Source organism: Adiantum capillus-veneris, chromosome 30 (assembly GCF_014529385.1).
Source record: "Adiantum capillus-veneris isolate H3 chromosome 30, ASM1452938v2, whole genome shotgun sequence".
Lineage (NCBI taxonomy): Eukaryota > Viridiplantae > Streptophyta > Polypodiopsida > Polypodiales > Pteridaceae > Adiantum > Adiantum capillus-veneris.
The window spans coordinates 27,195,274-27,267,362 of NC_140960.1; positions in this window are offsets into that span (position 1 = coordinate 27,195,274).

Here is a 72,089-nt window from a genome sequence, read left to right on the forward strand (position 1 = left end):
TAGTATGTATCGCATTGAAAAAGGTATGGTGTCAGAGAGGTCTACATAGTTGAAAATTAGCCTATGTGTTCTTGAAAGGGGTTTAGGTGATTAAGAGACATCCTTATACACTATAAATTCATGAATGGGATATAGGCAATCGAGTCTAGGTGTAAAGGAAACTTTAATGGAGGGGTTTTGCCTAAAAGCTACTCCATCTCAAGTTCTAGGTGAAATTTTCACCTCTAATTTTCACCTTAATAGGTGATGTTTTACCTAATAGGTGCTCCATCGCAAGTTCTAGGTTCAATTTTCACCTATTAGGAAAAATATTAAGGAAAGCTTTTCACCTTAAAACTTGATGTTTTTCCTAAAAGGTGCTCCTTCTCAAGTTCTAGGTGAAAATTCACCTATTAGGAGAATCTAAAGGAAAAACCTTCACCTTAATAGGTGATGTTTTACCTAATAGTTGCTACATTTAGATTCTAGGAAAAAATATCACCTATTACATAGTATTAAAGAAAAACTTTTCACCTATTAGGAGATTTTTTACCTAGTAGGTGAATTTTCCACCTAATAGCATACCAATTAGGCGATGCTTTAACCTATAGGTGGTTCCTTTCATGTTCTAGGTAAAACTAATCGTAAAAACTTTCACCTTTAGAGGTGATGTTTTACCTTATAGGTTCTCATTTTAAGTTCCAGGTGGAATTTTAACCTATTAGGAAAACATTAAAAGAATACTTTTCATTTTTTAGGAGAAGTTTCACTTAATCAATGAAATCTTCACCTAACAACATACCTATTAATTAAAGTTTTACCCTATAGGAGCTCCTTTTCATGTTCCAGGTGAAATTCTCACCTATTAGGTAAGGTGAATAATACCATTTCTAAAAGAATAGATAGACAAGAGTAAAATCTATGTTATAATCAACCAAAAAATTTACTCCGTGCTAAGGTATGTACGTGTGGTTCATCCAATAGGTGAATCACATACTCAATGAAATACCCTCTTCCAACTCATTTTCTATAGATGTATTTTTTGTTTGGAGACACGCGTGTCTGGATCATCCAAAAGGCAATCACCAGGTCCTTCATTGGATGAGATATGACATGGCATACCTTAGGATGATTCTGGCACAACTCCAAGGGTAGCTCCCCATCTTCTGAGACTTGTAGATGGGCGGTTGTAGCAACTAAATTTCTCCAATGCAAGCCCAAGAAATTTGCAGTTTGGGTGTGATTCACTCGTGTTGAACCGTTTCCATTGAGAATCATCAAGCATGAAGATCTTTTAAGAGCCAGCTCTGCTACAGATCGTGAATCCTTGACCTATTGCATGGTGTTTTGGATGTTGGATAAAATAGACCGCTCAACTGTAGATGTTGCAAAATTGGGAATGTTTATGAAACTAGGGTGCTGTAGTATTAGCTTGAATATGTCCTTCTTCATGTCTATGTCCATCCATCTTGTGACATGCTGCCAGCAGTTGATAACTGTCTTGGCAGCCTTATTCTTAATAACATGACTATCACAACACGTTTCATCTCCCTTATTTCTGCTTCTTTCTTCTTGTTTCTTTTCATCCCAATACTCTCTGATCTTAGAAATGGCCGCTGATTCTATATCCTTGTTACTCTGTTGTAGATTATGAAAGGGTTCATGAGGCTCAAGTGACATTGGCTAAATGAAAATCGGTGGAGGCACTGGTTGAATCTCACGACATGTGTCATTCGTGCTGCTCCAGTCATTGCTACAACCATCGGATTCCATTCCAGATGTAGAAACTCAAAATAAGAAGATGTACGAGTAGAAGAAGACTTAGAAGAAGAAGAAGATGTCAGATTGAAACAAGAAGAAGCAATGAAGGGGGAAGGGGAAGAAGGGTTGAAGCATTCAAAAAATGTGAAGACAAGAAGCAAGGAATCAAGGGAAGGATAAGCAGCATGGAATCAAGGTGGTGAATGGAGAAGCATTACAGTCCACAGAAAGAGGGAAAATGAAGAAGATGATGATGAAAACTAGGAAAAAGAGAGAACTGCAAAGGTGGACGATAGCAAACACAGACTGCAGCCAACTTAAAACCAATTAACATGCAATAAAGTGACTTCAACTTCCAAGAAAAATTTGCACAAAACATGCCTTTTTTTCTCCTCCGCAAGGAATTGTCCAAGACATCACTTTTTGTATCATCTAATCATGCTTTCACCCTTCTTTGAAAGAAGCTATCTCTATTGTTTCAAGGTCAATATGTGAATGGCGTGTAGCTACCTTTTTTTACTACCATGCATGGTTTGGGATTGAGGTCCACCACTTTTGCAACCTACTATCTATTGTGTTATGTAGGTTTTAGGCCAAGGTTGTTTGAAGGTGCACCACCTATCCAAGCTAGATCTATTGAATAGTCTTATCTCTAGTCTGATCACGTAGATGGTTTGGAGTAGAGGTCCACCACATGTCCAACCTACCATTGTGCTATGGAGGTTTTAGCCCATGGTGGTTTGAAGGTCCATCACCTATCCAAGCTAGCTCTATTGAATAGTCCTATCTCTATTGTTTGAAGGTCAAAGTGTGAATGGAGTGTAGCTATTATGTTTGTTGAGAGAGAAGGAGAGAGCACAGAAATAGAACCCCAAAGTGTGTAGAATACACACATGAGATGTTGTATTTATAGAGGGGACCTGGGTGCCATATATAGAGAAGCCATATATTGATTAGCTTCACATATAAGCTCAACACCCCCGCTCAAATAAGGGTCCCTAACTGTGGATGAAAAAACCCTTGGGGGATCAAGGGAAAAACCCACAGCTCTATATACACCCACCGTTATATTATAAAAATCATTGAATATACAAATGTTTATGAGGAGCTACATCACTCCTTTTACAATGAATTACATTGCTCCTATGCTATCAAATACAATAATGGATACAAAGGTTCAATAAAGAGGTGTAAAGGCTATCGATTATCTCGTAATCAGAAGTGTCTCCGTGAATCTGTTGTGTAGCTTGTCATCAGTATCGCATCACCAACCATATTTTCATGTTGTCATCAATATGGCATCACCAAACATATCTTCATAAATCTTTTATTGTCACCACGTTTGTCTTCATGAAATCAATTCTTTGATGAATCCTACATAGATCATAGACTCGAAAAACATAGTCATGAAAATTATTAGCATCGTTAGTGAAATAAATTCGTTCACAATGCCATAAGAGATGGTTCGCGACGCCACTCTTTTGACGACATATATACGCACGACAACATATGTGGACACAAAGTATGAACATAAAAAGTACAAGATGCATGATACGTGATGCAAATGACATATGTACATACTACATAAAATGACATTTATCAACGTAGTGATACCAATGAGTATCATCAAAGTATTAACAAAATATCATCATTGTATCAATGAAACAACATCATGGTATCACCAAGAATAACCATGGTATCAACGAAACAACATCATGGTATCACCGAGAATAACCATGGTATCAATGAAACATCATCATGGTATCAACGAAAATCACCATGGAATCAACGAAATATCATCATGGAATCACCAAGAATAACCATGGTATCAACGAAAACAACATCATGGTATCACCGAGAATAACCATGGTATCAACGAAACATCATCATAGTATTAACGAAAATCGCCATGGAATCAACGAAATATCATCATGGCATCACTAAGAATAACCATGGTATCAATGAAATATCATCATGGCAACACCGAGAATAACCATGGTATCAATGAAATATCATCATGGCAACACCGAGAATAACCATGGTATCAATGAAACATCATCATGGTATCAACCAAAATCACCATGAACAAAGTACTAACAAAACATCATTGTGGTACCATCAAAATCACTATGGTATCAATGAGAAATTATCAATAAAACGACATAAACTATATCTCTAGAAGAATAATTATACGAGAATTAATGAACGATTATATCATATAACAAAAGATCATGTACCAATAGTAGCTCGATAGAATTTGGACGATCATCAACGGCTCGACTGAATCGGAACGATATGTAACTGGCTTCTGCAGCAAAGTTACATCAGTAACAAATATATGATTGATGAAGAAAAAAAAAAAATTGAAAAGTTTTCAATTATGAGAAAAATCAAAAGCAAAAAGTAAACTTTTGCTTTCAAACATGTACGCAGTCCGAGACGATAACCCAAAATGGGTGCAGAATTTAGAGAAACTTTCTTCTGCAAAGTTGTAGAAAATCAAAAAAAAAAAAAAAAACGAAAGTTGCTTTTCAGGCATGTATGCAGTCCGCCAACGATAACTCAAAATCAGTACAGAATTTGGAAAACGTTTCTTCTGCCAAGTTGTAGACCACATCAATTCCAATACCGATTTCGGCTAGTTTCTGCAAAATCGTTTTCAATCAGAAGAGAAATCAAAAAACAAAAAAGCGAAGTTTCTTTTTACGCATGTACGCAGTCTGCGAACGATAACTCAAAATCCATGCAGAATTTGAAAAAACTTTGTTCTGCAAAGTTGTAAACCACATCGATTCCGATCCCTCAATTGAATAGTTTCTGCAAAATCATTTTCAATTAGCAGAGAAATCAAAAACACAAAACGAAACTTGCTTTTCGGAGATGTACGCAGTCCGCGAACGATAACTCAACATTGGTGCAGAATTTGAAAACACTTTCTTCTGCAAAGTTGTAGACCACATCGATTTCGGTCCCTTACTCAGATAGTTTCTGCAAAATCGTTTTCAATTAGCAGAAAAATGAAAACCAAAAAGCGAAACTTGCTTCTCAGGTATATACGCAGTCCGCAAACGATAACTCAAAATCGGTGCAGAATTTGAAAAAACTTCCTTCTGCAAAGTTGTAGACCACATCGATTCCGGTTCCTCCCAAGGGTAGTTTCTGCAGAATCGGATTTGATTAGGAGAAAAATTGAAAACAAAAACGTACTGCTCTGATACCATGTTGAGAGAGAAGGAGAGAGCACAGAAATAGAACCCCAAAGTGTGTAGAATACACACATGATATGTTGTATATATAGAGGGGACCTGGGTGCCATATATAGAGAAGCCATATATTGAGTAGCTTCACATATAAGCTCAACAATGTTTAGTACCATGGACGGTTTGGGGTAGAGGTCCACCACTTGTCTAGTCTGTTGTCCATTGTGTTATGGAGGTTTTAGGACTAGATGGTTCCACTTGTCGAAGCTAGCTCTATTGAAAATTAACACCTCTATTATTTGAAGGTCAATGTGTGAATGGAGTGTAGCTACTAGGCTTACAACCATGGATGGTTTGGGAGAGAGGTCCACTATCTTTCCAACCTACTATCCATTGTGTTCTTGAGGTTTTAGCCTAGGTTGGTTTGAAGATCCACCACCTGTCCAAGCTAGATCTATTGAACAAAGATATGTCTATTCTTTCAAATTCAATGTGTGAATGGAGTGTAGCTACTTTGTTTACTACCATGGATGGTTGGAGGAAAAGGTCCACCACCCTTCCACCCTACTATCCATTTCTTTATGGAGGTTTTAGCCCAGGATTGTTTGAAGGTCCACCATCTATTCAAGCTAGCTCCATTGAAAGAATTTATCTCTATTATTTCAAAGTAAATGTGTGAATGGAGTGTAGCTACTTTGCTTACTACCATGGATGGTTTGGGGTAGAGTTCAACCACTTGTCCAACCTACTATCCATTGTTTTATGGAGGCTTTAGCACAAGGTGGTTCCGAGCTAGCTCTATTGAAAGAAGCTATCTCTATTATTTGAAGGTCAATGTGTGAATGGAGTGTAGATACTATGATTATTACCATAGATAGTATGGGGCAGAGGTCCACCACTTGTCCAACCTACTATCCATTGTGTTATGGAGGTTTTAGCCCAAGGTGGTGTGAAGGTGGACCACCTATTCAAGCTATCTCTATTAATTCAAGGTCAATGTGTGAATTTTTTGTGTCTCCTAGATCCACCACTTGGCCATTCTAAACATGTCTTAAAGTTAGGTGCATTCAACACTTGGCTATCATAACACTTGTAATTTTACACGATGTTTGTGGGACGAGTAGATCCGAGATCCACCACTTGGACATTTAGACTAAGAATTGGGAAGTAGGTGCATCAAGGATCCACCACTTGGCCATTATAACAAAGACTTGAATTGTGAATCCAATGGAGACATACTCCTTCCTCTCCTCATCGGTTAACTCTTCTGAGAGTATCCGTTGTAATTTCTCTGCATCCTCTAAGGATTGCGTACCTGCTGGTTCCTCTTGCTTTGTCGGGGGTGTTTCAGACTATGTCAATCTTTTTGGGTCTTTGAGGATGACCCCCATCACTTTGATGCTACTATCACTCTCTTTAGTTGTTTTTGTCTCTTCTCTTGAGGTAGATGAATAGTCACTGGTGGACTCATCTTCTGAAGCCTCCAAGATCATGTTGCGTTGCTTCCCAATTCTCATGTCATAGAATATGGACTTCCCTTTAGCATTCTCCATATGAATCACATCGGTGCTCTAGTCTTGCTTAGCTTCCATAGCCATGAGCCAAGGTCTCCCAAGAATGATAGGGTAGCCCTCCCCTTTTTGTGCCATGACAAAAATGTCTACCTCCACTTATTTATTGAATGCTTTCACTTTGACCGCATTTACAATGCCTACGCATTTCACTCTACTTGGGGTAATCCAACAAGAGGCACTACACAAAGAAGTGAGGAGTTTGCTACAGGCAGGTTTCATCTATCCTGTTGAAGACTCAGAATGGGTCTCTCTAGTAGTAGTCACACCAAAGAAGAATGGCAAGTGGAGAGTCTGTGTGGATTATAAACCTCTCAATGCATCCACAAAAAGGGATCACTTTCCCCTCCCATTCCAAGATGAAATTCTCAATGAAGTGGCGGGTCATGAACGCTACACAGTATGTGATGGCTACTCAGGATACTTCCAAATTAGCATTGCGGAAGAGTACCAGAAGAAGACAAACTTCATCACACCTTGGGGATGCTTTGCTTATAGAGTGATGCCTTTTGGCCTCACCAACGCTCCAGCCACATTTTAGTGCCATGTCACCTTTGTTTTCCAACCTTAATTTGGAACGTAAATACGGGTCTTCATAGATGATTTTTGCATCTATAGTTCACGAGCCCTCCATTTAACCAAAGTCTATGATGGCTTTACTAGGTTGCAAACCTTGTTTGGCCAGCTCAACGTGGATAAGTGTCACATTGGTGACAGCAAAGTCACTCTCCTTGGCCATGTAATTTCAGCAAAAGGCATTGAGGTTGACCCTAGCAAGATTCAAGATCTGGTATCATTGTCATCACCCACCATCGCTAAGGAGTTGGTTTCTTTCCTTTAGAAGGTAAGATACTTAAGCAGGTTCATTCACTTTCTATCTCAAGTGGTTCTCCCTCTACAACAAGTCGCCCAGAGGGACGTCTTCTCATGTAGTGAAGAAAACGAGCAGTAATTTATCGAGGTGAAGCAAATCCTAGCCACGCTTCCCACCATTTCACCCCCCAAGTGGGATGAGCCATTTTAAGTGAACCCCAGTGTAGGAAATGATACACTCGGAGCCGTGCTAATGCAAAAGGACCCCCAAACATCTTTCATGCGTCCTATCTACTTCTCTAGTCGTGTCATTACCCCATCAGAAAAGGGATTCACCGAAGTAGAACACATGGTTCTTGCACTAATGTTTGCTACCACAAAGTTTCGCTCCTACCTTCTGCCTAGACCCTTTGTAATTCTGACAATGGATGAGGTCTTTCCATATGTAATGTGACACATGGATGTCTCATCTAGGATCTCTAAATGGCTAGCTAGATTACAAGAGTTTGACTACACCATGCAAGTAGAAAACTCCACCAGGGCTAGTTTAGCGGGAATACTTACTCACCGCCATTATGAGAAGAATGTGAAGATCAACCCGGAAGCAAGTGAAGAGACACCAATGGAAGAAAGTCCTAAGCTACGAGGAGCTCACTCTCTTTTCTTTGACGGAGCATAGTCATTTTCAATGAGCACCAGGAAAGGGTATTCTCCATTGGGCAATTATTACACTCCCATTCCAACAACAAAGCAAAGTATGCAGCTCTAATTCTTGGGTTGGAACAGTGTATTTCACGACAAATTCAGTTCCTAAATGTGTTTGGAGATACTTTGATTTTGATAAGGCAGATAAATGGTGGGATTTTAAAAATCAGGTTTTACTTGCCCAACTACGCCAAGTTAAGGATCTTTGTATGGATGTTTGAAGCAGTGAAATTATTTCATGTCACTAGAACAGAAAACCAGGAGACAGATGCTCTAGCCAAAGAAATAATACAAGACGTTTCCGTAGGAGCAATCAAACTGAAACTACCCCTCTTTCAAGGTAGTGATGCTATGCCTGATATCATCAGCTTTCTAGATACATGAGAATGTCCGAAAGGGTACACTAAAGGCCAAAAACAGTGGCTGGTAAGGAAGGCTACCAAATACCGCCTTGTAAATGACCACTTGTATTGCAAGGGCCAGGATCAGATTCTCAGGCGACTGCCCACCTCCAGTGAGATCACATAGATAATTTCAAGTTGCCATGATGGCGTCTGCGGTGGTCATTTTGCTCTAGATATCACCAGTAGGAAGATTCTACAAGTAGGATACTCTTGGCCTAGTTTGAACAGGGATGTACACCATTGGTGTAAAACATGCAAGGCTTTTCAAGTGGCTAGTGATCGCACACTAACCTATGAGCCACAGACTCCTATCATCTCGTATGGTCCGTTTGAGAAATGGGGAATAGATGCAATTGGTCCTTTACCAAGGGCCCAATCAAGTAAACTATACATTATAGTGGGTGTAGATTACATGACCCGATCGGCAGAAGCAACAACCACCACCCACATAACAGCCCAAGAGGTAGAAAAGTTTATTTTTGAGAACATTTGTTGCCGTTTTGGCACCCCTCTAGAGATAATATCAGATAGGGGACCAGGTTTCAGAGGTGATCTGGTGGGAGAACTGATGAAAAAGTTAGGCATCACACGCCGACATTCCACACCATACTATCCAGAGTGTAGTGGTCTAGTAGAAAAGGTAAACAGAATGATCTGCAAAATCATCACAAAGCAGGTGAACAAACACACGGGTGACTTGGATAAACATCTCATGGCCACTCTATGGGCCTACCCAATGACATTCTGAACATCATTAGGTTTCACCCCTTTCCATCTAGTTTATGGGAAGGAGGCAATTCTACCCATTGAAGTACAGATAGCCAGCTTACGAGTCATGGCTAGCCAAATACAATGCCCAATTGTAAATCTTTGAAACCACATCCTAAATCTGGAGTGGCTCCAACTAGATAGGGAAGAAGCAATCAATCACTATGCAGCGCAGGCAGAACGATGCTGACTCACCTTCAATCAAGGGCTTAAGGGAAAGGGCCTAGAAAAGGGCATGTTGGTGCTCAGATATGACAACAGGTTTGACACCAGAAAAGACAAGAAATTTCAACCCCGATGAGAAGAACCATTCATTGTCAAAAAGCGCTATGACAATGGCAGCTACTACAAGCTGATGGGAGAATTCACAAGACCAGAGTCAATGGATGGAGACTGAAAAGGTATTTTGCTAGGTTTGATCGAGAGTTCATGATAGAAATTCTAGAAGAGGGAGAACCCTCTAATTCCACAAGTAAAGATGCAGAGGAAAGGCTAGAAGCATGAATGCCTCTAGCCAGATGGGAGGGCTAATGATGGTTGGTTTTTGAAATTGTGACAGTGAGAACCACACCCTAAGGAAGGGAAGGCTTATTACCAAAAAAAAGAAAAAGAAGCTCTTTATCATTCACCAGCCCCCCTCTAAGCTTAACCACTAACGAGGCACCACCAGTTTGGCCACATCTCTCCATTATCGCCAGAAGACAAAAATCTCTCTCTCCTACTGCTCAGCTCCGCCAATATTCTCTCTCTCCTACTCTACCGCTACATCACCCAGCCCGATAGGCGCATAAAACACTGGTGCCTTTGTCACACCCTCCGACAGGTTGCCACAGATATTGTATATACCCTTTCTCTCTCTTCCAAATATTCTCCCTCTCTCTCTCTTTGCTCGTCCACACCCCAACCCCAACAGGCCGCTACATTATGCTCTCCCCTCCCCTCGTCCACATTCCCTTCAGCCTTATACCCCCCCCTTTGTTTCTTCCCTAACCGTGGTGTACCATCTCATATCCCACCCCTCCCCTACCTTCACCTAGCTTTAGTTCTCTCTCTCTCTCTCTCTCTCTCTCTCTCTCTCTCTCTCTCCCTTGGGAGCAGCCCCGCAAACCTTAGGGGAAGCCACACTCTCTTTCCCTCTCTCTCTCTCTCTCTCTCTCTCTCTCTCTCTCTCTCTCTCTCTCTATTGTCTACCCTCCCACCCTTATCCCCTCACCACCTCACTCTTTCTCTCCCTCCCTCTTATTCCCATGGTGGGAACCCGCCCTAGGGGGGACCTTATACCCTCCCTCTTAACATATCCCCCCCCCCCCCCTCTCTCTCTCTCTCTCTCTCCCTCTCGTTGACTATGCTCAAACCCCCTCCCCCCCGCCCCCCGATTTTTTGCTCTCTCTCCCCGGCCCTCGCGGGCGCTGTGAACATCCACCACACACACACTCCACCCCCTCCCCCTATCCTCTCACCGCCCCCCTTTCCACACCCTCTCCCTCTCTCCCTCGCGCTCTGCGCTCACATGCCGCAGGTGGCCCCGCTCTGTGTCGTGCCCTCCCTCTGCAGCCAGTGAAGGAGCAAGGACACACACACACACACACACACACACACTATCACACACACACCTCCCCCTCACCCCCTCTCTCCCCTCCGCCTCTGCGTTGCACACAGAGCTGCCGAAAATAACATTTTTATTAAAAAAACTATATATATATATATATATATACATACAATACCCACGCTCCCCGATTCCCACGCAAGAATATGCACACACACGTATACATATAATCACACACTATTACACATATGTAGACACATATACTCGCGCACCTATACATACACACACACACACAAAATTACAAAAAAATGGAGGATCTTACGACTACGACGACCTCAACAAAGGACGATGACCCAGATCACGCGACACCGAAAACAAAAAGAACAAAGGTGCCGAAAGCATGCCTTGACCGACCCCGAAAAGACGTACGCACTACACCGATGCACCGACAAGCTGTCATTCACCGGCATCATGCGACCACAACACCATTTTCTGTAAACCGTAGGTTGTTATCATTTTTCAGTTTTTCACCCAAGCCTTGTTAAAATCCCCCACCTGTAAATTTTCCTCTCTCTAGGTGATGGTCACAAAGGCCCACCTAGAGGTTTTCATTTTAATAACTCCCAAGACAAAGAAAGGGTCAACCACACTGGGCCCACCACCTTGCTTTGTCTCCCTGATTAGCTTACCCTAATCAAGCCGGATTACCCTGATCTAAGCAGCCAAGCGCCTATAAAAGGGCACTGAGAGGTCACTATTGGGGGGGGGGGGGGGGGGGGGGGGGGGGGACAACTCATGAGAGTTCAACACTTGGTAGATTTTTAGTGGGAGGAATTGACACCATTGGCATCACAAGAGGGGGGATTTAGTGTAATGGTTTATTTTGGGAATTGCACCATGTGAAGGGAGCTACATCCACCTCTCGACTCCAATGGTCAATGCACACACACATACACATTCTTGGTAGCAAGTTTCACATCATCAAGTCATCTTTAGATAACGCACCAAGTAGATTCACCATCTCTTCTCCCTACCTCTCTATCACCATGGTGTGCCACCTCGCCGGAAGGAAGGTCATTGTAAATACTGCAAGAAATAATTCTCCCTCACACCCCTGAGGGTTTCATCATTTGTTAATACTCTGTGTGTGTGTGTGTGTGTGTAAGTTCGCGGTGTTCACATCACCGTTGTCTGCGTCCTAGCCGCTCAAAGCTAGGTGGTGGCCCCTGTTCGCTTTACCGTGACCGGCTCGAGGCGTGCATCGACTCCTGGTGTTTTAGAGTCCGTTGGGGTTAGGGTATCACTTTGCTCCCGTCAGTGGCGGGAGGGGCGGTGATGTCGGAAGCTTTTGGGAGGCGATGGTGGCATGCAAATCCCAGGAGGCAACACCGATAGGGTGAGTAGTGATGACGTTGCCACCCGATGGAGGCCTATTCCCACGACCCTTGGAGGGGTCTTTTTGGAAAGCTAGGGGGCAGGCAATAGAGACCTTGCTAATGCCCCCTCTCCCGGTGCATGTGATGGAGAGCAGTCTCTCGGCCAGTGAGAGAGAGAGAGAGAGAGAGAGAGAGAGAGAGAGAGAGAGAGAGAGAGAGAGAGAGAGAGAGAGAGAGAGAGAGAAGGAGCCCAAAGCTTGCCTAGCCCAAAGGGTCTGCCAGGTGTACAAGGAAAAGGAAAGGGGCCGTTTCAATGCCGGTGGAGCAAAGGCAAAGGCAAGAAGGGAGGCGAGGACTAAAAGATCAAATGAGGAGAGAGAAATAGAGAGAGGAGGCTGGTGGGGGATAGGTCAAGGAGAAGGCCGGACAGAGGTGGTCAAGGGGAAAATGAAAGAGCACTGAAAAATAGGCCTTCCAAAGGGGTAGAAAATGAAGGAAAAAATAAACATTAAAAAAAGTGCCTAGGGGCAACAGAGACATGGCTAATGCCCCCCCCCCATACACACACCCCAAGTGAAAAGAAAGAGAAAGGGGACAGATGAGAGTAAAGCGGCTACCCCTTCCAAGAGCCGATATACTTTGAGAGCAGGGTGATTAGCTCAGGAGAGGCTACCTACACCAAAGGAGCAATGGGTGGTGGCTTTGGTCTTCGCTTGCAGGAAGTTCACGGTGCATTTAATTGTGCGCTAGTTTTTTTGTTGACAGCTAACAATCCATTTCCAAAGGTAGTGCTACATTTGAAGCCAGGGAGGAGGATTATGAAGTGGGTGTTGGAGCTACAAGAGTTCGAGTTTGAGTTCAAGGTAGATCAAACAAGTCGGTCCCACTTGACGAACATTCTTGTCAACAAGGCAGTTGATTTTCCAGCCTATCCAAGGGTGGTGTGAGATGAAGCTAAGGAGGAGCCTAATTTAGAGAATGCTTTGACAATGTGGTTCGACAGAGCGTATCAAATGGTAGTACAGAAGGCAAGAGGAGGTGTGGTGATACACGATCCACACGGCAAAGCTATATTTTCAAAGGGGTATGATATGGAGGATTTCCACACCAATAACGAGGTGGAACTGTATCTCTTTCTACATTTAGGTTTAAAGTAGTGCATAGAGTTGGTATTTCTAGATTGGTGGTGAAGGGAGATGCGTTGCTAGTCATCAAGCAACTGTTAGGTCAATGGCAGGTAAAATAGGATTCTTTGAAGCACTGGCTCTTTTCCATTAAGAAAATTCTAAAGTCTTTTGAAGAGGTCCAATTCAAGCATGTGATAAGAGAGCAGAACCAAGAGGTGGATCAGTTAGCAAGTAGCAAAGTGCAAGTGCATGTTGCAGGTCTATATGTAGCCCCGGCCACTTATGAAGATAGGGAGACTCTAAAGGAGATTGAAGGCTTTTTGAGTACAGGGCAGTCACCCAGAAGGTTTGTCCAAGTTGTAGAAGAGAAGAGTGGTCTAGAAGGCCCGCAAATTTACACTTGTAGGTGAAGATCTCATGAACTATGGGTTTGACGGAGTGCTTAGAAGGGTGCTGTACAAAGAAGAGATAGGTATGGTGCTAGAGAAATGCCATAAAAAAGTGGAAATCAAGGAAAATACCAGGTTCTATTTTGAGTGCTTAGAGTAGGCTTTTGATGGCCTTCCAAAGTGAAGGACGTGCATTACTAGTGCAAGACATACCATGATTGTCAGACTATAGGTGAAAGACGATTGGTAGTGGAGTCACAAGGTGCCATCATCGCACAAAGTGCTTTTAATAAGTGGGGTCAGGATGCCATATGTCCTCTCCCAAAGTCTACAAGCGGTAAGAAGTACCTGATGGTAGCCATTGACTACCTTACAAGGTGGGTAAAGGCCAAAGCTGTGAAGGAAGTAAATGCAAATGTGGTAGTTCAGCTTGTGTTTGATAACATCTGTTTCCGATTTGGTGTTCCATGGGTGTTAGTTTCTTATAGGGGTCAAGGGTTTAGAAGCAAGCTCATTAGTGCATTAGTGAAAAAGCTAAACATTCAACATCGATTTTCCTCACCTTGGGTCTAGTCGAGAGTGCTAATGGACGAATCATCAAAGTGTTAACTAAGTACGTGTATAAGCAGGAAGATGAGTGGGAAACAAATCTAGAGAAGTGTCCGTGCGCGTATATGACGTCATATAAAGTAGCGACACATTTCACTTCATTCGAGCTATTCTATGGTAAGGAGGTTGTATTGCCGGTGAGTGGTATAAAATGGTAACCATCTTTTTGCAACATTTCTCAGCCTACTCAATGTCCTCTTCCTCATATGTGTATATATTTTTCTACGCTATTAAGTTATCTAGAGTAAATTTCCTCTCTTCGTTTAACCTTTGTGGCGACACATACATTGTACTCTTCCCAAGAATGTCACCTTAGTCATATATTTATATTACCACCCTTTTCTTTTTGCTTTGTAAATAAAAGTAAGCATATAATAACCAACTATATACCCCCAAACTTTCTTACCTCTTGTGAATTAGTAGTAGAAAAATAATATATCCATCTTCCACCCCTTATAGATAAATTCCCATGGAAATCAACTCTCCACTTGTCTTTACCAAAGATTATGGTCCCTATCTACAAGTCTTCTATGCCCCCTACATAGGTGGCCCAATATCCCTTAAGAATATACATATAGTTTCTCTCCTTTCAAAAAGACTCCAATTGTATATTCTTTTCACAAGCAAATAATATTGGGCCCTCCTCTATTTGTTTAAGCATCATAGCCTTTTGAAAAAGCATGATTCCCCTTGGATGCATACAAGCAAAGGGCCCATACAAGAAGACTTTGAAGCAAAAGGTTCCCTAGCCTAGTGTGGACCTTCCAAACCGAATTCCTTGGTGCATGGGCATGAAGAATAGTCCAAATTCATATCAAACATGTTGAGAAGGTCAATTTTGCCTTTTGAAGCATGTCATTCCGAGCTACAGGTAAAAAGTTATGGTGAAAATAGTGTAAATCTGTCAGATTCGCAGCAAAAGGGAACTGTAAATCAAGTAAATCAAGAGAGTGAGATCTTATTTTTCCCCTACTCATCTTCTAGAAGAGCAATGAGTGTTCAAGGTCACTTGCATGTGATGGGACCAACCTAAAAATGCTTTCTAAATGCCAAGACAGACAAGTTGAGATACCCCGCAGGAGCCACCCGTAGGGCCTCATGGTGGGGCCCACCTACATTATGCATCCCTATGGAGCCTTCACGGTCTAAAATGATATTTTTGGTGAATAAATAGTCCCTTTTATGTCCAATATTCAATGAGTGGTCAAAGGAAACTTAATTAGGTCTAATCACTTACTCTAATTAAGTGTAGCATAATCCCACTCCTACACAACTATAAATAGCCCCCCTTGGAGAGACTCAAGGACACACACACACCTATATTTTCAACTTCATGTTGTTTCTTGATCAATAGTAGAGAAAACCCCAACTCTCCCTCTTTCACATCCTGCCTCCTAACCTTCCTCTTTGGAGGAAGTGCAACTCTATTCTCCACTCTTTCCATTCTACAATCTCTTACTCCATCAACCCAATAAATCATTTGTAGCACCTCAATAACTTGTAAATACATCATGATCTCTCTCATGTTTATGTTAATGATCATGAAATCATTTTCAAAACTTTCAAGTGTCGCAATTCGTGATGGTTAGCAAGCGTTGGTTCTCCCCTTAAAAGGTGTGCGAGAAATCAAGTAAGTGTTCTATTCTCAATTTACCATTGGTTTGTTTCTCCACACTTATTCAATTGGTCTAAAGAAATTTCTCACTCCAACTCTCTTTTGCTTCATTACATATGCATGTGGCTACCTCTCATGGTGATTTTATTTGTGTCACGGCATTGCATAGATGGAGATGAGCTCTCTATGCAAAGTGTGTTAGTTTGATGTAAGTGATTCTCTTGTGTGTTTGAGAGGCAAGTCTTGTGAGCATGATTTTTTTGATGAGTGCTTGAGAGAGGAAGAGTTTGGATGTATTATGGGTATTCTTATGGGGAGAAGGTGAATGCTATTCCACAAATTGCATATTTCATTTTGATGCACGGCATTGGGTTGCATAATCGTTGATGGTGTTCAAGTGTCCAAAGTGTATATAGAGTAAGGGGGTTTTCAAAGTGTGTTGCTTGAGTGGGTGAGTGCAAGTGTCATTTTGATTGGTTTCCTTCTGCACTCCCAAAAGAAGGTGGTGCCCCAAGTAGTGTGCGTACCTCTTTACGAACATTTTGTGAGGGTAGGCCCATTGGTTTGGGTTTAGAGGCCCCATTTCAAAAAGCTCGCCCTCACCGGTGCATGCACAATTAGGTGCTTTAAAGGGTATGTGGTGAGTCAATTCCACTCAACAAGGAGTTCTACAGGATCTGATAGCCAGTTTGGAGGCTTTGCAGATGGACAGAGAGGCAGCAACAGATTACTATGTGAAGCAGAGAGAGAAGCGGGTTGCCAAATTCAATCAGAACCTACCATACACGAGGATAGAAGAAGGAGACCTGGTCATGAAGTATGAAAGCTACCTAGATTTCACGTTCTAGAAGAAATTCAAGAAGAAGTGGAGAGGTCCGTATAAAGTGAAAAGACCTTTCCAAATGGGACCTATCAATTGGTAAGAGCAAATAGCAAGATTCTTAGGAACGGGGTGAACGGTGTGCAGATCAAGTTGTATTTTGAAAGAGATCTAGTGCCTGAGGTGCATCAGATTGTAGCCAAGGGGGGTGGGCAGCCCACCTGAAGCTTTCAGTGTGTGAGAGAAAAAAATAGAGCTTTTGTATATAGCTTGTACATAGGGTTGTTGTTTTTGTGAGTGCTTTCAATTGTCAGTTTGGTGTGCTAGTTTTAAGGTTCTGTACACATGCTTTAGGTCCATCATAAATGTTCGATGAGGGGTTTGGGCAATGATGATGCAACCAAAGTTGGTTTGAGCTAGAAGATGGTCTATGCCAGACAAAGGAGGCAGGCAGGTGCAGTACAGAAGGCTAGGGCAGGTGCCAAGGTCCTGGGCAGCCAAAGGGTAGCGGAAATGTATGCTTAATGTGGGTTTTTAGGCCAAAAGAGCTAAAGGATGGTCAAGATAGGAGGAGAGATCAAGATGCCCAAAGTGCCAAGTAGGTGTTCTAGAATGTAGTGTTCAATGTGCTCTAAAAGCCGGTTTAGATGACTTGTCAAAACGGAGCCCCGATGCTCAAGATATTGCAGTTCAAAGTTAGAAGGTGTGGTAGATCCTCGATGGATAGGGCAACTAGGGATAGGTGGCCCATGCAAATGTCAACAGATAGGTGTGTAGAGCTCAAATTATGAAGCATGCTTGTCTTATCGGATTGTGAATCGTAGCTCAAGATAGTAAGTTATGGCCATCAAAAGTTTTTCCAAGGACCGGTTTTGATGTGCCATCTGATGGTTTTGGAGCCTCAGTAGGCTTTGGATGTCAAGTATGCAGTATGAGAATACCACTAGAGGTGACAGAACGTCAAACAGAGCCCAAATCGATCAAATATTGAAGGTTGAAGTTGTCAACAATGGTTAGCAGTGTGGTATCTGATATTTCTAGCCAATTATGATGCGCGTTGTTTGAGATCATTGGATAGCCGAGGCGCGTCACATGCAAGGGGAATTGGAGCCGGAAAAGAGATCTTTCGGTGGAAATTTATGGCTCGACGGTCGGGTCATCGAGCAGTGAATGAAAGGTGTATGTAGTTGGGGCAAAGTGGAGTTTCTTGAAGGTTTTTGTGGTGGACATTTTGGGCCTTGGAGGAAGAAGGAGGGGGGACCCCTGTGGGCCACCATGTGGCGGGAGTTCTACCCCATATGCGCAAGCAAGGGACCGAATGGAAGGGTGTATAGGTGGTAGCATGGCCATCCATAAGCATCACAAAGTAAGGTGCTTCCTTGGCAGCTGGAGGCTATGGCGGGTGCACCACTGGGCATTGTGGATGGCGGGCCTGCTTGCGCAATGGCACGAGGGGCGGTGACGTCGGTAGATTTGGGGAGGCCGTGGTGGCACGTGAAGACCAGGTGGCTGCACCGCTAGTGTGAGCAGTGATGATGTGGCCGCCCGATGGGGGTTCGTCCCACGACCCTTGGAGGGATCTTTTTGGAAATCTAGGGGGGAGGCAATAGCGACCTCTAATGCCCCCTCCCCCGGTGCATGTGATGGAGAGCAGTCCCGCGGCCACAGAGAGAGAGAGAGAGAGAGAGAGAGAGAGAGAGAGAGAGAGAGAGAGAGAGAGAGAGAGAGAGAGAGAGAGAGAGAGAGAGAGAGAGAGAGAGAGAGAGAGAGAGAGAGAGAGAGAGAGAGAGAGAGAGAGAGAGAGAGAGAGAGAGAGAGAGAGAGAGAGAGAGAGAGAGAGAGAGAGAGAGAGAGAGAGAGAGAGAGAGAGAGAGAGAGAGAAGGAGCTCAAAGCTGGCCTAGCCCAAAGAGGCCACCAGGTGTACAAGGCAAAGGCAAGGGTATGTTTCAAGGTCGGCCATGAGCAAAGGCAAAGGCAAAGGCAAGGAGGGAGGCGAGGACTATAAGAGTAAATGAGGAGAGAGAAATAGAGAGAGAGGAGGCTGGTGGGGGATAGGTCAAGGAAAAGGCCGGACATAGGTGGTCAATGAGGAAATCAAAGAGCAGTGCAAAATAGGCCTTCCCAAGGGGTAGAATATCAAGGGACAAAAAAAATAAATGCCTAGGGGCAATAGCGACATCGCTAATGCCCCCCCCTCCCCAAGTGCAAAGAAAGAGAAAGAGGGCAGATGAGAGTAAAGCGGCTACCCCTCCCAAAAGATACCAAATCAAGGTGCCAGATGGACCAATTGAAGTGTAGTTTCCAAAGTTGAAGGGCCCCCCTATAAAAGTCAAATTTTAATTAAATTAGGGTCTTGTTTTGTGCTATTTGAAGCCTGCAAAGTGGAATTCTCTTACATACCTATCCCTTTGTACCTTTCTCTTTGAAAATGACCATGGTGATGGCAGTGCAAACATGTGTACATTCATTTTGAAGTGCAATCAAGCTAGTGTTGCCCCGTCTCATTTTTGTTCCCCCTTCCCCCCTTCTCTTTCTTATTTTTGTGCCAGAAGTGTGGAAGTGTGTGCCCCCCGGGGAATCCCCATCCCCGAGCAAACAAAAAACCGAGCGAGATAGGTTAGATAAGCGAACTTGTTGTATCTTACTTTGTTTATAACAAAGATCCATAATGTTAATTTGTTCGCAAACGTAAATGGAAAATTTAAGAGAGGCACTTGAACTAACCTAGCCACCAAAAAACTGACAAAAGAAATTGAATGAAGAACATAACCCCAATCTTCAATAAGATTATGTAGCAAACCTGTTGCATCTTACATTGTTTAAAACAAAATAGTGTTCATTTTTTTACAAACACATATGAAATTTACAAGAAACTATTAATAGAATGCACTCTCAAAACTTGTGTTGATCTCTCACAAACTAGGGCTTATCATAAGTAGACAAAATACCGCTAGGGCTTATCATAGGGCTGATCTCTCACAAACTAGGGCTTATCATAAGTAGACAAAACACCGCTGCATTTCAAACTACATACCACACAAAGCCTTTACATCTAGAGGCACTTTAACTATTGTTGCACATTTGGCCGCAATCCTCCCAAAGCTTGAAATAGCTCCACCTTCGTTAGGGCTGCTTGGTGCATGAACTCATGGGCATGAGAGTCCAAACCCAAAATTTGGAGAAACACATAGTAAATATGCTTGCATGGCACATATGTCAACCTCTTGGACTCTCTCTTTTGGAAGTTCTCACATGTACATCTTGGAAAATCAAACAATGTCACAGAGTATGAAACTCCCTTTGCCCTTGACCCCTCTGTGCTAATGTAGAAAACATGTGTTTCATTGCACACAACAATAACCTCTTTCACTAATGTTGCTGCCATGCATTTTCCAATATCAATTCTGGTCTGAAATTCTTTTGTCAGCTTTGAGCGCCATTTAATAACCTTGCCATCCCTGTATTTGGGCCGAAAGGCACTTGTAACTCTATTTGCTGCTCGAATGCCCCCATTCACAGTTGCTCTTTCTACCCCATGTTGTTGTTGAAGTACAAATCCATTTGCTTGGAGTTGTTCTGCCTCATGTGGTAGTAGATTTGTACCCTCTGTGACCCTCCAAACCCCTGGTGCAGGTCCGGGTGGCCCCACCACCATGTCATGAATCTTCCATGTGTGCATGTTACTAGCATTGCAGAACCATACATAACCCTCAACAATCCCCCCAGGCTTTGATCCTGACGAGGGATATTTTATTTGACCCCAAAAGCACGGTGCAGCTACCCCAGAATTAATATTAGGGGAGCCTTGATTAATGAATCGTCCACATCTATCTGTTTGATCTTGCAAAATTCCAAAACGTGTCATTTTACGTCCAAGTTCAGTTCTCCCCCATACCGTTTTTGCAACAGTCACCTCAGGTCAATACTTTGTTTCCCCATGTGCACGTGCATACTTTGTTCTACCAATGGGTTAAGTGATTGTGACATACTCGGGCCTGTGGCTATCATCCTCTAGCACAACACCAACATCCACAAAGATTGGTCTCTTTTTCTTTACAATCTTCTCCCTTATATTTGACCTATTCATCTCTGGACTTTGAAAGCCCATTTCGTCCATTGAGCAGTGTGTAAGATTGACCAACTTCGTTGCAGCCGAGGCAGTGGATGAATGCTGTAAAACTCTTTGCGCAAGGTCTTGTATTCCGGGACCACTACATGTCTTTGCACCTTAAGGTATGCATTGTACTTAACACTTTGTAGTACAACCATTGCCATATCTGCTCCTGAGGCTTCATATAAACTAATTTTCTCTTTGAAACCAAAGCATGCCCACATGCTAGCATGTTTACACTCAGGCAAGTTAGTGTTTGGCACAAAAATGCTAGACTCATCTTGCATAACAAATCTTCCTCTCCAATGTGAAACTCTGATATCCCACCAAGCCAACCATGTCTCCAAACATGAAAGTTCACCATCAACGGGATGCCCTGCTCTCCAAAAGCGATGAATCTCTCCTTTGCAAATATCTGCTCGATTCTCTGATGGTGCATTTCACCATTTTCGGCATTTAATTTTGTGTTCCTCTTGTGAGGAAGGTTTGATACACTTAGTAGTATGTCGGATCATGGATTTCTCCCAATGAGACATGCAAGACGTTTCCTTATATGGTACAACCTTGTTGGGACCCCCAAAGTAAACTGTTCTAATTGCTATCCAATTTGCATTAGCCTCATCGGACATGAAACCTCTGAACTCAGGCTTATCAAATCCTTGATCTTGAACCACCTTATTGAGCATCTTCCAAAAATCTATCTGTGCAAACTTATTCTCCACAGTAAACTCACATGTTGCGATTGTCATAAGTTCACGAACAAATGGATCATAAACGTGTGCAGACATTGTGGGCCATCCTTGCACACGACGCACATGATCAAAGTGTATCCACATCTGCTCAAGATTTCCACCCGGACGCATTCGATTAACCACATCAACTCCACTTCCTGGCCCAATTATTGACATCTTGAACACATGTGGTTGTTGGGCATTTCCAAGTTGACCAGGGAAGAGAACATCATGTATATATGGATACCTACTCTTACTCTTCAAGTCAAGCACTGTTTCTAAGCCTTTTGCACTTATATTTTTTGATCTTTTGGCGCATTCCAAGCTTCGTTCAATCCTTCGTCTACTTGACAAAGGTGTGATTGTGTCCAGAAATTCAACAAACTCACAATCTTCAATATATTCGATGTTGTCTGCATTTTCCATTACAAGCTTTCCCATGATCATATCCTGAGCAGTCATGCGCTCGAGCTGTTTGGCTGTAGTGAATGGTTCTTGAGTAGCACGAGCTTGAAGCACTGATGCTACTTTTTTCTCATTTAGTCTTGACCTCCCTTCCGCACAAGGATGTTGATGCTCACCTAGATGCAGCACACAATGGATCCACTTTTGTTTCTCCCTTGGCATACAATAATAAATAACTCCAAGACAGGTTGCCACACACTCTGGCATTTCAGAGCAATGATTGCATGTCAAGGTGCCATATTCAGGTGTTAGCATGCCTTTTGGAAATGACTTTGAAAGCCGGCCTCGCCAATGAACCTCATTGTAGAGTCCTGTCCTCGAGTAATATGGACAATCAATGTTGACACAACATAAGTGACCCGAGCATCGACTGAACCTAATGACCCCTGGAAAGGTATCACTGCTACAGGTGACATATTCAGTCCACATGTGTCTATCATGTCTGTGTTCCATCCCAATCATTCCATTAGCATGACCTAGAGAGGGCAACTCAAATGCAACATATCCATCATAAAACGCTGGAAGCTCTTGAACTTAATGATATCTTTAGCTTGTTTCAGGGCCAAGTACAAGTTGCTCTGCAAAGGCATTGAGCGTATAATATCAAGTACGCTAGAGCAGCCATGTGACTCGGCATCTGATTCTAAATCGACAATTATTGGAGGAGCCTTAATTCCATTGTCATGTTCAAGAATTGTCAAGAGAACCTTCAAGAACTGACAGACATCATGATTCAGAAGGAAGACCTCTTCACCACTAATAGACTCAGTAACTTCCATTTTTACCTGTCCTCCACTTAGTGTAAGTGGATGTAAAGTAAACGCATTAGTTAGCTCAAAATGCTGTTTCACAGAAGAGACAGAAAGCGCATATGTGCTGCCTTCAAAAATAAGGACAAGCTTTTGACCAACTTGTGGCCCGAATACTGTAATGTGCCTAGACATTGGAAGCAATCGTCTTAGAGAAGTTAAGGTTACTAATTAAGTTTCAAATGAAAGTGAGTGCAGAGTTGTCACAAGAGCAGAATAATAGAGATAGACAGAAAAAAGGTAGAGAAAGAGATCTTTGTATTGATAGAGTTTTGATAAAACAGAGGAGCAATAAAAAATATGGGCGCACTCCGTTGTACGGAGCTCGAACCTCCCGATCACCCCCGAGCTTCAGTCCGCTTGCATGCAGCGTCTCAATCGTACTCGCACTCTCAATTGCACTCGGACTCGCACTCGCACTCATAGAACAGGAGACCAGTGTATGATCCCAAAAACGCACCACCGTCTTCTGTTCTGATTTTTCCTTGAAAAGAATGCAACCTCTCAAAAAAGCCGCTTTTCTATTTTTGGCGTTCGATCGACTCGACTTGCACACCAAGTATACCTGCGAGAATAAGATAAGAACGTGATCGTGAAGCGATCCGTAAAGGTTAGATTTTGAAGTTTTCAGTTGTCTTCAACTGAACATAACTCCCAAACGGAGCCAAAACAGCCCAAGTCTGTGTCACACAATCTTGTTGCCCTCGTCGTGCTCTTCGACGGCTATGTGATGGAAAATTTCCATAGCCTGCTCTGATTTTCTGAAAATCAAACTGCAAAATAACATTTTCTACAAAAACGATGCAAAAACAGCAAATCCAACTTTTTTCTTAATCTTTGGCCCTCAATGAGCATCAAAAAATCAAAATCTCTAAAGACTCAGAGAACCAAAGTTGTTCCTTATAACACAGGATTCAATCGCTTCATACATCACTTTTCCAAAATCCCTCGTTAACACCTTCAAAAATGCCCCAGAAAGTGCCTTTCGAATCAAAAAAATTTATTGGACGAAAACAATCCACACATCCTTCTACACAGTGGACCAACTTTAAAACGATCAAAACTTATTGCTAAAACACTTCAAAAACAAGTCCTGTTACAAGAGTCTAGACTGAAAAATAACATCAGCTACAGATAGTAGTCGTTATTTCGGGTGTCATTCTCCAAAAAGCGGTGTAGACGGCTTGCATTCATAAAACATGATCACCGAAACGTTAAGAAAATCCGGTTCAAAATCTAAAAAAATCAATAAAATCTTGTCAATGAGTAAAAATCTGTAAAATCTAGTAAAATTGGTCCTCTAAGTAACTTGACTTATGCCAAAATCTTTTAAAATTTTAATAATTACTTAGTAAGCCTAATGAGGTTTTGCCAAACGAAGCCCATACATTGAGCCACGTGGATGAATCACCACCTTACGATGCCAGAAGAAAAAGCAACGCAGTGCATTGCCTCCTACTACTTTATGAATTTACTAATGCTTGTCACTCTATTAAAAGGCCAAGGGACTTATAATAGATGTATCCTGCAAAATGAGGGATAGTGTCGGTGAGAAAAGTACTTTGAACTATTGTATGCCACAGATCGAGACCCTTTGAAATATGGAGGTTTTATACTCCTAGAATGTATACCTCACTGTGTCGATCACAAATGATCTCTATTGCCAGAGGTTCTTGGGCATGTCTCCTATTGTAATGAGATTGTTTTTGTTTGACATGTATGTCTTTGCGGATGAGATGTGTGTGTTCTTAAATGTATACTTCTTAAATGTATGCATGCCTCTGTGAAATGCGATCTCTCTGAGGTTCCTTTGTTGCGCGCGTGCGTGGAGGTCCTTCTACGTGCGTGCTTGCATTTTCTCTATTGCGCGTGCGTGCGAGGAGATACAAATATCTACCCGTAGGAGCGCGTGCCAGTGCGCGGTAGTTCAGGCAGGTACACAGCGAACGAGCTTGTCTCTTGCTGCTCTACACAAGGCCAGCGCAGGCAGGTCAGGCATGTCCGATTTCAGCTAGTTCAGGCGCAGCAAGTGCTGCAGCGTTCAGGCAGTCCGATTTCAGGCAGGTTCTGGCAGTCCGATTTCAGGCAAGTTCAGGCAGTCCGATTTCAGGCACGTTCAAGCGCAGCAGGTCAGCGTTCAGTCGAACTGATTTAGGTGCAGACTGGTTCAGCGCAGGCGAGTTCAGATAGCCGTAGGAGCGCGCGTTGGTGCGCGGTGGTTCAGGTAGCTTACATTCAGCGACAAGCTCAGCAGGTCCGTGGATTCCGGTTTCAAAAGAGTGTGGTTTCTGGCTTTAGAAAGGGCTTTGAGAGGTGTGATTGAGAACGGATTGACAATGGCTGATCAAAACTCCGCGTTGACTCGAAGGGGTCGTCCACCTACAAGGTACTCAATGATGCTCAATGCAAACTTTGGTCTTTAAAATTGTATGATTCTTTTCTTTGAAAGTGATGAGTAAACTCCGAGCTTAATGCATCCTGAACTTAGCTTAACATTTCCCTTCTATATTAGCTTGGCCTTGTTTGCATATTTAAGCATTTGAATAATTACATCTTTTTGATGGCATAGAAACACTCTACTTGTCATAGAAACAATAGTTGATCGTTTACTATAACTAGTACTTGTCTCACAAATGTGAAGAGGGTGTATACACTATGATGACTACTAGTATATGTGCGTGAGTACTATCTTTCTGACAAATAAAACAATAGCCAACAGGAATATAAACCATTTACTTTATTTGCATATGCATTGTCTTATGATATTTGTACTAAATTTGTTGCTTAATGTGTTGCTTCATAAATTATGTTTATGAAAGAATTTTAAAGACCAAAAAATTTCAAATGAGAAGCCGTTATGGGCTATAGTATTTTTTGAAATAATGCTCTATGTACAAAGGTAGCTCTGTCCATTTTTTTTTAAGATTTCTATTGTGTTTTATTCCAATATGGTGCCCTATATAATTTGACTCTTTTGTAAAATTATTGTCTCCATGTTTTTTGTTGATGTTGATACAGCCCGAAACCGCGTGGAAGATCACGAAGGGGTGTTGAAGGAGAAGGAGAGAACACAGAAGTAGAACCCCAAAGTGTGTAGAATATACACATGAGATGATGTATATATAGAGGGGACCTGGGTGCCATATATAGAGAAGCCATATATTGAGTAGCTTCACATATAAGCTCAACACCCCCGCTCAAATAAGGGTCCCTAACTGTGGATGAAAAAACCCTTGGGGGATCAAAGAAAAAACCCACAGCTCTATATACACCCACCGTTATATTATAAAAATCATTAAATATACAAATGTTTACGAGGAGCTACATCACTCCTTTTACAATGAATGTTTTATGAGGAGTTACATTACTCCTATCCTATCAAATACAATAATGAATACAAAGGTTCAATAAAGAGGTATAAAAGCTATCGATTAGCTTGTAATCAAAAGTGTCTCCGTGAATCTGCTGTGTAGCTTGTCATCAATATCGCATCACCAAACATGTCTTCATGTTGTCATCAATATGGCATCACCAAACATATCTTCATAAATCTTTTATTGTCACCAAGTTTGTCTTCATAAAATCAATTCTTTGATCAATCCTACATAGATCATAGACTCCAAAAAGAACATGTCATGAAAATTATTAGCATCGTTAATGAAATAATTACATTCACAATGCCATAAGAGATGGTTCGCGACACCACTCTTTTGACGACATATATACGCACGACAACATATGGTACATAAAGTATAAACGTAAAAGTACAAAATGTGTGATTACGTGATACAAATGATATGTGTATATACTACATAAAACAACATTTATCAATGTAGTGATCAATGAATACCATCAAAGTATTAACAAAATATCATCATTATATCAATAAAAATGAATAAATGACCATGGTATCAACGAAAAGCATCATGATATCACCGAGAATAATCATTGTATCAACGAAACAACATTATGGCATCACCGAGAATAACCATGGTATCAACGAAACATCATCATGGCATCACCGAGAATAACCATGGTATCAACGAAAACAACATCATGGTATCACCGAGAATAACCATGGTATCAACAAAACATCATCATGGTATCAACAAAAATCACCATGGAATCAACGAAACAACATCATGGCATCACCGAGAATAACCATGGTATCAACGAAACATCATCATGGCATCACCGAGAATAACCATGGTATCAATGAAATATCATCATGGCACCACCGAGAATAACCATGGTATCAATGACATATCATCATGGTATCAACGAAAATCACCATGACCAAAGTATTAACAAATCATCATCATGGTACCATCAAAATCACTATGGTATCAATGAGAAATTATCAATAAAACGACGTAAACTATATCTCTAAAAGAATAATTATACGAGAATCAATGAACGAGTATATCATATAACAAAAGATCATGTACCAACAGTAGCTCGATAGAATTTGGACGATCATCAACGGCTCGACTGAATCGGAACGATGTGTAACTGGCTTCTGCAGCAAAGTTACGTCAGTAACAAATATATGATTGATGAAGAAAAATATAATTGAGAAGTTTTCAATTATGAGAAAAATCAAAAGCAAAAAGTAAAATTTTGATTTTCAAACATATTCGCAGTCCGAGACGATAACCCAAAATCGGTGTAGAATTTAGAGAAACTTCCTTCTGCAAAGTTATAGACCACATCGATTTCGGTCTCCCATAGCGGGTAGTTTCTTCTGCAAAGTTGTAGAACACATCGATTCCGGTCTCTCACGCGGGTAGTTTCTGCAAAATCATTTTCAATAAGTAGAAAAATAAAAAACAAAAAACGGAAATTGCTTTTTATGTATGTACGCAGTCCGCGAACGATAACTCAAAATCGGTGCAGAATTTGAAAACACTTCCTTCTGCAAAGTTGTAGACCACATCCATTTCGGTCTCCTACGCGGGTAGTTTCTGCAAAATCGTTTTCAATTAGCAAAAAAAAATCAAAAACAAAAAGCATAAGTTGCTTTTCAGGTATGTACGCAGCCCGCGAACGATAACTCAAAATCGGTGCCGAATTTGAAAACACTTCCTTCTGCAAAGTTGTAGACCACAATGATTTCGGTCTCCATGGCGGGTAGTTTCTGCAAAATCGTTTCCAATTAGCGAAAAAATTAAAAACAAAAAGCGGAAGTTACTTTTTAGGTATGTACGCAGTCCGCGAACAATAACTCAAAATCGGTGCAGAATTTGAAAAAACTTCCTTCTGCAAAGTTGTAGACCACATTGATTCCGGTCTCTTACGCGGATAGTTTCTGCAAAATCGTTTCCAATTAGCAGAAAAATCAAAAACAAAACGCGGAAGCTGTTTTTCAGGTATGTACGCAGTCCGTGAACGATAACTCAAAATCGGTGCAGAATTTGAAGAAACTTCCTTCTGCAAAGTTGTAGACCACATCGATTTCGATCCCTTTAGAGAGTAGTTTCTGCAAAATCGATTTTGATCAGGAGAAAAATCAAAAACAAAAACGTACTGCTCTGATACCATGTTGAAGGAGAAGGAGAGAACACAGAAGTAGAACCCCAAAGTGTGTAGAATACACACATGAGATGATGTATATATAGAGGGGACCTGGGTGCCATATATAGAGAAGCCATATATTGAGTAGCTTCACATATAAGCTCAACAAGGGGAAGGAGTAACAATGCTTCTCTTTATGGTTAGGTAGATGCTAGTGATCAAGTATCTTCAGTCTCAGCTACCGACATGATAGAGGAAATTGAGACACAAGGTGAGGAGGTTCTTTCCATGGAAATGGGACAGATCTCTCTACACGAAGTTGATGATACTTTAGCCCCCGAGGAGAATGGTTTACAAATTGTTCCATGGGAGATAATGGATGAGGTTACCGTAGTGTCTGAGATGGAAGATGAGCAAAATATCTTTATGCATAGAGGTGCAGACATTCTTGAAATCACACGTGTTTTTAGTTGCTTCGATTGTCCCTCCATTCCTTTATGTAGATTGATTCTATATGCGAGAGTGAGAGGTTTGAGAGATGATCTTAGTGGATTGAAGGCGGCCTTTGCAAAAGAAGGTTATATTCTAGAGAAAGGAGCATTCATTGTCTCTTTGGTAACATGCAAAAGAGTGGAGAGTTTTGTGAATGGTATGTGTTCACACTTTTCATTTTTGTATTGATGTCCACGTGCTGTGAATGTTGTTTGAATTTTGACTTTGTGAATGGTCTAGATGAGATAAAGGATACATGGGATCCTCTTTGGAATGAAATCAATGAAGAATTTGAAACCGAGTTAAAAAAACAAAGAAAGTTTCAAGATCTCACAAATCACATGTTCTATGTTTGGGAAGGGAATCATTGCACCGTGGCTTGGAGGGAGGCGATAAAAGAGAAGTTCTCCACTTCAAAGGACAAACACTATCGAGTCCTATGCACCATTATAGATCCCACTAAGGTGCCAGAGATTTCCTTGCTACGCAGTTTACAACGAATGAACTTGTAAGTGTTGATGTTTCTTCTATCTTTGCTAACACTTGAATGTGAGTATCAAATGGTTTTTTTGTCTTTCAATGCAGCATGAACACTCATTCTCTTGTTGTCACTCATCTTCGTGATGAGATTGTCAATCCGACACATATTTGTACAGCGGACCATGAAATGTATCTAAAGGGTTTGCCAGATAGAGATCAAAAACTTATTGCCGCTGTACGGAAGAAGAATGCCAAAGGTACAGAGCCTTGGTATCCACTTACGCGACGGTACCTTGGCAGATTAGTCTAGGACGTATGTGTCAGACTAAATGATTTTTACTCTCATTTAAATGCATGATTTCAAATCTTGTTAACGTATATTTAATTTTAGATTCAAATGACAAAAGAAAAAGAAAAGCGAGTTGCTCTTATCAAACAAAGCTTGTTTGCGGAGGAGCATCAGAAAGAAGAAGAGAGAATTTGTGAGGAGATTACTCACAAATATCACGATCGAATTGGAAAGGTATGTAGATAACATGAATTCACGGCATTCTCTTGAGAAAAACGTGCAAAAAGCTACTTAAGTACTTGTCATATGCAATATTAAATTTTTCAGTTGCTTAACATTGTTGATCCCAATCTTGGGACGGATTTCCTAGCAAGAGTTTTTTATTTGAAATGGGGTCTTGATAGCTGGGCTACGTTGGAGAAGCTGAACTTAATAGCACTTCAAGATGCCCCATTGCAAAATAAGATTAATTGGGTTTCATTATTGGAAGCAGACAAGATTACAAGGAGTGCATATGGTCTAAAAAAGGGAGATCATGTCTTTCGCATGTAAGTATAGCTAAGATTAAAAGTACTAAATATATCATGCCTTTATATATAAGTCTAACTTTGTCTCCTCTTTTTATTTGGGATTGTAACTAGCTTCGTAGAGAGGGTTTTTTGGCTCGGGTTTTTCAGAGGGCATTTCAGATTGTGTCAAATCTTTTGGATGTGCTAGGCGGGGTGCCTTTGCAGCATGACTGCACTCTTGCATTCTACTTTGAAGAAATGAAATTTGAGGAGAGGCCCTATCTATTTCCAATAGAGGTGTCTCTTGGAGTGAAGACCAAGGATATCGATAAGCAGGCATTAAAGAAGGTGGATACATTGAGAATGGAAGCACAATGTTTGGATTTCAGGTGAATCACTAACTGACTTGGATATATAATATTCGTTGTTATTGTTTCTTACATTCGTGTCACCTAATTGAACTTTGTAGATTCTTCATGTTCTTGGTTACCGAGAATGTCTTGCCTGCCATGCCCTTTCTGGCTAGACAGTGGACTCAGCTAGCGATCCAAGACACAAGCATGTTTCCCTTTACTATGCACAGATTGACTCCTTGGGAGATAGATAATTGTCCATGGTGGATAGATATGGAGAAGGGATATTTCTTGGACGTGAAAGAGAGCTACAAGAGATGATATCGAAGGATGCTACGATGAAGGTTCCTCCAGTAGACATAGTAGAAGAGAGTCGTGCAAGTATGTTTGATCATGCTCATATTTACCTATCTAAAAGTTACAGTGCTCTAATTCAAAGTTATCTATTTTAGCAATGCGCAACTCACAAAAGGACAAGGAGAGGGTTGTGGATCAGATCATTGACGAGGAGGTGGATCCACCTCCAGGTAAACTACAAAAACATTTGTTAATGCTTTCCTTCCACGTGGTTGATGCATGGCTTATTAAACCTCACTGTAATGTCTCACTTGCTCCTAGCATGATCGTGGCTCGAAGGAGTATCTCTTTTGTTTATATTATGGAGTCTCCATCTCATTGTCTCTCTAGTTCTATGGATACTCGATGCATGGCTATTGTTGGATATTACATTGCCATTGCTGCAGACTATAGAGCGGGGATCCGTAATCTTGCATGGGTCCCTGTACACGAGCATCTCGTGCGGGCACGCTCTGACTCTATCTTGTATACCCGCGGCACGAAATCAGTTTCATGGGCTGCATATTTGATTTTCTTAGATCTTCCATTTGGTCGGTCCCTCTTAGGCTCCTCTACTTCACCTCATTGGGACATTTTCACTGAGGATCATGTACGTGCTGGCGTTCATTTGGTATTCTCGAAATTGGCGGATTTTGGATGGCTGTTGATCATGGTTTCTTTGGCAGGTCTATTTTGTTTATAGTCATGCAAAAAAAATTGTAATATTTGTGGTATTTATTATTGATATTTAGTTAAAATAACAAGAGAGGCCGTTGGCTGGCTGGAGAGATTTTCTCGTGCTTCATAGATGGTGGTTCATCGACGCATTGTAGTACTCCATCATGGAGCATATGGTTATGTGGAGAGTTTTGGTGGTCGTGTGGAGGTGATACATTTGTTTTTACATCAATATTTCAACACTTTGTTTTGTTGTTTGCTCTAATCGTGTGTCTTGTTTTGCAGTGTAATTGCTCTATGCTATTTATGATTCACAGAGTGGGTATGCGTCCACCTTGCTTTGTATCAAAAAGTGTTGCCTTGTTGTCCCGTCTTGGTATGCACTCTTCGGATTCTTTTATGGTGCATCACCTTCCGGAGCTCTCTCAGGCTAGATCATTATTAGGCGAGCCATTCCGAGGAGGACTGCAACGGAGCCATTTTTTCATTGCATGTTTTGTGGAGCTGCTTGACTGACGAGGAGGTATTTGTTTGGAGCTTGGATGTGGCACAGCCCCTGTACTAGCAGCTTGCTTGGCTTCAGGATGAGCATGTGTTGCAGTCGACATTGATGAGCCACTGATTTCAGGATATGTGTTACCGTTCCTTTGCCCTAGAAAGCGGGGCAGAGAGGAGGCGTCCACCTCTTTAGATATTGATGATGAGAGTGACATTCCATCGCGTGTCAATCCCTTTGACAACTAGTGAGGGCCCCTCTTACTTTTGACATTGACATTGCTCTCATCTTTTTTGTCACTATTTTTGTATTAGGGTCGGTATTTATTGATCATCGATACTGCCTATATTACTTGTTTGGTGTTTAACTTCAAAATCTTTTTAAAAAAAATGGAAGTGCATTGCCGATCTACGTAGAGGAGATGGCTAGAACCATGGCAGCAGATACGCGGTACAATTCTTGCATCCCTGAGAGGTATCAGAGACATAACGTATTCATCGATGATGAGTGCGAGTCATCATAAGAACAATGGATTTATAACATTGGTGGATGTTAAAATTCAAATTCATGTCTTGTTGTGTTCATAAGAATCTCGTTATATCACGATGGAAACTTTTAACAGTTGATGTTCTAATATCTTGGATTGTGGATAAGTAGTATGTACTGTTTTGATGGATTTGGTTAAGGTTTAAAATCCTCATGTGAGGTGCCGTGAAGGCTTATGATTATTTTTGAAATATTGCTTCATGTACAAGGGAAACTATGTCCAAATTTTTTTTTAAGTACTTTGTTTGTTTTTCATTCTTTTTCGTGAGAGGAGGCATAATGGTTATGGCCATTTTTATTATTTTTTCAAGCGGTGATAATACCACAAATACTGATGTTCTAATATTTTGGATTGTGGATAAGTAGTATGTATTGTTTTGATGGATTTGGTTAAGATTTAAAATCCTCATGTGAGGTGCCGTGAAGGTTTATGGTTATTTTTGAAATAGTGCTTCATATACAAGGGAAACTATGTCCATTTTTTTAAAAAAGTACTATGTTTGTTTTGCTTTGTTTTTCGTGAGAGGAGATATAATGGTTATGGCCATTTTTATTATTTTTTCGAGCGGTGATAATACCACAACTAGAGATGTTCTAATATTTTGTATTGTGGATAAGTAGTATGTACTGTTTTGATGGATTTGGTTAAGGTTTAAAATCCTCATGTGAGGTGCCATCAAGGCTTATGATTATTTTTGAAATATTGCTTCATGTACAAGGGAAACTATGTCTAATTTTTTTTAAAAGTACTATGTTTGTTTTGCTTTGTTTTTCATGAGAGGAGGCATAATGGTTATGGCCATTTTTATTATTTTTTCGAGCAGTGATAATACCACAACTATATATGTTCTAATATTTTGGATTATGGACAGATACTACGTACTCTATTGATGGATTTGGTTAAGGTGCCGTGAAGGTTTATGGTTATTTTTGAAATATTGCTTCATATATAAGGGAAGCTGTCAGTTTTTTTCAAAAGGACTATATATGTCCTGCGTAGTTTTTGGTGAGAAGTGTCATAATGATCATGGCCATTTTTTCTAGATAGGTGCCAATACCACAACTATAGATCTTCGCTCGAGTTTTTCTTTGCTCGCAAAATCTTGCTCGGGGTATGGTAGGACTCTGCCCCCCTAGACCGATGGTGTTTTGTGTGAGAGAGTGAGATTGAGCGGCTGTGTGCGTGTGTAAGGGTGGAGACAGACCATGTCACTATGTGTGCATTTTGTGGTGGATTTGTGGAGTGTCTGAGTAGTGGAAATTGAGGAGACGGTGGTATGCTAGTGAGAAGTGTGTTTTGAAGGTGTTTTCTAAGAGGATAGGGGTGTTGTGGATACCCTGAGCTATAGAGAGGCCTTTGTGTTGGTGTTGGGTGTGTTCCCCCATTCCCCCTCCAACGTGTGCTACTTACAACTAATCTATCTTTTGAGCGATTTTTGCTTTCATTTTGACCAACTGAGTTTAAACAAAAAAAAAACAAATTTGGCAAACTGTACAAGTAAAAATTCTTGTGTCCTAATCATGTTGAAAAGAGATAAAACCTCATTGATTTTTTGTCGCCCCTTAACCCTACTTGGTGCGTTGCCCCAAACCCCGTAGGGGCTGCCGCCCCTCGACCCTACTCTAGGCGCTGCTTCGAACCCCACAGGGGCTACCACCCCTTGATCCTCCTTGGGGCGCTACCCCATCCCGTGGGGACTACCACCCCTCGACCTTGGTTGGGGTGTTTCCCTGAATACCATAGGGGTTATCACCCCTTAACCCCACTTGGGGTGCTTCCCCAAACCCCGCGGGGGCTACCTCCCCTCGACCCTGCTCGAGGCATTACCCCAAGTCCCACAGGGGCTTTCGCCCCTTGACCCCACTTGGGACGTTGCCCCAAACCCCGCAGAACCCCAATATAAACTCTTGTTGCACCACCCTATTCCACTTTCTCAATTGTGGTCTAGCTTAGATAAGCTATGTATCTAAAACCTAGTCTTTTTCCTTGTTTCACAACTCACCAACGACAATCAACATAAATAAGTGTTGGAAAATGACTCTATTTTGGAGCTTAGAGCTCTAAATTTTCCTTGGAAATTGACCATATCCACAACATGCCTAAACTATGCTCAAAACGATTCTCGTCAAAGCAAGCTTGGGGGGTTTTGTTTCAAATTTCACCAATTGTCAAATCTTGCTTATCAAGAGAAGCAAAGGCTAGGTCTTGCAATAATTCACCTTGGACCTTGCCCCAAATCTTCAACCCACCACAATTCCAAGCCATAATCTAATATAGCAAGGTGTATTCTATGTGAAAATCCACCACTAGGTCCACCACTACTCCAACCATGTTTTCATTCAACTTTGTTATTAAAAAGCAGTGTTACTTTCTTGTAGTACACCTTTGCTATTTCCCATCAAAGCTACATCCACCACTTTTCAAAAAGAGACTCTTACATAGGGAGGGGGTTTTGATTTCAAGATTCACCACTTTTACTTATTGAATCAAGTACTTAATTAACTCTAGGAAGCTACTAGCTCATCTAGTAGTTCACCTTCAGCATTGGACATTAAAACTATATCCACCACTTCTCCAACCTTCCATTGAAGAAAGCAAGGGCTGCTCCGACATTCAAAAGAAATACCGTACTATCAAACTTGCTTCAATGGAAAAAAGCAAGGGCTACTTGGACATTGGGAAGTAAGGTCTTGGAATTGTCCTATGTTTTTCATTAAAACTCATAGGTTCACCACTTGTCCAAGCTATACTCTACTCTAGTTAAACCAATATTCACTACTTCTCCAACCATTGGACCAACTTCTTGTAGTTCACCTTGAACCTTGGCATTTAAAACTAGGTCCACCACTTGTCCAAGATACTCTCAAATAAATCATTGGGTTTTTTGTTCCAAGATCCACCACTGCTCCAATTTTGTTTCCATTAAAATAAGCAAGGGCTACTTGCACATTGAGAATCAAGGCCCTACAATAGTTCACCTTGGACATTGGTCATTAAAACTAGGTCCACCACTTGTCCAACCTTTACTCTCATTTAGAAAGGGAATTTTGGTTTCAAGATCCATCACTTGTCCAACCTTTACTCTCATATATAAAAGCGGAATTCTTGTTTCAATCTCCACCACTTGCCCAACCTTACTTAAATTAAAAGAAGCAAGGGATACTTGGACATTGAGAACCAAGGCCCTACAATAGTTCACCTTGTACCTTAACTAGGTCCACCCCTTGTCCAACCTTTACGCTCATATAGAAAGGGACTTTTGGTTTTGAGATCCATAACTTTTCCAACCATACTTCCATTGAAAGAAGCAATAAGTACTTGGACATTCGGAACCAAGATCCTACACCATCTTGGACACTGGCCATTAAAACTAGGTCCACCACTTGTACAACCTTTACTCTAATATATAAATGGGACTTTTGGTTTCAAGCTCCACCACTTGTCCAACCTTACTTCCATTAAAAGAAGCAAGGGCTACTTGGACATTGAGAACCAGGGCCCTACAATAGTTCACCTTGTACATTAACTAGGTCCACCATGTGTCCAACCTTTACTCTCATATAGAAAGGGACATTTGGTTTTGAGATCCATCACTTATCCAACCATACTTCCATTGAAAGAAGCAAGCGATACTTGCACATTGGGAGCCAAGATCCTACAATACAACCTTGGACACCGAACATTAAAACTAGGTCCACCACTTTTCCATCCTTTACTCTCATATATAAAAAGGACTTTTGGTTTCAAGCTCCATCACTTGTCCAAACTTACTTCCATTAAAAGAAGGAAGGGCTACTTGGACATTGAGAACCAAGGCCCTATAATAGTTCACCTTGTACATTAACTAGGTCCACCACTTGTCCAAGATTTACTCTCATATAGAAGGGGACTTTTAGTTTTGAGATACATCACTTGTCTAACCATACTTCCATTCAAAGAAGTAAGAGATACTTGAACATTGGGAACCAAGATCCTACAATACCACCTTGGACTATGGACATTAAAACTAGGTCCATCACTTGTTCAATATTTACTCTCATATAGAAAAAGGGACTTTTGGTTTCAAGCTCCACCACTTGTCCAACCTTACTTCCATTGAATGAAACAAGGGATATTTGGACATTGGGAAGCAAGTTCCTACAATAGAACCTTGAACAATAGACATTAGAACTAGGTCCACCATTTCTCCAAGATTTATCTCATATAGAAAGGGGATTTTGGTTTCAAGATCCCCCCTTGTCCAGCCTTACTTCTATTTGAAGAAGCAAGAGATACTTGGACATTTACAAGCAGGTTCCTAAAATAGCACCTTGGACACTGGCCATTACAACTAGGTCCACCACTTGTCCAAACTATGATATGATATAGAAATGTTTATAGACTTATAGTATTCACAACCCTTGTGTAATGTGTAATGTAACTTATACAATTTTTTTCAAAGAGAATTTATCTACAAATATGAACTTAACAAGGTGTTTCTTTTCAACTTACAGGATGGACTTTGAATCTGGGGAGAAAGTTCATATGGTACTTGATAATGAAATTGTTGGTATTGGTTGTGTGTGTAGAACAAATCCTGATTCCACTTGTGGTGGTACAAAGATAGGGCAAGGAAATGTATCTAGACTAGTGGAGGAATGTTTGAAGGATGTGGTCCTCCATTTTTCTACAATGGATACTACATCTCTCCAAATCTCATTATGGAGTGATGTTCGATGGCCTAAGATTATTTTGCAGAAATCCATAATGAATGACAACGTAATTGACACAAATGAAAGCTACAGTGTTGATGAATAAGGCGATCATCTTGATCCTCTAGTTACAGATGCACTACCTATTACAAGCCCAGAGTTTGAAATGTCAATATGTGAATCTGGATAAATCAAAGGGTCAGTTTAAAGTAAGACGCAATGATGCACACTATGAATGAAGGGACCATCTTCTATTTATTTCCACATGAATCTCTCAAGTTTCCAGTACTTGCTAATGACTTTGTGGATGTAGGTATTGAAAGAGAGAATGCAATCAGTGAGAATATGTCTGAAGTGGGAAGCATTACTTTGCTAAAGTGGGCCATCCAAAAGACAACCATGTTGGATGGGAGCCCACTACAATGCTTTTTTCCTATTGATGGGATGCATACTAGACGTGAGGATATATTCAATGATGAAAATGCTGATAAAAAACTTGATGGTAGTGTTGATGCCCCTTTTCTAAGGAAGAGACGATATAGTTTCATCAACAGAACTCAAAAAGTGCAAGCAGCACCAGCTTATACTTTTTATTTTTTAGCTGAGTCAATTCAAAGGGTTTCATGCATTGATTGTTGTGGAAAAAAATATTGTCAGTTTGCGGATCATGATTTGGTGACAAGATTACGACAAGAATTTTGAGGAGAGTCTCAAAAAGAACGCAGAAATTATGTATATGATTTTCTGTCTATATGCTATCAGAAAGATGAGAAGATGTGATACCAATTCAAGATAAATGGCTCTATTGTTTGCTACAGAGCATGGTATGAGCTACATGGAATACCAAAGACATCATTTTACCGCTACAAGGGAAATTTTGAAAATAGTGTGCGCCCATATGTGCATGATAACACATGTACATTGAGAAGAGGACTTCAACATACTAGTTTATCAAGAGCACTATTAAATGAATTTGTGGATAACAACTCTGAGAAGATGCCACATAGAAGTAGAACACTACTAGATGGCTCAAGAGAGACTCAATTAGTGATTCCATCAATGTACAAACAAGTTGACATTTTAAGAGAAATCAACACAACACTAGACCAAATGGGCTATGAGAAGAAGTTATCTCAATATTCTTTTGGTAGAATTTGGAACAAAGAGTATGCACATGTCACGTTAACAAGGACAAGTGAGTTATCTAAGTGCAATGTCTGTAGTTCGATCAAGGAAAGGCTAGAAGCTAAACCTTCTCTTGAGAGAAAGATAAATTCACATGGCACAACAGAAGAGTTGTAGGCACTTATATTATGCATGGCTCACATATTCAGAAACTCAACCACAAAAGTATTTTTGTATAATCCATGATAAGATGGATCCGAAGAAGATTGCCATTCCTAGATTATGCATTGTTCCTAAGGGTGTGGATTCACGATACAATTTGTAGGTTGCTTTGATAAATATGATCACTCATGGCCATGGAGAAGGTCATTATTGTCACTTTGTCTTGAGTGGTTTGTGGCCAGATGATCCAAATCTTACAATTGGCTCCATTGCTAATTGTTTACATAACTTACAAAGGATAGATAAGCATCCTTGTAAGGTTTCCAGTTTTTGAAACCTTAGAAATTGTACAAAGCTTGTAAAATTAAAGTAAAAACCACTCTTGAAGGATTCAAACACGACTAATATTGGTATTTTTGGAATCAAAACCAGAACTTTACTATGGTTAGAAATTTTCAGAATCAAATTCTGATTAAAAATTGGAAAAGTTATAGACCCTGGAAGGTTACAATAGGAATTCAATTAGTTAATAAAATTTGGATGGTTTCAGTAATAATTATTAATAAAGACTTCTTAACCTAAGGTTCTAGAATTAACTGATATTTCAAAGTTTCATCATTAGAAATCTGCAAAATCAACCAAAATCAATTCAGGAAGGTATGGGGGCTGTGTGGAGCTGGGAGGAACCTGCCAGAGACAGGTTTAGTAGTAGATGGCGCCATTTGCAAGCTGGGGACCTGCTTGGGGTGTCAAAACTTGCCTGAACTGCCCGATGTCCAAAAAAAGCTATAAAAAGTCCCCTTTCCTTCATAAAAATTTAGACTCGGAGCCTTGATATTCTCTCTCTCATCTAGAGAGAACGCTACACAGAAGTCACTAGAGATTAAGCTCTAGTCGATTAAACTAAACGGTAATTAGCCTAATACTTCTTAATTAGCAAGGCTAGATTAATTTATTTTGTTAATAAATCAAAGATTAGACCTATGTATACTCAAAAACCCTCTCTTAATTAAATATTCTTTGTTGATTGTTGTAATTAAGCTTGGACATGTTAAGCTAATTAATTATCCTATCATATTAAGACTGAAATTAGTCAAATTAACCATAAATTAATGGGAAATATATTAATTAAGATTAGATTAAGTTGAGATAGTTATCAAAGCTGCATTAGACAACCATTAAGCTAGTAAAATTATCTTATAATTTTTTGAGTATTTTTCATAATTAATTAGGCAATATTACACTATTTTTTTTGAGAAAATTAAAGGGAAAAGAATGAAATCGATTCAAAAATATTTGAGTTATTTATGACTGGTTAATCATATGTTAGGGAATCGGTGATAATTAGGAGAAGCTCAGATAATTAATTTACCAAATTACTTTAGCAGAAATACTCTGTTTTTAAGACAAATTAAATAGAGGAAGTTAGTAAATTCATTTCAAATGCTTTGAGCTATTTATCAGTGGTTAATCATATGTTAAGAAACTTGTGATAATTAGAAGAAGCTCAAGTAATTAATCTACCTAATTACTTTAGAAAAAATACTCTATTTTTAAGAAAAATTAAACAAGGGAAATTAGTAAATTGATTCCAAATTCTTTGATTTATCTTTTAGTGGTTAATCATATGCTAGTAAACTCGTGATAATTAGGAGAAGCTCAGATAATTAATTTATCAAATTACGTTAGCAAAAATACTCTGTTTTTAGGACAAATTAAATAGGGAAAATTAGCAAATGGATTCAAATGAAATTGAGTTATTTATCAGAGGTTAATCATATGTTAGGGAATCCATGATAATTAGGAGAAGCTTAGATAATTAACTTATCCAATTACGTTAGCAGAAACACTCTGTTTTTAGGACAAATTAAATAGGGGAGACTAGCAAATGGATTCAAATTGAATTGATTTATTTATCAGATGTTATTACATAATAGGGAACCTGTGATAATTAGGTCAAGCTCAAATAATTAATGTATCTAATTACTTTAGCAAAAATACTCTGCTTTTATGACAAATTAAATAGGGGAAATTAGCAAATGGATTCAAATTGAATTGAGTTATTTATCACAGGTTAATTACATAATAGGGAACCCATGATAATTAGGTCAATCTCAGATAGTTAATTTATCTAATTATCTCAATAAAATTACATTATTTTTAGGGGAAAATAAAAGGGGGAATATGGTAAATTAATCCAAAAACCTTTGATATATATATTAGAGGTAGAACACACCTTGGGGAATCCATGATAAATACCCCAACCTAAGATAAATAGTTTAGGTATTTATCTTTGATAAAAGTAACCAATTTTGCATATAAAATAGACAAGGAAAATTAGTAAATGAATTTATCTAATTTCCAAAGAAATACCTGAGGTCCAAAATCAGTATTGAAAGGTGGGAAAATTACATCAGCATAAATGGATGGTATAACAAGTTATTATCAGAAAAATCTTACCTAATTTAGACCTTAAGTATAGAAGGGAAAGGTTATAAATCAAATTTATGAAAATTAATAAAGATATAACATATTCGATTACAATTTAGGGAGAGTAATCCATTAGCCAATAGAGATTTATAATCTACTAAGGATAAAATGGAAGATAGACTAAGGGGAAACCCAGTTAAAGGACTTCCCAAATTTAAATGGTAATCATGGGAAATTACTTATAGCATAAATAAGTTATAGGAGGAATATCTCATCAAATTGACTATTAAAGATACCTACTTACTCCAAAAATCCTTACTTTTGGGTAAACAAGGATAAAAGAAGATTATTCAATTAAACTTCCAATGGATTAAGTCTTTTTATAAGGCTGCCAACATGGCCCCAAAGAGAACCAGGAGAAATCCACTTACTGAGGAAGAGGATGTTAGCAACAAGCAAAAGAGAGCCACAAATGACCATGAGGCTGGCCTAGCAGAGGAGAGTCTACGGGCACCCTCCCCACAACATATGGACGAGCAGTCCCAGGTGGATTTCTATTTTGTTCACTTAAAACCTTTTAAAGTTCATTCTTAAGTTAACATTGCATACGTAAGCTTAGGAATGATAAATTGACTATAAATGGAAGGTAGCTTCCACAAAACCAACGAGCAATGACTGTAAATAGGAAAGAAATGATTGGGTTATGACTGATTGATCTAGGAAAGAAATGTTGACCATCCTTAAGACAGCTTGTCTCAAGACACCTCTGATTCCTTGGAAATATTTTACTCCAGGTAATGAGTAATGATGGAGATACCATCATGGCAGAGTCAGTTACCTCAGCACGCATGGAGTCTTTACCGTGTGCTTGTTTATGTTTGTGGATAGTACTTTCAAGTTTATCCTAGAGAAACCGCCCGGTTGTATGGGCGCCCGGATTTTGGGTGATTTCTTTTTCCACCCCGGTTTTTTATAAATAAGGAATGGGTGCCGTTTTTCACCCTTGTATAGGTGGTCTTGAGACAAGCCAATACTGGTCAGAGATACTTTAGAATGACAGTACCTTGTCTTAAGTCTAAAGATGTTGTTTGCTGAAAGAATGTCTTCAATACTGTTTTCAAAGGTTGTCTTAATGAAAAGCAGTGTGAAAGTTAAAAGGAATCATTGTTTTAATTGTGAAAAGAATGTGGTAGTAATTAAACAACACAGAAATCATGTGTGAGTGCGGGGTGGTAAGTGGGGATTGACTAAGGTTGTCAATCATGGACGGGTGGACCTGATTAGTCAGGTAACTATCCATTCCCGTGCACTAAAATGTTTAGAAACTTCTTCACTTGGAAGATGAATCCACCAACAGTTGTGCCCTCACATATGTTAGGGGGAAAAAAGCGTTGGCTAAGGAAACCTTAATTTGAAGGATGAAGATATAGGGTTGGAATTTATTTTTTATGGTCCCGTTTCCACTACGAGACAGGACTAGGTATTTTCTATGGCTATAAACCTAAACCATTGTCAATGGTAAGGGTGAATTTCCTGGAATTTTTCTTGCTTAAGGACTCTGACTTTAGTAGACCTAGAGACTTGTCAATGGTACCATCCCGTTTTGGTGTCGACGGGATTAGGGACCTTACAAGTGGTATCAGAGCATGGTTTAATAAGGTCCTGACCTTAGGAGGGTAAAAGTTGAAAAAAATAGGCATATTATATTGCATTTTTGTTGAGATGTAGAGAGAAGGAGAGAGAGACGAGACAAGAGACACACCATGTACGCTCCCAAAGACTGATTCATATTGATGACAAGATACAAATATATAGGTGAGACTAAGTTGAGTAGAGTGAGCCATATATAGCTCCAACACCCCCACTCAAACAAAGGTCTCTAGCTTTGGATGAAAAAACCCTTGGGGAGTTCAAGGGAAAAACCCAAGCCCCTATACAATATGAAAATATGGACCAGTGATGATGATGTGAAAGTGAACTGTGCATCTATGTACAAATATACAAGTGACGCAAAGATAACAATGTGCAGATGTGGAGTGTGCATAGTGCATGGTACCTATAGGATTACAATGTCATATGTACAAAGATATTACAATAGCAAAGAAGCTAATCTAGAAAGAGTGAGGCCGAAGCAACTCCAAGCTCTGAGTGCAAGAGGATGAAACGTGACTCGTTGAGGCCTTTGGTCAGAATGTCTTAAATCATTTGATCACTTGGACAATTTTCAACCATAATGGTTCCTTTGCGTACTTCATACCTGACATAATGATAATGGATAGCAATGTGCTTTGACTTATTATGTTGAACATAGTCTTTTGCAAGACTAATAGCACTTTGGTTGTCACATCGCAAGGGTGTGCTAGAAAGAGGAGAGTGACCAATATCTACCAGCATTTGTCGAAGCCATATCAACTCACAAGCTGCAAGTGATGCTGCAACATATTCTGACTCAATCGTAGAAACTGCAACACAACGTTGTTTCTTGCTGGTCCAAGAAACAAGACAACCATTTATAAAGAAACAATTTTCACTAGTAGATCGCATAGATACATGTGAGCTTGCCTACTCTGCATCCGTGTAACCGAAAAGAGAAAGAGATTGTATAGAATCCAATGTGAGTTGTCGTCGATAGACCAAACCAAAATCTGTAGTGCCTTTCAAGTATTTCAACACACGCTTTGCTGCAGACCAATGCTTAAGAGAAGGACGTGCAAGATGTTGTCCAAGATAATTAGCAACAAACAGAATATCAGGACGAGTGTTCATGCCAACAAAATGAAGACATCCAATCAAGTTAGCATAAGGCTGATTTGTGACAAGTTGACCGCCATTGTCAGAAGTGTTCTTCGTAGAGCTCGCAAGACAAGGTGTGTTGGCTGAATGTGCAGATTCCATAACAAACTTTTGAATAGTATCTGCAATAAACTTTGATTGTCGAAGAAATAAAATACCTTTTGTACGATTCCGTTGGATTTGAATTCCAAGACACGAGTGAATCTCTCCAAGATCCACCATATCAAATGCAGAAGACAATAACTTTTTCACTTGCTGAAGAAATCCTAAATCATTGGAAACAAGGATGGTATCATCCACATAAAGAGCAAGAATCACAAAACTGCTACCTTGGCGTTTTATGTATTAGTTGGGGTCTGAAGAGCAAGAGATGAATCCTTTAGAGGTGAGAAAAAGATCAAATTTTGTATACCAGGCTCGGGAAGCTTGTTTGAGACCATATAGTGCCTTATGCAGTTGAGCAACAAGGTCTTCTTTACCTGGAATAGCAAACCCTTCCGGTTGTTCCATATAAATTTCCTCTTCCAAGTCACCGTTAAGAAAATCAGTTCGTTCATCCATTTGATGAGCTTCTAAATCAAATTGAACAGCAAATGCCAATAAAACTCGAACACTTGTAATACAAACAACTGGTGAAAAGGTCTCTTGATAATCAACACCAGCTACTTGGGAGTAACCTTTTGCAACTAAACGTACCTTGAACTTGTCAAAAGATCCATCTGCTTTTACTTTTGTCTTATACACCCACTTACACTTAATAGCTGTACGACCAGGAGGTAATTCAGTTAGTATCCATGTACCTTTAGAGATAAGAGAATCGTACTCTACTTGCATAGCCTCTTTCCATTGATCCTTTTGTGGTGAAGAGATAGATTCATCATAAGTAACGGGATCTTCAGAAGTAGAAAAAGCATTGTCAACAATATCATCATCATAAACATGACATGAGCCATGTTCAAAATCAATAGGCAGATCAACAAAAATATCAATATCATCATTGGTAGCATTCGGAATGGATGGTTGTGAAGAGGAAAGTTTCTCTATAGGAAGAGTTTCATCATCTGAAAGAAATGGAAAAGCCTGAAGCAATGATTTAGTATCATCAGAATCATCCATGGACCATGAACCTCCCATAAGCTGTTCATTAAAAGTAGCATCACGATTCACAATTACTTTCTTGGAGGAAGGGTCATAGAATTTGTAGCCTTTGGAAGTGTCAGAATATCCAATAAAAATAACTTTAAGGCCAGGAGCATCAAGCTTTGTTCGTGTTTCTTTGGGAACATGAATATAAGCAATACATCCAAAGGTTCTGAAATGAGGTACAGAAGGAATGTCACCTGTCCATGTTGTGATGGGTATCTTACCAGAGGGTGCAGTAGTAGGAAGATGATTCTGAATAAATACTGCGGTCAAAGTAGCTTCAGTCCAGAAAACACGAGATAAACCAGAATGAATCAGCATACATCTTACAGCATTGAGAATAGTGCGATTCTTTCGTTTAGCAACGCCGTTCTGTTGAGGTGAATATGGAATAGTGTGTTCATGATGAATTCCACTGTCAACACAGTAATTCACAAACTCTCGAGAAACATATTCGCCTCCATTATCACTACGAAGCTTCTTAAGACGACGATCAGTTTGAAGTTCTACAGCCTTGTGGAATTGTTTGAAAACAGATAAGGCCTCAGATTTTTGTCTAAGTAAAAATACAATCGTATACCGTGAGAAATCATCAATGAAAGTAATAAAGTAGCGATATTGTGATCTCGAAGAAGGTAGAGGTCCACATATATCAGTATGAACAAGATCCAATATGTCATGAGAATGAGTTGAATTTGAAAGAGGAAAGGGTTTACGATTATGTTTCCCAAGAGCACAAAACTCACAAATTCCCATATGGGGATGAGCTTTAAGATCGATGCCATGAACAAGATCACGCCGCTGAAGATCAAGGAGTTTTGAGAAATCAGCATGAACAAAACGGTGATGCCATACTTTGCAATCATGATCACTTGGAGCAGTAACAACATTTGCTACAGCATCATTGAGAGAGAATTCAAACAAATTACCATTTCGAGGAGCAGTGGCTATAGTCTATCCATCTTTCTCAATTCAGCATTTGGTATGATCAAATCCAACAAAGAGACCAAGATCAACAAGTCTAGCAACTAAAAGAAGATTAAGTTGAAGATCTGGTACATGTAATACTCCTTGCAAAATTCTAGTGGAAGAAGATAAGGTACCAAGATATAAATCTCCAATACCCTTCACTTGACAAGTCGTATCATCAGCAAGATAAACAACACGTTGAACTGGTAGTGGATGATAGTTATGGAGCCACTTAGACTGATATGTCATATGTCCTGTAGCACCAGAATCAACAATAAAAAGTGAACCATCACGCACATGAAGTATTCTGTCTGGAGCAACAGAACATAGGACGCAGCTTGTTTCTAGTACAATGTTGTTTCGATGTTCAGTAGCATATGCTCTATTACGATCTGTGTCGAATCGACGCTTGTAGAACATATGAGTGGGATGATTAGATCGTCCACAATATTCACAAGAAGAAGAAGAAGTATAGTCTCTAGATAAACGTGGTTGTTTTGTAGTAATATTGTGTTCTTCATCATATTGACGTGCCCAACAATCATCTTCAGTATGCCCATTTTTGTTGCAGTAAGAACATTGCTTACTAGGAAATTTGAGACGAGAGAAAATATTACCACGACGGCCACCTCTGCGGTTTCCTCTTTGAAACGGACGCCTTCAAGCATAAAAAACACGTTCCATCTGTTGTGACTCAGTCTCCTCTTGTGAAATCATAGCTGTATCATGACCAGCATTACGTCGTTCTTGACGTTGAGAGTATTCAATTAAAGACATGCAGGCTTGGTCGAAATCAAGACCATCTTATTATAGAGAATAGTAACAATGTTATCATAAGAGGAGTCCTTCACCGTATCAAGGAGAAGTGTAATCAGTTGCTTTTGTGGAACAGGATCACCGGCAGCAGCAAGTTGATTAATAATAGATTTGAAAGACTCAATATGTGTCGTCATAGCAGTACCAACTTCATATTGTAGTTTGTTAAGTGACCCTCTCAAATAAAGTATTTCTGTAACATATTTCTTCTGAAAGTTTGCAATAAGGTACTTCCATACGTCGTGAGAAGTAGGCAGCTCATACATATCAAGCAAAAGAGAATCACTGAGAGTAGAAAGAATATACCGACGAGCTGCTTTATCATGTCGTTGCCAATCCGTATACGCAACATTCCAATCTTCAAATATAGGTCCTTCATTGATAAGCACGTTATCATGATCCGTATCAATAGGCTGAGGCAGACAAACACGATTTCCAAGGACAACATCAGAGAGTTCATCGCCTTCAAGAATTAACAACATCTTTGCTTTCCACCCTGGAAATCCTTGGCCTTGGAAAGGAGAAACAGAACTTTGTCCAGAAGGAAATCTGTTGACGAGAATAGTCATAGCCATATCTGGTTGCGAGAAGACGTATAAGATAAGATCGCAGAATCTGCACACCATATATGGTGAAGGCAAAAAATCAGGGAAAAGGAGACGTCGATAATAAAAGAGTCCTCAAAATAGAGTGACGTGAGACGAGACTCCTTAAATAGAGTGACGTGAGACGCAAGATTGACCGTGGCCACAATATGAATAAGGCTAAATTTTCTCGAAAAAGCTAATGCCAAAATTAGAAAAATGATCGTGGATGCTTCACGAAGATGCACGACGAAGAAAGTTGCGTCAAGCTCAATTTGCAGTAAAAACAACATAACTTTCTGCTGCGAACTCCGATTGACGCAAACCTAGAACTCAAATCAAAGAGCTCGAGGAGACGAACAAGTTCTGGATGAAAAGTGCCATTGTGCTTCACTCCATTGCACTTTTCCCGTTTCTCCAAATTTTGAGCAGAAGACCCCCGAAAATTGAGATGAAGTTTAGGGTGTCATCAACAAGAAAACGTAATCAACGATTAGATTGATTAGCAATAAACACCACACAAAATAATAATCATATTCTTCTTAACACAAAATAACCACAATTAACAAGAATCAACGCTCAAAACTAAAATTTGTAGCAATTTTGAAACTTACATGCGAATCGCATACACATACTATTTTGTCACCATGAATTGAATTGGCGCGTGGTCATTATCGCTCTGATACCATGTTGAGATGTAGAGAGAAGGAGAGAGAGACGAGACAAGAGACACACCATGTACGCTCCCAAAGACTAATTCATATTGAGGACAAGATACAAATATATAGGTGAGACTAAGTTGAGTAGAGTGAGCCATATATAGCTCCAACAATTTTTTATTATGGTATATTGTGAAATGAGAATTTCCCTATCAATACAGAAAAATATCCGCCAAGCTTACCAAACGTTTTTGATTTTCAACATCATGTTCGAGGCTGCTTGCAGCTCCAATAACTTTGTACTTTGCAAGAGCATCATGCAATTGTTAGATTTAATGTTTTCCCCTCCTCCTACATGGGGAATCAGCTGGTCACAGTTTGGCGGAATTTTCTTGATTGATGCGGGACAGTTAGAAGGGTTGACACTCAATCTGAAAAGACTCAAGTGGGAAAAAACACCTCGAACCATTGAAGTGTTCTTTTTCAATGGGACTGAAGATCCAGATCAGACCATTATTATAGATGGGGTAGAAGTGTCACAAAATCAGTGGGTATATGATCAGGTTGCCAAAGTAATATATCCCGGTAGGATCAGGCCCATGAGGGTAGGCCCAAAATTTAGGAGACCAAAAGATGTCATATTTTTTGATCCCCTGTTAAACCCACCAGTGGTGAAGAGGATTTTGTTATAGAGAGTTACATATTGTATATAGCATGAGTCCATCTTGTATATAGTATGAGTCCATCTTGTACATAGTTTGAGTCAGTGTTGTATTAACTCTTGTATATACCATGGTTTTATGACATGCTTTGTGTAGTTTAATTGAGATGGTGATAATTATTGTCACAATTCTATTTTCATTGTTTTAAAAAGTATATAGATTAGAGAACTTGCATGAAAAGACAAAATTAGTGTAATCACTAAGGCAATTTTATTAATTACAAACCCAGGGAAATGCAAAAAGTTTCTATACTCACACCCAAGAAAAGAAACTACTGTGAAAACAAGTTCAACTCCCAACTTTCAAGCGAGAAGGAACCAATTTAGAACGTGATGCCAAAGCATGGCTCGACACCATGGATGATTATTTCTTGGCAGCAGGAACTGCTTCAGAAAATCTAGCAGTGTTAGGAATGTTTTGACTTACCGGAGATGCCAAAGTCTGGTGGAAAAAATACTGTAAAGATAACCCTTCCATTAGTCCCTCCTGGGAAAGAATGAAGCAGGCAGTGAAAGAAAGGTATCTTCCTCCAGCTCACCAAGCCATTAAAATGAATGAATTCTTCGCCCTCAAACAGTTAGGTCTTACTTTGGAAGAGTACTACACCAAATATGTGTCTCTACGACGTTACACCCCACCAATGACCATGGAACAACATATCACTCATTTTTTAGGGTCTAAACAAACCTTTAAGTACCCGCTTGGAAGCTATGAGACCCATCTCTATTCAAGATGCTCTATTAAGAGCTAAACCACTTGCAGTCGAAGGAAACCCCTGCCAGGAATTATTACAACTATAATAACTTTAGAGGAAGAGCAAGGGGAAATTATAACCAAGTAAATCAACGGAGGGCAGTATCAGTTGCAGCCACTATAGAGCAGACCTTTCCAAACATCAGATGTTATGGATGCAATAGAATGGGACACTACAGGAGTCAATGTCCTGAGGGAAAAAATCCCCGAGTTGCTAGTGGAACCACTCCTCAGACTCAGATAGGACAAGGAAATAATCAAAGAGGTAGAGGCAATAGAGGACGAGGTAGAGGAGCCAGAGCTTATGCTGCAGTAGGAGATCCTACCTTGCTGGATGAGGAAGATGAAAGAGATACTCTTTTTTCCGCCATTGATAACCCTAGAGCTCGGCAACAATATGCTGTCATCCAAACCACTGCAAAGAGAGAAGGTGAAAATTTTGAACTACTTATAGATTGTGGCAGCACACACTCTTTTCTGTCCCCTAAATGTTTAAGGAAACTTAAATTGAACCAATATCCCACCAAGAAATTAGTGGTAGAATTAGCAAATGGGAACGAGGTTCTATCTCAATTTACAGCTAGGGAAGTTGAGTTTGAACTAGGGGGAACCCTGACTTCATCCTACTTTCAGACTCTACCAGTAGGAATCTATGATGGTATTCTAGGAATGGATTGGTTAATCAAAAATCAAGCCCAAATTCACTGTGCTCAAGGGAACTTAACCTTCAAAAATCACTTAGGTGAAGAAACATTAGTACAAGGATTAAATGGGAAACCTAAGGCTCATTTAGTCAAGGCTAGTCGACTTCTGGAGGGGTTACATAAGGGACAACAGATCTTTGTAGTAAAACTTAATAAGGTAGATGATTCAAGGGACGACACAACTCCAGAATGGCTTAAGGAATTCTCATATATATTTCCGAAAGATCTCTCAAATTTACCTCCTCCAAGGGATATAGACAACGAAAAAGAAACCTTTCCAGGTAGTGAACCAATTTCAAAAAGACCCTGCAAAATGTCCGTCCCTAAAGCTATTGAATTAAAAGAACAACTTCGTCAGCTTATTGAACAGGGGTTCATAAGACCAAGCATTTCACCTTGTGCAGCGCCTGTTCTATTCCAAAAAAACAAGGATGGATATGTACGTCTCTTCATCGATTATAGGGGGCTTAACTAGGTATCAGTAAAGAATAAGTACCCTATTCCTCGCATCGACGAATTTCTTGATAGATTACATGGAGCCAAAGTATTCACAAAAATTGATCTCAGGTCAGGTTACCATCCAATCCGGATTAAGGAGGCAGATATTTACAAAACTACTTTCAACACCCGATATGGGCATTATGAGTTCATTGTAATGCCTTTTGGTCTTACGAATGCTCCAACTACTTTTAACCGTCTCATGCAGGATATATTTAGAGAATATCTGGATGATCTTGTGTTGGTGTTTTCCGATGATATCCTGTTATATTCCCAGGATGAAAAAGAGCATGAAGGCCATGTACGTAAAGTAATTCATCTTCTACGCCAACATCAGTTATATGCCAAGATGAGTAAATGTGTGTTTTTCACGCCAGAAGTTAGTTATCTTGATTTTATAATAAATAGTGAAGGAGTTTCAGTAGACCCCGCAAAGATCAAAGATATAATAGACTGGCCTCAACACAAAACGGTCAGTGAGATTCGAGGATTCTTGGGCATTACACGATGGTATAGAATCTTTGTCCGAGATTATGCAATTATCGCTGCGCCCTTGACGCAGCTACTTAAAAAGATAGCCAAACTTATATGGGGAAAAGAACAAGAGGATTGTTTCCTCAAACTAAAACAAAATCTCACATCAACCCCTATACTCAAACTTCCCGACTTCACTCAAGAGTTTGAAGTAGTAACAGATGCCAATGGTCTTGCTATAGGAGAAGTTTTAAACCAAGAAGGCAGACCAGTCTCCTTTACTTTGCAAAAATTAAGAATACACGAGCTAAATTATCCAACTCATGATCTGGAACTCCTAGCTGTCATCCATGCTCTAAAACTCTGGAGGCACTATCTTCTAGGAGGAAAGTTCCAGTTAATCACCGATCATCAGAGTCTAAAATGGATTTTCTCACAAGCAACACTCAACATGAGTCAGAGAAGATGGATAGAACTCTTACAGGAATATGAATTTGACATAAAATATAAACCAGGAAAAGAGAATGTGGTTGCCGACGCTCTTAGCTGAAAGGTCTTTCTTGGGGCTATTTCCACAGTCGACAATCCAATCCTAAACAAGGTTAGGGAAGTTTCCTTGGAAGACAAGGATTATGAAGAACTTCTACAGGTTATCAATCAACAGGACCTAAAAGAGGAAGACAAAGAAAGAATCAAGGACTATTCACTTGAGGATGGGCTTCTCTATTACAAATATCGGCTTTACATTCCTAAGAATCCATCCTTAAAGGAGTTATGAAGGACACAATGCTCCAGTTGCCGGCCATCCTGGTTACGCAAAAACCCTTAACGCCATAAGAAAAAGATATTTCTGGCCAGGAATGAAAGGAGTTATACTTTGCTACATCAGACAATGTCTTTCCTGTCAAAGGATTAAGGCAGAACGAGTAATGATGCCAAGGAAACTTCAACCTCTGGACATTCCTTAAATGAAGTGGGAGCTCATTAGCATGGACTTTGTAATAGGTCTTCCCACTATTCAAGGGGGTTACGACTCCATTATGGTGGTAGCGGATATGCTGACTAAAGTCTCCCATTTGATGCCTGTAAAACAACTTACACTGCATCACACATAAGTCGTTTCTTTATCAAAGAGATCTTCAGATTACACGGGCTTCCGAAGAGAATAGTCAGTGACAGAGATGCAAAATTCACTTCAAAATTCTAGAAAGCTTTATTTGAATCCTTAGGAACTCAGCTATGTTTCAATACATCCTATCACCCTTAGACAGACAGCCACACAAAAAAAGTGAATCAAGTTATTGAAGAAATCCTTAGAGCCTATTGCGGTAGAGAACCCCGGAAATGGATCCAATTTCTTCCTCTGGTGGAATTCGCCTATAACTCTTCTTTTCATAAAAGCATTGGGATGTCACCATTTAATGCTCTATATGGGCATGAATGTATATCACCCCTAAACTTTTCTGACCCTACTACAAGAGTAGAAGCTTCAAAGAAAATGTTGGAGGAGATGGATGCCCAAACCAAAGCCATAAGACAAAACATTCAGGCAGCCAAGGACTGCCAGAAATAGTATGCTGATAAAAAACGGTCTGCTCGGGTTTTTAAACAAGGAGATAAAGTATTCCTAAGGGTACGGCTGAAAAGTAGCACTCTATCCTTGGGAAAATAAAAAAAATAAGCCCTAGATATTGTGGATATTATGAAGTGATTAAAGTAACCAGTGATCAAGCCTACAAACTAAAATTACCTGAGCACCTTAAGGTCCGTAATGTATTCCATATCAGTCTTCTAAAACCCTACATCCCAAATCCAAATCACACTCTAGATGACGAACAAATTGTGATGCAGAAGCAAGGAATTCTTGAACTCCAACCAGATTGTATTCTCGACACTAGGGAAAGGAGTCTAAGAAACAGAGTTATCAGAGTAAAATGGAAGGACTACCCCACTGAAGATGCCACCTGGGAGGATGAAATATCACTTCACAAAGATTTTCCCAATTTCGGTTGAGATAAGGACATCTCAATTCCTTAAGTTGGGGTGATTGTAAGGTTTCCAGTCTCCAAAACCTTAGAAATTGTACAAAGCTTGTAAAATTAAAGTAAAAACCACTGTCGAAGGATTCAAAAACGGCTAATATTGGTATTTTTGGAATCAGAACCAGAACTTTTGTATGGTTAGAAATTTTCAGAATCAGATTCTGATAAAAATTGAAAAAGTTACAGACCCTAGAAGGTTACAATAGGATTTCAATTAGTTAATAAAAATTGGATTGTTTTAGGATTAATTATCAATAAAGACTTCTTAACCTAAGGTTCTAGAATTAACTGATATTTCAAAGTTTCATCATTAGAAATCTGCAAAATCAACCAAAATCGATTTTGGAAGATGTGGGGGCTGTGTGGAGCTGAGAGACCAGAGACAGGTTTAGCAGCAGATGGCGCCATTTGCAAGCTGGGGGCCTGCTTGGGGTGTCAAAACCTGCCAGAAACTGCCCGTTGCCCAGAAAAAGCTATAAAAAGACCCCTTTCCTTCATAAAAATTTAGACTCGGAGCCTTGACACTATGTCTCTCATCTAGAGAGAATGCTACGCAGACATCACTAGAGATTAAGCTCTAGTCAATTAAACTAAACGGTAATTAGCATAATCCTTCTTAATTAGCAAGGCTAGATTGATCTATTTTGTTAATCAATCAAAGATTAGGCTTATGTATACTCATAAACCCTCTATTAATTAAATATTCTCTGTTGATTGTTGTAATTCAGCTTGGACATGTTAAGCTAATTAATTATCATATCATATTAATGCTGAAATTAGCCAAATTAACCATAAATTAATGGGAATTATATTAATTAAGCTTAGATTAAGTTGAGATAATTATCAAAGATGCATTAGACAGTCATTAAGCTAGGAAAATTATCTTTTAATTTTTTGAGTACTTTTCATAATTAATTACGCAAGATTACACTATTTTTTAGAGAAAATTAAAGGGGAAAATAATCAAATCGAATCAAAATTCTTTGAGTTATTTATCAGTGGTTAATCATATGTTAGGGAATCCGTGATAATTAGGATAAGCTCAGATAATTAATTTACCTAATTACTTTTATAGAAATACTCTATTTTTAAGACAAATGAAATAGGGGAAATTAGTAAATTGATTCAAAATGCTTTGAGTTATTTATTAGTGGTTAATCATATGTTAGTGAACCCGTGATAACTAGGATAAGACTAGGTAATTAATTTACCAAATTACTTTAGCAAAAATACTCTATTTTTAAGACAAATTAAATAAGGAAAATTAGTAAATTGATTTTAAATGATTTGAGTTATTTATCAGTGGTTAATCATATGTTAGGGAATCCGTGATAATTAGGATAATCTTAGATAATTAATTGACCTAATTACTTTAGCAAAAATACTTTGTTTTTAAGACAAATTAAATAAGGGAAATTAGTAAATTGATTTCAAATGCTTAAATTTATTTATGAGTGATTAATAATACATTAGGAAACCCGTTATAATTATGAGAAGCTCAGATAATTAATTTACCTAATTACTTTATAAGAAATACTCTGTTTTTAAGACAAATTAAATAGGGGAAATTAGGAAATTGATTCCAAAAGCTTTGAGTTATTTCTTAGTGGTAAATAATATGTCAAGGAACCCGTGATAATTAGGAGAATCTGAGATAATTAATTTACCTAATTACTTTATCAAAAATACTCTGTTTTTAAGACAAATTAAATAGGGAAAATTAGTAAATTGATTTCAAATGCTTTGAGTTATTTATCAGCGGTTAATCATATGTTAGGAAACCCATGATAACTAGGAGAAGCTCAGATAATTAATTTATCAAATTACTTTAGCAGAAATACTTTGTTTTAAAGATAAATTAAATAGAGGAAATTAGTAAATTGATTCCAAATGCTTTGAGTTATTTATCAGTGGTTGATCATAAAATTAGGAATACCATAATAATTAGGAGAAGCTCAGATAATTAATTTATCAAATTACTTTAGCAGAAATACTCTGTTTTTAAGACAAATTAAATAGGGAAAATTAGTAAATTTATTCCTAATGCTTTGAGTTATTTATCAGTGGTTCATCATATGTTAGGGAGCCCGTGATAATTAGGAGAAGCTCAGATAATTAATTTACCTAATTACTTTAGCAGATTAATATAGATTAATCCAAAAAACTTTGATATAAATATCAAAGGCGGAACACACCTTGGGAAATCCATGATAAATACCCCAACCTCAGATAAATAGTTTTGGTATTTATCTTCAATAAAAGTAGCCGATTTTGCGTATATAATAGAGAAGGAAAATTAGTAAATGAATTTATCTAATTTCCAAAGAAATACCTGAGGTCCAAAATAACTATTGAAAGGTGGGAAAATTACATCAGCATAAATGGATGGTATAACAAGTTATTATCAAAAAAATCTTACCTAATTTAGACCTTAAGTATAAGAGGGAAAGGTTATAAATCAAATTTATGAAAATTACTAAAGATATAACATATTCGATTACAATTTAGGGAGAGTAATCCATTAGCCGATAGAGATTTATAATCTACTAAGGATATATGTGTGAACATTCTGTTTATGCATGTTTGTACGCGAAGCCTGAAAAAGTGGTGCCCAAGTCTAAAGCCACCATGACCTTAGCCAAGACCTCCATGCCTTGGCAGAAGATGTCGTCCATGTCTGGATTCTCATCTCTGAGAGTGCTTGCTTTACATGGAGGCACAGACATGACTCTGGGATGGAGAGAGAAAGATAGAGTGAGAGAAATAAAATTACTTATTGCATTACATTAGAATTGTAATGTTCCGATCAATTGATCACTTAGATGTTGAATTTAGGTGAAGCCAACACAAAACGATGGCTAAATTTACAACCTTAACATATATATGTGTGTCCATATATATGTGTTTATGCATGTATGTAGGCATTAATTACGGGAGCATAGCATCTGAAGGTTAGACGCTTCCTATTGGGTATTGTCCTTTTTTAATCGTGGTGTTGAGATCATTGATCCACTCATGCATAGATTACCGCAAGGTACCTTTGGTTTTACCATGGTTGACATTGCGATGATATCTAAAGATGTGCAGTTGACCTTTGGCACTACTAGCCTCTACTTAGGTATACTAGTATATGTATGTATCTATGTGTTTGTATGCTAATATATATATCCTCTAGGAGAGAATTGTAATTTTACAATCAATTAATCACTTAGAGGTTGAATTTAGGTGCAGCCAACACAAAACGATGGCTACATTTACAACCTTAACATATATTTTTGTGAACATTTTGTTTATGCATGTATGTATGCAAAGCCCAAAAAAGTGGTGCCCAAGTCCAAAGCCACCATGACCTTAGCTGAGACCTCCATGCCTCGATAGAAGATGTTGTCCATGTTTGGCTTCTCATCTCTGAGAGTGCTTGCTTTACATGGAGGCGCAGACATGACTCTGGGATGGAGAGAGAGAGAGATAGAGTGATAGAAATAGAATTACTTATTGCATTACATTAGAATTGTAATGTCACGATCAATTGATCACTTAGATGTTGAATTTAGGTGCAGCCAACACAAAACGATGGCTACATTTACAAATTTAACATATATATGTGTGTACATATATATCTGTTTATGCATGTATGTAGGCACTAAGTACGGGAGCATAGCATCCGAAGGTTAGACGCTTCCTCTTGGGTATAGTCCTTTTTTAATCGTGGCGTTGCGGTCTTTGATCCACTCGTGCATTGATTACCGCAAGGTACCTTTGGTTTTACCACGGTTGAGACTACGATGATATCTAAAGAGGTGCAATTGACCTTTGGCACTACTAGCCTCTACTTAGGTCTACTAGTATGTATATGTATCTACGTGTGTGTGTTTGTGTGGTAATATACTTGTGTACGTATATTTAGATTAGTGAGTAAGGTGGAAAGCTTAATCTTATATTGCTCTTTGTAATGTAGATGTCAGACGACAGACCGACTGGTGAGGAGCAGCCAGGTAGCTCTTCTTTTGGTTGGTTCACATCTCAGGTGGGCTCCCACCCGTGGTGGACATCGCCTCCAGTGGACCCAAGTCTTGAGTCGGTGAGAACAAGCAAAGAAATAAATAATTTTTCAACGTAGTTAACCATAAACCAAGAGTGTCATAGGTTTTTTTTTTTTTTTTTTGCAGGCATGGCCATCCTACACCTACCCTTCTCAGATTCTTGCACCGGTTGTAGATCCTGACTTACAGCGGGCTATCTCTTTACGAGAGCAGTACCTCCGTTCGACGGAGGAATTGTTTGGCCGCTACACTCCACAATAGCTTGCGACCTACGAAATTTCTCCGCAGACTACACCATGGGGGAATCAGCGAGGGACTCCTTACATACAGAGCCTCGCACCAACGGCACCTCCCTCTACTCTCCCTTCCTATCGTCCTATTCCTATTCCATCGCAAGGGTCCTACTCCCCTTGCATCGTAGGGTCCTACTCTCATGGCATTGCACGATCCTATGCCACTCCATTCCACTCCGGTTTTGTCAGAACATCATCGACAGACTTCGCCACTCCATTCCACTCCGGCTTCGCCACAACATCATCGACGCTCGTCTCAGGGCAACGAGCACCGTGAGAGACGAAGCGGCGATGAATCTTGTGGTTTTTCATGTTTTGGTAGTGGAGGGGGAACGGAGTCCCCACTTTTAGAGCGTTCCATCCCTGATGCAGAGGACAAGGATACGGAGACACCCGTGTCAGACATGCATGGGCGCTATTACAGGGTTACATATGGCGGGGAGGTTGATTTCGGCATAGCACATGGCAGGGCATTTTGATGCCATCTACAAATTCTTATACATTCAATTTATAAGAATTGTTTTATAAATTTTAGAGACCAACTGCCCGATCATGCACAATACATTGAGGACGCTCTGTTAGCTAGATTTCCAAACGCCCCCGATCAACGTTTTTCACAACAATGGTTGGAGGGCTACATAAAGACATTTTTAAAAAACAAGCAGTCCAGTGTGTGGTACGCAGCAACCAGCCAGGCCAGAGATCCAGACAGGAGTTACCGCGGTGGCAACATGGCAGATGCAGAGTGGGAGTGGGCAATTCAAGAGAAGAGAGATCAAGATGCGACGGGCTCATCAAATAGACAACAACGCAAGGCCCGTGCAAGAAAAAATCCCACGCAGTATGGCTTAGGAGGCAAGGGATCTTGGCAAGATAAATATGTAAGATTATTTGAATTATAACGTCGATCGTTGATTATAAAGATTGTAGTTGATAATTTGGTATTTTTATTGCTAACTTAGAAAAATATCACTCTCTCTCGACCAACCAGAGAGATGGTCAAGTATCGGGAGCAACATACAGAATTTGATACTTGGTGATGGTTGTTTGAAAACAACCACATCTCTTGTGAGCAATTCGACGTGGCGGTTGGACCACTACAAGCGGTAAGTTTAAACAAGTAATTTTGTGTCAATTGTTTTTAGCTATGGATAATTATTTAATTTGGTTTGTGTTTATGTAGAGTCAAAGTGATCCAACATACGTGCCTCTAGACGATGATGAGGATTAGATAAAAAAATGTTTTGTCAAAACTTTCATAAAGTCCCAATTGTTGAGCTAAGATACTATATAGCTCAACACCAATGTGGCACAATGTATATACAACTATTTACTTTTTATTGTCACTTTTTTAAATAGTTGATCTTCTACATTTTTAATTATCAAGGTAAAGTAAATTCAATTTCAGCTGTTTAGTATTTTTTATACTTTTCCAAAAAACAATTGATGTCTTATTGTTTTTATGCTGGTCAAGCATAAAGATGCTCATTTGGGCCACCCAAATTTGGGTGTCCCAAATGAGCACCTTTATTTTTGAACTAGCGTGTAGAAGTAATACACACGGTAATAGCAATGACAAAGATCGGGGTAATAGGAGTGGGTATATTGCCGCGACTATTACCGCGCTTATAGCTGACAAACCACTACCGTGGTTATTGCCGCCCACACAAATTTTTCTCTCTCCTTCCTCCTTTGTTTTTTCGTCGCAATGTTGGCGGTTTTCGACAACTCCTCTTCTAGTGTGCCAAGCACTAGTCAGCGGATCCCTTTTTCATCTCCCATTAGAATCATACTCATGCTATTGTGGTTGGTAACTGGAAGCTAGGAACGGTTGTGAGTACATGCGGCTTGCAGGCCATAAGTTGGTTGGCGGGCGAGAGTGAAAGGGGTGGTGTTGTATCTTACAAGCTAGAAAGAGAGAGTGTGGACACACTCGAAGGCGGCATGTGATCATCTACATGTGTGGGCTGAAGACATGTGTGCTGCAATCAACTATGCCCTTGCATGGGCATCAAAAAGATGGTGGGTGAGACTGAGAGTAATGTGACTACGACTCTGGGGTGTTGGTGGGGTAGGCACGGCTGTAGAGAGTGGCTTGTGAACGAGAGAGAGAGAGAGAGAGAGAGAGAGAGAGAGAGAGAGAGAGAGAGAGAGAGAGAGAGAGAGAGAGAGAGAGAGAGAGAGAGAGAGAGAGAGAGAGAGAGAGAGAGAGAGAGAGAGATGCAAGTGTAGCTGCTCAAAATAACTGGTTGAGAACAATATATATATATATATATATATATATATATATATATATAAGAATGTGTGTGAGACTGGGCTGATGCATGCCGCCCTCAATGAATTTTGCAACGGGCACTCCTCGTTGGTTTTGCGCTGCCTAGTACTGCATCATCCGTATAGCGGGCTGCATGTGGGGAGTAGAGAGGTTGCAAGTCAAGGGTGTGAGACCAAGCTAGATCTCATGACCAAGATCTCTTAGTAAGTTGCCGAGAACGTAGACCCATAAGCCATAGGAGTTAAGTGGCTTGGATATGGACAACAATGTACAAAGGTAGTAACACAACCAGACAGTGGCTCAGAATGGCGAGTAGACAAAAACAATGACAGACATTTTAAATGAGCAAATAAATTTCTAAGGTCTCTTGGGTTCATCATGTCCCATGCTAAGATAGAGAAAGAGAGCAACCGGACTCATATTGAGACAAGAGATATGGGATGGATGTAAACGCAGTAAAATTTCATCTTCTTCAAATTCTATTACAATTCTTCTTGATTCTTATTCTAACATATAATTCCGATCTAATTTTATTAAATAAATTTGATAATTGTATGCATCTTGATATGCACCTCATTAATAATTACAATGATGCTATCAAGACTAATTCCTACATTAACAATGTTTATGCTTTCCTAAAATATCATCGTTCTTATTATCGTATTCATGTCACTTTTCCTCATCAAAATCGAAGAAGTATTACCAATAACACATCTCGAGCTTTGTAAGGATTATACAATATTAAGAAGGAATTAAACAAAACAATTTGGATTAAAAAAAATGGAACAATGTAACTGTACTTAGATTTTGTGCACAATCTGGAAGGGCTATCTTGTTGAAATGCAAATTATACGCTTTGAGTGTTTTGCTTGTTACCAAGATCATGCATGACCTTGGCTCTGATACCACTGCTACACACGGATGCATGGCGTACCTACAAAATACCTCAAATAGCATGATAGAAACTATAAAACACGACAAATATACATACCTGATGAATCATGTTAGCAAATAATCCAATTGTGCACGAACAGAGAGAGATAGCACGTGCAGGCGCACCTCCTAGAGCGGAATGATACACCGACATGGCAAGAGAGAAGAGAGGAAGGAGAGAAGAATACACAGACATTGGGTGCAATCTCCCCCCGTGCAAGAGTGAGCATTTTCCTCTTGCACGTATCTATTTATAGATTAGTGAATGCCCAAATGAATACATATTGATCGGTCGGGCAATAATTGGCCATAGCTCGTAAAAAGTACAATGATACAATATATTATTCTTTTGCATAACCCTTGGCCTTTTCCACCTGTCAACTGCATAAAATATCAAAATCTCAATTCCATTATAGCATCTTTTTAGGCAGCTAGGGTGCACGCGTTAATAATTTTTATGCAGGCAGATGAAAGCGTCATTAGCATGAGGCTGCGATATCCAACCTATGTCATGGGCATGAGTTGGTTGCAAATAAAATAGAGGAAGCGACTGGAGAGATCAGTGTTGTCATGATAACATGTGTAATCAAGGCGCATGATTTAGCATCTCATTATTTTGAATGATATCGGCCAACGCAAAAAATAGCAAGTGCTACATATAGATTAACAACACTATAAATAGCTGACACTATGATGCAGCGAGTAATGTCGGTCATTTATAAAAATAGCCGAGGTGGGGTGTGCGTGTGAGAAAAATAATGTGGCTAGATTGCATGTGAAAGGAGGGCAGTCAAAGCCCATAGTTCACCATCAATTTAATACAGAGGGATGATGCAGTCTCCTTTTGGCAAACTGCACCGACCTTGTTGTCTGCCTCTACAAGGCATCTCCGAGTAGCAACATTAGAACTATTACATTATTAATAGGTCTTCAACGTAGCTGTACATGTGTCCAGAGATTTACAAAGTTCCTGAGTGCAGTCTGATAAAGCGCAGGTGGCTATTATTAGGCATTGTATATAGTAGCAGTGAATAATCAAAAACGCATATTTAGAAGATATTGCGTTATTTTAAGAATATCAAGTTATTCTGAGTTGGGCGCCTCTGCTATATTACGTCATGCGATTTACAACATCCAGATACCGGGTAGATTGATGTAGAAGTGTGGAGATGTTTAACACCTCAAAGAAGTGCTAGCCCAAAAATAATATCCCAATTTTGTGGTTGGCATCATGCAACCGTTCACACTGTGCTCTTTGCTTGGATATATTTACACAAGTTTTAGTGCAAAAGCTTCAAATTTTGACCTAAACACTAGGAGAGTCTCAAGTTGTTTTCTTATCTTCATTGGCTAGGGATAAGATCCAATCGTAGATGAGTGTAGATTTGTCTTCTAAGAGGTTCTAAATTTATATATTAGTAAATCTTAAATGAACATATATTTATCTAAGAGATTTTCCTTGTGAGTTGATTTATCCATGCAATCATCTGTCTATAATTGATTATTATGTACTAATGATTTAATAGTTCTGATAGTGTTCAAAGATTTCTAGAAAATGTACCATGGTGACTATCATGATGCATGGTACGTAAAACCATGATGATGATTTTTATTTCAAAGTTTTTATTTGATTTGTTGAAAAAGTCTTTCATGCCATGGTACGAACATTCATAATGATGATTACTATTTCAAAGTTTTTACGCCTCTCTAATTCCATGGTGAATACCGTGATTCCATGGTATGTAAAGCCATGATGATTGTTATTTCAAAGTTTTTTTGAGCGTCTCTAATGTCATGGTGAAAATTGTGATTCCATGGTACGTAAAGACATGATGATGATTACTATTTTATACTTCAATTTGATTTGAATAAAACGTATCCCATGCCATGATGATTGCTATTTCAAAGCTTTTTTGAGTGTCTCTTATGCCATAGTGAATATCGTGATGCCATGGTATGTAAAGCCATGATGATGACAACTGCCAACTGTTGAGATCTTGGGGGCTCCAATATGTTCATTACATCTTGGATTTGAATATTTTTATGTACATGTGATTACATATTTGATATTACATTTGTTTCTATGTCGTCTGTACATGTGATTGCATCGGCATTATGTTTGTTTCTATGTCGTCTCCAGAGCGACGGTGCGGACGATCCCTAAGGACAATGTGATGTGATGATTTCTAATTAACCTTCATATTTTGATATGTTTCTTGATTTGGTATTGATTACAGGATGAAAATCACATTAAGCAGCATATACAAGGGATCAAAGATGCTAAAGTTGCTCTATCATTTGCAGTGGGACAAGAGTGATGTGGCTCCTGGAGTTAAAACTTTTGATTTGTTTCCATTAGAATTTTTATGAGCCTTTATGGAAGTTGTTTTATATTATGGAGTGATGTAGCTCCTCGAGAACATATTTTGTAAACTTCACAACTTATTAATACAAGAGTGCATGTATATGGTGCTGTGGGTTTTTCCCTTGTACCCCCAAGGGTTTTTTCATCCATAGTTAGGGACTCCTATTTGAGTGGGGGTGTTGGAGCTATATAGAGAGTCCACACTTATTCTATATATAGCTAGGAGTCCCCACGATATATGTGTACTCAATGTGTCCTCTATACACACTTTGGGGATTGTATATGATGGTGCCATCTCTCTCTCTTCTTGTCTACCTGTGCTCCCTCCCTCCGATTCAATAGTATCCACCACCATATTCAGCAACCAAATCTCACATACCTTCAATGGAAGAAAAGCCACCGCCTATGATTCTCCTTTATTGATCACTAGACATGCTTGCTGCAACAAAATCATCATCGTCTTTGGCAGCACAACCTCCTCTTTGGTCATAGACTTGATTCCAGCATCATAGAGCCCTCCTACCGCAACCAGCTGCTCTTCACGATCAATCATCACTACAAGAGGTTGTGTGCACTTGTGAAATTTTTAGCGACGGAAATACATTGGGGTTTTTAACTCCCCGATGTTGCTAAGACCATCGCTAATAGCGTCACTATGGGAACATCGCTAATAGAGATGGTTAAAGTGACACCCAAGAGTAAAAAAATTGGGTGGCAGGGCATTCAACCCATCAACCATATTGAATGTTTCAATAATAGAGTAAACCTAAATGAATCCAAGATAAGCCTTGATTCACCTTTGAAAGAAAGTGCAAGGTATAGACCCAAAGTAGTCACCCACAAGACAATATAACCATTAACTCCATCATGCATAGTATTGTTTGCAGAATAAAGATACAAAATTGAGAAAAGTAAATTGACAAAAGTAAATCAATGACAATTGTACACATCACAGGAAAAATCTCTTGATTGTTAAGCTTTGCAAACGTAATATTTACAACACCATTGTCATTATTGAGAAAATACATGGTTTTCCAATAGTTACAAAAAGATGTATACACGTCATCTCATTATACATACTATGACAGAAGGAAACTAATGCTATCTCACTACGGCTAGACTGACGTCTTCTAATCAGACATCTCATTGCCTCCAAGCGGCGTATCTGTTGCAGAAAAAAACAATAAGACTTTTTGTAAGTATAAGCATATAATTATAAAAAATAATATTTTCTTAGCTTATCATTAAAATATAACAAATGTAAAAGAGTACAGTGAAATACTAACCATGCCGCCGCTAGAACTCACAATATCCATCAGGGCGTTTAAGCCCTTTCTGCCTGCGTACTCGCGCTCGTACGGTGTGGGATCACGTCCTGTCATCGACCACTGTTCAAAACATGCAAAGAATCAATTATGCTAGAATTTAAAGGTCCACATAGACGTAACTACCAAACCTAAAGAGCAATGCAAAAACACTTACAAAATCGGTGTCACATGATGCCCACCCGCCGCTCCCCAAGTGGTGCGAGCTCCAAGTGTTTAGTATGTAGTGTCTAAACACCTGAGAGCAAAGACCGCACATGTGTGAAATCACCTTCTTGCCTTCGTCATACAAGATGGTGCCTCCGCTGATGTCGACCGAGTACAGCCAACCCTCTTGCCTATGATGCGTGAACCTAGTTGTCTACGCAAGGGTCTCTAGCAGCGTCTCGATGGGGGTACGGACGTCAGGTGTCTCCACTAGAGTCTGGGCCCCGAAGCCAGAAGTGTTGACTGGGGTGACTCCTAGAGGAGTAGCTAGTGGTGTGTAGCAAAGAACGGACCGATAGCCGCGTAAAACCTAGCATAGATGACAATGCCATGGCTGGTGTGGGGGTGGTCAAAGAAGGGGAAGGTAAGGAGACTCGGAAAACCCAAGGCGATGTCCAGGCATCAGCGATGGCATCTCCACATCAACCGCCACCGACAGCACTAGTTCGTCGGTGCCTAGACGAGTGTGAAGAGTGTCTCGTCGACACCGAAGCTTTGGAGCACACAGAATGCTACAAAATGGAGGGAGAGGCTGAAGGAGTGGAACAACGTGATGTTGCTCCGGAGAAATGATTCTCCTTGTACCATCTCATCTGTTGGGGTGGCAAAGAAGAAAGAAACTCATCATCATCCATACCTGCATTAAACACACAAACATTTAATCTTAATATTGAATGGAGAAGAAAACATAGACAAGCAATAATCTATACTATAGATAATAGGGAGAGGGATTTCAGTGGAGAGAGAGAGAGAGAGAGAGAGAGAGAGAGAGAGAGAGAGAGAGAGAGAGAGAAGACTCATAATGGGGGAGGGATTCCTGTGTAGAGACATTCTTGTGAAGCTCTTGTGAATTTGTCTCCCATGTGCATTCTACGTATCTTGTAAAAGCACTGCGCTCCGAGTGCGATGGCCCTAGCAGTAGTGCTTCTTAGATTCTCTTTCAATCCATCAACTAGATCTAGTGGCGAGACAAGAAGCATCTATGAGCACAGACGTATCACCTCCTTCGCGGTTGCAGCCTCAGTCTCCATTGCACTCGGAGAACAGTGTTGTGTCGGCATATCAGGCTTTCACGACACACCGAGGAGTGTCCCTACTTGTGGGAACATACCTCGAGCATGCCTGGAGTGGAAGCAATGACGATTAAACACAATTTAATTTTCTCAAGTGTAGCATATAGACAGAAATGGACAAAAAGGCACGTGAATACAATATACATTATAAAACGGAGAAAAATTGTTCAAATACAATGTTTATGGCTTTAAGAGGTCTCTCTCTTATCCTCGCATAGCTCAACATAACTCCCCACGTCTATATAGAGCTCTCTGTTTAGGCAAATGTCCTCGTTTCATTTTGTAGATCCTCTGCATGCGCCCCATAGAGAGTAGAAATTTGTTACTCGCCTATCACCACCTCAGTGGCTTCTGACTAAGCATATTCTTTGATCTCCTCCATTGATGCCTCTGTGATTGGCACATGGTAGCCCTCATACATCCGTGCACTACAAGGGGCTATCTCTATGATGTACCACCTGTTTGATGCAGACTTTGTAGGATGAAAGATCACCTGCCAAAGCCACATAACTTACATGAGAGCTCTTCCAAGCACATAACTTCAAAAATTGGATGTTAACTATTTACATACCTACTTGTTCACAATGCTTGAGTAGTACAAAAGTGTGTCTTAGGTCGGTCCATTTTTTAGTTGAATCCACTGGAAGAAAACCAGACTCTCCTCTACGCACAATAGTGTTGCAACCCTCCATGTTTAACTGGAACCATTACACGTCGAACAAGTCCACCAAAAATCCTCTATAACCTATCCTCAAAATCTCTTGTAGCGTACCGAAGTAAGTGAGTTCCTCCACCATAGGATCTGCATTAGAGGACCATCGTCAACTAGACTGTTCAAATTTTTCTATGACTCCACAATCTTGAGTAAAACGCTTTTTGTTGATCCGTTCCACACTAAAATGTCGACCTTTACACCATGCTCATGTGCATGACTTATACTACAACCAACAAAGATTGTGAATGGCCATTCAAATATCTATAAAGTCGCTAGTCGTACATTGCAAACTTACCTTGGTCGCCCAACCCTGAGAGTACTCCCACTCCTCAGTCACTTCTTCACCGCATTGTTGTATGCTTTTCAATTGGCTGTGCAACCATCTTAAGCTCATGAATGTTGGTAGGCTCTCCAAACCCGTTGGATAATGCATCGGTAGTCGTCTTCCCCATCTCCACTTGATTCGTGCCCTTTGTCGCTCTTTCTTTGCATCCTCGTATTGTGAAATTCAATTTTGCATCACTGGATTGTGAAGCATGAAAAATCAGTTGATTTTAGCCTCCATGGCACTCTTTAGTGTAAACTAGGGACTCTGATACTAGCCAACCTTCTGCCATGCTACCCTCTGGACGTGCCTTCTGATGCACATATCTCTTGAGCTTTTCATGAAACGTTCTAAAAGGAACATCTATCTGAAATGTACTGTGTCAGCTATTTCCACCTCATCAACTATGTGAACAAGAAGATGCACCTGAATGGTTAGCATGGTAGTAGGAAAGTGTTTCTCAAACATGCACACAACCTCCGCAACATTTAGTTTGGAGAATGTTATGGAGTCTACATTGATCTCCTTTTGTGAAATCCATTGCACCAACTTTGCAAGTTTGTAGACGTCACGAGAAAAACATCCCTCAATGGCCACCGGTAAAATAAAATTCAAAAAAAAGATATTAAATTGATATTAAAGTCCACACACAAATTTGTTACACAATTCCCACTATGATATATTCCACTTCAAACATACCTGACACATTTTATTCCAATTGTGTGACTTCAAACCGATAAGCTTTTCTTCTTTAGTGAAACACGTTCGGAGCGAGTGCATTACGCCAGTGGAGGTCTACACATATCAAATGGTCTCTTTTACTTTGCGTTCTTGGGCTCCTGTCAAAATCCATGGCGCTTAAGGGAGTTTTATCGATCCATCAAATGCTCTCTGCGGCCAATATTTCTCCATATGATCCACATTTGTAAGGTCAACCAGGATGATCCACATTTGTATAGTCAACCCTGGCTCCCAAAGTATCTTTCTTGCCAGTCAGATGGTCCCACAACAGATTACCCACATTCTTGAATATGTGCATTTAAACGAGCAAGTGATTGATCATGAGTCTGGGCCAATTTGGTAACTCGCACCATAGAGAGAGTCTCTTCATCCCTAGGGGAAAACCGTCATCACACATCTCCTTCTGCTCTAACCATGCTTGTGAAAACATCCTCGGTGGCTCTCTTCCCGAAAATCCATCGCATAACACATGATTCTTTGGAAGATATTCTTGATGACCTTCATAGATTTGCTTCTTCAACGAGGGCGCCCAACGTGCATTAAGTCTAGGTCCACATGTGACACATGCTCTGTATCAGCTTGTTTGAATCCCTACATGTATACACATGACAATAGATAAGCTTGAGAAAAACCAAGATTTACAGTGTTTGAGTTTGAGTGTACATAATGCATGGTCCACATTAGAATGCCTATGATCAAAGAGTTCCGTCAACCTGTGTGTCAGCTCATATCCATCACTTCTATGCCAATCCAAAATTGTTGTAGCTCTTTCAATAGGGGACGAAGATACACATCCATATTCTTCACTTTATACCGCCCCGACACAATCAAGCCTAGCCACAAGTGCCCCTTCTTGGTAGTCAACCACGGAGGAACGTTGTAGTTGAGAATGACAATAGTCCATACACTGTAAGATGTTGATCTCTGACCAAATTGATTAACTCCATCCATAGCCAGGCCTATGCGCAAATTTTGAGCTTCCCTGGAAAAATCCGGCCATGTATCGTCTGTATGTTTCCAGGTTGCGCAATTTGCTAGAATCCGTAGCACACCATCTGAAGATCTATTCTCCTCCTGCCATGATGCTAGGGCGGACATGGACTTACATTCGAGGAAATTATTGATGCCAGGAAGTAGAGAAAAATGTTGCAAAACCTTTTGTGTAATTTCTGTTCCGTGGAGATCTACTCAATATCTCTCGGAATCACATTTTGGACTCTTCTCCATGTTTATGTATTCCCTTCTGAAAAGAATGCAGTCGTTTAGGACAAGTGTGAATCGAATTGTAATCCATCCCAAACTTTTGCAAGATCTTTCTTGCTTCCTCTCTGGAATCTGGCATCACATTATCAGTTGGAAATATGTGCTCTTTGAGCAATCTACACAGCCAAAAAAATGTGGTACACTTGTGTAAGTAATCTATCAGATCATTATACATCTAGAGTTTTTTATTGAAGTAAACACATTGTAATAGATCACCTAAAAAGCACTCTGACGCTAGTGTCACTCCATCTAAACTTTGTCTGCATGTTGAGAAGAACTAGGAGCGCCTTCAATCTACACACACGTGCTCAATCATAGAATGGTGTATCAGCTTATCTTTTCATATCATCATAGATAAGCCTTTATGAATCCATGATCGTCTCGATAACTTCATCGATCTTGGGCTCAAAAATTGCCTCATTGGGAATGTGGTATGCATAATCATCCTCCGAGATGTCAAAGGCTACATCTTGTGGCCTCACATATGTTGCTTGACCAAAGCGCCTGCAAACACATCTATTGGGTTGCAAGATTGCTTCCTATTGGCTAGCGTCAGAGTTCGACGAGTTATACTTGGCAGCAACTTGATCTATAATATATGGATTAAAATCCCCTAATTCGCGAACGTGTTGTAAAGAAACGCGTCTTGTCTGTCGCACAGCATGCTTGCATTGATTACAAGGACATAAGATCCTTGTTGAGAGATAGGTGTTTCAGCTAGACAACCCCACATCCTCCTCACTACTCATAATGAATGTAAAAACCTTATAGCTTTGTCTTCTCTCTCTCTCTCTCTCTCTCTCTCTCTCTCTCTCTATCTCTCTATCTCTCTCTCTCTCTCTCTCTATCTCTCTCTCTCTCTCTCTCTCTTTGTTCACAATGTAAACTACCTCACATTCTCTAGTCATGTCCGATCCCTGCACACCTCGGTCTAGAGGTGCACGGAGATCAAAACCATTGGGTTATAATCTCGTCTTTATTGTTGAATGCCTATGTTTGTGGGTATGAGAAGTCTTACACACTCACGTCTACATGATAGTGCATGTCGTGGACAAAACCCCTTTGCCTCTTCTCTAGCTGTAGCAATTCACAACATCTTAACATCTCTTCACAGCAAGGTCATGTAAGAACGCAAGGCTAACTTCACCGTTCGCCTAACTCTAATTTTTTTTCGTAATCCCGAAGGTGGACTTTAATATAAAAACGAAATCCAAAATCTAACCTAATTGAACATATGGTGATTTTGAACTAATTGGACATGGTTAGTGGGTGAGTTAATAGGTGTGAGATTCTGATGGGAATATACATATAGTTGTGTACCTAGTGTTTTCTCTTTGGGAAAAGCATTCATTGACATGCCCTAAAATCTAACTTTAATATAATATAATCTAATCTAACATAAATCTAGATATAATCTAATCTTATATTCAACATAAACCTAAATCTAATTTAGTCTTAAATCTAACCTCAACCTAAATGTAATTTAACATAAATCTAAATCTAATCTAATCTTAAGTCTTGTCTTAATCTTAAATCTAGATCTAATCTAATCTTAAACTCGATCAACATAAACCTAAATCTAATCCAATCTTAAATCCTAAACCTAAATGTAATCTAACTTAAATCTAACCTAGCAAATCTTAAATCATGCCCTAATTTTAAATCTAACATAAATCTAAATCTAATCTAATCTTGAACTCAACATAAACCTGAATCTAACCTAAACCTAAATGTAATCTAACCTAATCTTAAATCTAGTTTAAATCTTTACCTGATCTTAAGTCTAACCTAATTTTAAATTTAGCAGAAATTTTAAATATAAGTTAAATGTAATCTAACTTAATCTTATATCTTAATCTAACCTAATTTTAAGTGTAATTTTAAATCTAACCTAACCCTAAATCTTAATATAACATTTCATTTCATGTTTTCTCTAAAAAAAAAATTGTGTGTGTGTGTGTGTGTGTGTGTGTGTGTCTCTTTGTTTCCTCCCCTTACCTTTCTCTTTTCGTCTTCTCTTCCTCTCTTTGTCTTTGGTTCTCTCTCTCTCTCTCTCGCTCTCTCTCTCTCTTTGCTTTATATCTCTCTCTCTCTTTACTTTATCTCTCTCTCTCTCTCTCTCTCTCTCTCTCTCTCTCTCTCTCTCTCAATGTGTGTATATGCATTATTTGTTTATGAATGCGTGCGTGTGTGTATGTGATTTTTATTTATGCATGTGTGTACTCTCTCTCTCTCTCTCAATCTCTCTCTCTCTCTCTCTCTCTCTCTCTCTCTCTCTCTCTCTTTCAAAGACACAATGTGTGTGTGTGTGTGTATGTGAGAGAGAGGGAGAGAGAGAGAAAGAGGGGAAGGGAACATGAGAGAGAGAGAGAGAGAGAGAGAGAGAGAGGAGAGGGAAGGAGCATACATGGCTCTCCTTCCTCTCCTCGTGTGTGTGTGTGTGTGTTGGGGGGGGGGGGGGGGGGGGGGGGAAGAAAGATAGAAAGAGGGAGAGCGTGGGTTTACCTCTTTCCCTTGAGCACCGAAACTCAGATCTAAGGTCTCAGTTTTGGGCGGTCTCGGTTTATTTTTTACCCCTATCGGTTTCGCTATGGACAATTCTATGGGTGTTTCTATAGACGCCATGGATTTCCACTTTTGAGCATCGCAGTGCGAGCGTCGCTAATCTGAAGTACCTCTTGTAGTGCAACTCCACTTTCCTGTCAGCTTCAGTTGCTTATGCTTCAATCACCTCTTCTTTCGCTGCATCATGCTCTTCCAAGGTAGAGACAAATTCTCTCCATAGTGCATCCTCTTGGTCATCATCCATAGGTAAGGCCACTTCATTCCTTGCTACAAGAATCCACATCGTCTCTATCTACATAACTCAATTAGTGTACATAGACTCCTCCACTTGGTTTCCATCAAGCACAATGGCTTACTCTATTTCTTGCTCTTCTTGAACATTGGCTATTACCATATCATTATATGCATAATAAGGCAATTTTACCTTTACCAGTTGAGGTTTGTCAAACTAAATCTCCTCGCCATAGGATGTGAACATCCTCTTCCTCAGTAAGAGGATTTCCCCTGGTTCTCTTTGGGGCCATGTCCTCAGCTTTATAGAAAGACTTAATCCATTAGAAGTTTAATTGAATAATCTTCTTTTTTCCTTGTTTACCCAAAAGTAAGGATTTTTGGAGTAAGTAGGTATCTTTAATAGTCAATTTGATGAGATATTCCTCCTGTAACTTATTTATGCTATAAGTAGTTTCCCATAATTACCATTTAAATTTGAAAAGTCCTTTAACTGAGTTTCCCCTTAGTATCTCTCACTCTCTTCCTCTTTCCCTCTCTTTCTTTCTCTCCCTCTCTCTCTTTCCCTACCTCTTTCCCTCTATTTCTCTCTTTCTCTCCCTCTTTCCCTCTCTTTCTCTCTCTCCCTCTCTATCTACTCTCCCTGTATCTCTCTCTCTCTTTATCTCCCTCCCTC